We start from the raw sequence: 72,089 nt of genomic DNA on the forward strand, positions 1-72,089 counted from the left end.
GGAGTCCTGGAGCTCTATATCTAAATAATATCATATTATGCATAGATAACTATATCATATAATATATATTATTACGGCCTAAAGCTGTGTGCGCCTCCAGATGATATTATAAATCCAAAACGACTGCGTTGGGTTCCGCGACGTCTCTGGTTCTTCTACGTCGAAATCATTCTAACGTAGACTGAACCACGACATGGAGGAGAAAGGGATTGTTCCCCGCGATTGTTGACAGCGATTTTCTCCCACCGGAACCTCGCTACCGAGGGACCACCGTCTCGGCAGCAGGCAGCGGTCAGTGCTTAGGCACCACCAACTCCTGCAGCGGGCAGCGGGCAGCGCCGAGGCGGTGGTCCCTCGGCAGTGGGCAGCGGGAAGCGGGGATCAAGCGGGAGACAATCGCGGACAACAATCCCTTTCTCATCCATACCGTGTTTCATGTACTTCAGGGGGTCAAAGCCAAAGTTTATTTTCTCCCAATTCCTTATCTACCATGGCTGAGACACGAGTCTTGTTGTGGAAATACCAGAGACGAGAGACCGACCTGCGCCATAACACCAACAGCAGAACGGTTATCCAAATAACAAAGAGGTGTACAACACTTGCAGTCCTGGAGCTCTATATCTAAATAATATCATATAATGCATAGATATCTATATCATATAATGCATATTATCAAGGCCAAAAGCTGTGTGCGCCTCCAGACGATATTATGAATCACAAACGACTGAGTCTGGTTCTCCGACGTCTCTGGTTCTTCCACTTCCGCATCAATCCGAAGTAGACTGAACCGCACGCTGCCTGCTGCCGGCTGCCTCGCAGCAGCGGGCAGCATGTCGCAGTTCATGTACTTCAGGGAGTCAAAGCCAAAGTTCCTTACCCCCAATTCCTTCTCAACCATGGCTGAGATAACCCCAACTACAGTCTCTTTGTGGAAATACTAGAGACGTCAAAGAACCAACGTGCTATGCACCATAACACCAACAGCAGAACGATTATCCAAATAACAAAGAAGTGTACAACACTTGCGTTACAATGTGTGCAATCACACACACAGACACACATTTGGCGATTGCACAGTCGTAGCTCATTGTCTTATTGGCGGGCCAAATTCTCAGGGCGGGCAAGGCAGAGAAATGGGAGGAAACTTGGCCCCTAATGACGACATATGGGGCCCCATTCCAAATCAGCTCGCCTGAGCTTCCATTTTTTACAAGGCGAGCCGGATACCTAGTGCTCGTTTTACACCAAACGCAAGTTTTGGCCACTAGGGGACGATATACAGGCTAGGGGAACTCATATTAATGTTAGAAAACCTCATAAAGTGAGATTTTCATGCCATGGGACCTTTAAAATTGGTTGGGAACATGACCACATTTGTTTACTGAGATTCGATTAGATAAAGTGTAATCCTGGTAATTCACCTTATTGCATTTATTTGTGATTGAATTATGAATGAACCTGTTTTAAATAACATTGTAGCATGTCATTAAGTTATGTTAAGTAATAAGGGAACAGCACGGCAGGGATGATGGTCAGTAACCTCAATATATGCAAGAGGAGCATATGCCTCATAATGCCTATTGAAAGTGTCACTGTAGGATTTTATTCTTTTGTGGGTCCCCAAAATTTTTTTGGGGGAAAACTGGTCAAATGATCAAATAATAACTTTAGAATTTGATTTAAATAGTAATTTATAGAGTTGGAGTTACATATAAAACCAAATATAATATAAGTTTTCTCACCCAACTTTACTTAATTTTAATATTAATTTTAAGGTCAAGTGCCCTCATTATATTATTATAAATTGACCAAAGTATTTTGCATGGAAACAAACATTCACATTACCAAAGCGGGTGAACAATAAAGAAGTCGAAATTTAAAACGCTGAATAGAAAATATATATACATATCAGATATTACACTATTAAATACTAAATATATAAAAGTAAAATGTATTACTCTAAGTCGAGTCCAGCAGAGGGTGACAACAACACACATCCTCGGTGAAGGACTCTCTACCCTGGTTTCCGGTTCCGGGTCGTGTTGAACCTCATCCATGTGTTCACTACGGGTCAACATCTCCACACGTGAGGATATTAAGTCGAAAGAAGTATTCGCTGGTAATGTATTGATAACTTTGACTGTACTAGGATTAATTTCCACTTAAGTGTTTCTGTTTGTCCATGGGTCTTGTCTCTGGGTTTGGGAGTATGTTGCTCTCATTTCATGCTGGCTGGGGTCTTCTTTATGAAAAAACAACACACCCACACACACACACATCTGTATATGTATATATATATATATATATATATATATATATATATATATATATATATATACACACACACACACACACACACACACACACACACACATTAAAGATGGCTCAATGGAAGTTTAAAACAGCAATGACCACAAACTAGAAACCTAGGACCCTCCTCGTTAAAACAATATGCAACTCTTGTCACTTGGGGAGCAATATAATAAATTATTATACAAAGGTATCTTCAATGCTTTAAGACCCAGTGAACCCAAAACCACTTTTATTTGGGTTATATGTCTTAAATGAGACAACATATATTATTCATGCAGTACGTATAAAATCACTTGGTAGAATTCAACGAACCATTATGTCACCGTAGGAAAAGTCTAATTGAGCATCTCTAAATCACCGATCTCTGATTTGAAAGTCAGTGGTATGAGATATCAAGTTACGTCAAACCGGGCTCTGACTTGTGAGACGCAACCACCAGGAGTAGGGTGTTCCTGCAAAAGAGGATGCTGCAGTGTCAGTAGTACTTCGGTGGAATGAACCTTTACATCTATGAAATACTTCCTCCTATTGCAGGAATACGCTATTGACAAACACATATCCAATAAACCAGCAGCCCCCTGTGAACCTTGCGCGTTCAACATAGATATTACAAGGTTCCCGATATATATCGTTGGTTTTAGGATATTGTCCAAATTAAACAACTTCCTTATTCACTACCCATATTCGGACACAAATGGCGCTGGTAGAATGTCATTGTTGCTGTTCTTATCATTTAACTACTACACCTTTTGTCTCATCTCATCCAATGATGCAGAAGTTGCATGATGGACGGGAAAGTGAAAGAACAGAAGAAGGAGCAGAAGAAACACCAGCAAAAAAACAGCGGGCCGAAGTCCGAGAGGAAAAAGTCCAGGAAGCTTGATGATGCAGCCGTGGAGGAAAATGAACACAAGAAGAACCCTAAAGCCTTCGCCGTGCAGTCTGCTGTGCGCATGGCCAAGTCATTTCACAGGTCAGATGTTATCCGACTTGACTCAACCCCTTCCATTTTTAAGATGATTGTATTTTAACCTAACCACTTTTCTCTGTGCAGAACCCAGGACCTGAAGACTAAGAAGCACCATATACCTCATGTGGACCGCAGCCCCCTGGACCCTCCGCCAATCGTTGTGGTGGTGGTCGGGCCGCCCAAGGTGGGGAAAACCACCTTGATACGATGCCTGATCAAGAACTTCACCCGGCAGAAACTGGGAGACATCCGTGGACCGGTCACCATTGTTTCTGGTAAGTGTTTCCACCTGAGTTGGATTATACTTCTGGTGGAGGCTCAGCAGGAATATTTGGTGAATATCCAGTCAATAAGAAAGATTTGAGGCATTGAACAGATGTTCCTATGTGTCTAGCTGTGTATAAGCTCAGTCAGGAGTGAAAATGCCCTGCCCCAAACAATAAAATAAAAAAAAAGGCTAAATAAAACCATTAAACCGGATACATCTTTTACAAAATATTCCCATGGATTAAAGTCTGTTTAGGAGTGTATGCCGCTTGCTCTACAACAGTCAAAGCAGTGGATGGAACCGTGTGGCCACTGGACATTAGGACACAGATGGTAACTAATGCTGATCCCCTCATAGTTGATCAGATCAATTACGAGTTGAGCGACTCATGGCCGACTAAGGTTGATGTTAGTCGAGTTGTCTCATGTTTTCTTATGCTAAGCAAATGCTTTCATTCTAAATAAGTTCCCATTATTCCTTGTTGTGTAAACTGGGATGGGTTCAGTCACCGGTGTTTACTGGCTGTTGGTAGGTGGACCAGGTTAACCATCATGACCCCGAGCGGCCCGACATTAAACTTAAGGTCAAATGCACAGCAGTAGCGTTTGTTTTTGTTTGGAGAGATGATGTAGTACTTTGACGTCAGAGCATGGGAGATGTCTTCACCCTCCATGCTGGTGAAAATAACTCGTATGACGAGTAAATGTATGATACTTTTATTCAAGTTTGTCGTTTTCTTCTAATGAACCACATCGGACATCTTTAAGAGACCTGCTTTTTTCTCAATGCTCTATATCTGCAGACGTCAGTGGGGAACATTGGCAAACAATTATACAAAGCATTTGTCGCCAATATATGATATTGAAAGCCCTTTGAGACTAACTCTTAAAGGGACTCTCACCTTTGTTGCATTTGAGAATTACAGCACATTCAAATCATCCCGCCTTCCTCCAATGCCCCACCCCCTAAGTGTTATTTTTTAAGTACAAAAGTACAAAACAAAGCGTTATTTTTCGAGAAGCGAGTACTGTAACGACCTCGCCGGTGACATAATGATGTCGAGTCATTAGTAGTTGAAGGTTACAAACCCCGGTTACCCCGGCAACCCCCAACACGGTCTCACTCGCGTGCAGGCCCCCACCCTCCTGTTCTTCCAAGGCCCTCCCCCAGCTGACCTAATGATTCGCCCCCACGCTGATTGACAAGAAGAACACTACAATACATGCACATAGAATTGGCATAGCGGACAACGAAATATAATGTAACACATAACACACAAACTATTTAACTGTCCCAGGGTCGCTACAGTACAAAAGTTCTAGACTCCCATGGGTTATGTTTAGACTCCCATGGGTTATGTTTAGACTCCCAGGGGTCATAATATCTGCCATTGGTCTATTAAACAAGAAATTTAGCAGGTGGCTCACTGTAATTGTATGGGCTTCGTGTGATACCGTTTTGAGGCCCCATGTTGAAGGACAGTTGTCCCACTGAGTATAAGAAAGGTGTATGAGCATTACAAACAGAGTAGCGGGACAACGTAGCGTCTGAGGCCGAAATGGGTCCCCTAATCGGACTGAGTGGTGCGGTTGGGTGCCAACGGTCTGGAGGTCTTCCCGGAGCTCCAGAGTAGCGGGACAACTTCGCGTCTGAGTCCGAAACGGTTCCCCTAATCGGACTGAGTGGTGCGGTTGGTTGCCAACGGTCTGGAGGTCCTGAGAATCATCCAGGGGAGCGGGACCACTTGGCTTCTGAGGCCGAATCGGGTCCCCTTGTCGGACTGAATGGTGCAGTTGGTGGCCAACAGTCTGGAGGTCTTCCTGAGGCTCCAGAGGAGGGTAACTCTGTGAGTCTGAGTACGAGATGAGTCCCCAAATCGGACTGAATGGTGCAGTTTCAGTACGCCGTGGACCACTTTGGTCTGCCATCGTCAGTCGCTACGGTCGCTACTCGCTACTGTCTGCCGTGGAATCAAAACAAACCCTCTAGTTGAGGACGCGCCTTGATGACGCGGGCCCGAATGCGCAACAAGAAGCAGACGGAAAACCTTATATATCCATGCAGCAAACAGACAGGTCTGTCGGCCAATAAGGTCATTCGGTCCGAAGAATTTTATTGGTTGAAGTTTTCACTAAATATTATGAGAGTAAAATAATTGTTTGTTTTTACTCCTGGTGGGTCTGTCTTGCATATTAGAGTGTTATTACCTTATTAATACCAATTTAACCTTATCCAAAAAAAGTGTAAAAATGCAACAAAGGTGAGAGTCCCTTTAAGGGCTATACAATTTCGTAATTTAAGAAAATTGGGTGGGGGAAATAGATACTAAGACTTTTTCCTTCCTAGGTAAGAAGCGGCGTCTGACATTCATCGAGTGTAACAACGACATCAACACCATGATCGATCTGGCCAAGGTGGCCGACCTGGTGAGTGAGGAGTTTTACCTTTTTGATGAGACACAATGAGTGTTATTCATTAAGATTGATGGTGTAAAAAAAATAAACAAGTTTCATTTTCTGTACAGATTTAAAAGTCAATGTTGGTAACACACCTATTCAGGAAAAACAACTGTATATATACACAAACGTGTGTATGTATATGACAGTGGCGGCTGGTGGTTTTTAAAGTGTGGGAGGAAGGACTGTGTGCTTGGTTGCCATTGGCCTGCTTGCACTGTTATAGTGGAGTATGGTGGCATAAGTATGTGAGACTCGAGTTGTTTCAGGGTGTTTCGGGGAACTACAAAATAGCAGGGAGGGAGGGATAATTATGTGAATTGATACAAATCCACCAGTGACATCATTGTACTTTGAAAGTACAACTCTTGATTTGTAAAACTACTCTTGATTTGTAAATCTAAATAAAGAAATCTGGGCCTAGCTTTGGGCATATTTTTGCCCTCAATGACTGAAGCTATTGGTTGTAATTTGGCTATGTTTATTTTCAGCTACAGTTGTTTTAAGAAAAATGAAGACACAAGACCAAAAGTGATGCCATTTAAAATGCATCATGCTCTGAATCATTCAGTAACATCCATTCCACAATATCAAACGGAATGGTCAGAGTAACTAACAATTAAAAGATTAAAACAAGACCATTATTTCACAACTATTTGCATCGGCCGTCCGTGGGCTAAGGAAGCGCCAACATAACCAAACACAGCCGCACTGTACCACAACGAACAGTAGCTCACCGCTCGGTGGAAACAAGGCATACGACTGAGCGAGCAAATATGATTAAAGTCATATTTAAGGGCATTAATTCATTGGTAATCTGGGCAATCTACATTTTTTATTCTCAACAATGTTAAGGATGATCTTCCTTCCTCTCCTCATTGGAGAAGCCTCCACTGGTATATGACTATATATACGTGTATATATACACACACGTGCTTGTGCTTGTGCAATCGTGCGTGTGTGTGTATTACTAAATAAATAAAAAGTCTAGCCTCAAAGCATTTGGAGAGACCAGCCAGAGCAGGCTCGTTATGAAAGGATGCAACCATTCCTCCCTACCTCAATACCACACCAGCGTGTGTGATGTTGGTTTTCAACAACATTTTGCTCTTCCCTTGTTACATTTCTTCTATTAACATTTGACAAATAGCTAAATTGTCTCTCTTATCGACTTTTTGCAGGTACTGATGTTGATTGACGCAAGCTTTGGCTTTGAAATGGAGACTTTTGAGTTCCTCAACATTTGTCAGGTACATGGCTTCCCACGAATAATGGGGGTGCTCACGCACCTCGATTCCTTCAAGAACAACAAACAGCTGCGAACGGCAAAGAAAGTCCTCAAACATCGCTTCTGGACAGAAGTCTACCAGGTGAGCAACAAAATTAAAATAATTGTATTGTTTTAATATATTAGATATATCGAACACTGTAATTATTTTGACAAGAATTGCATAATGTTTCGTGAGTCTTTAACGGTAAGATTAGATTACCATTAACCTCTTAGTTCAGTCAAACTTTTATAATTTGTATCTTTTATTGGTTGCCTTCTAAATGAGTACGAAAGCATTAGCCTTGTTTTTCAATGTTTTGTACAGACTAAACAAATGAATTACAATAGTCTGTCTGTACTGCAGAGTAATCGACTCATGACCTACATTCAACGGGGCTATTTTCGATCCCACTCTTCTAAAAACTTGTAATTGGAACAAAATAACTGATTAATTTATTTGAGAGCAGTTAAATTAAGTTCTGTTCTTGAATAGTAGTATGAAGTTTTGGTTCCTGGTAAGTATAGTTAGTTGAGGGTTTTGTTTCATGAGCCGGTTCAGAGCCCTGATCAGTGTTGTGTTGTCGTTCCTCCGGTAGGGAGCCAAGCTGTTCTACCTGTCGGGGATGGTCTACGGCGAGTACCAAGCCCAGGAGGTCAAGAACCTCGGGCGGTTCATCTCGGTCATCAAGTTCCGCCCCCTGGCCTGGCAGACTTCCCACCCTTACGTTTTTGCTGACCGGTGAGTGTAGGGATGAGAAAACCCCACAAGGGTTTGTCAAAAACATATAAAGCACATCCGTATTAACCCACAATGTTTAAAGTCTTCTAATGCTATAATATGGCTTTTTATCTAATTGCATATGTCTCTCTTCACCAAGAATGGAGGATTTGACTGACCCTGAAACATTGAGGTTGGATCAGAAATGTGACCGAACAGTGTCCCTGTATGGCTATCTGCGTGGGACCTATTTGAAAAAACACACCCAGGTCCATATCCCAGGTAAGGCAGGGGTTGGTCTTCTTAGTAGTGTTAAGCCATCCTCTCTTCTGCATGGAGCCATTTGCATGAGATTACACATTACCTTTTTGATGGTGGGGAATTCCTTTTACGGAGAAGCAACGGAAATCGTATTAGGATTATTGAGGGTGGCTGGCTAGCACTAGTCTTGGCCAAAACTCATTAATATTCACAATTACCTCATATTTCTTTAAATCTTTTTTACTTCAGAGCACACTGATGCGATCATTGGCTGATCAGCAGGCTGATCAGTGCTGACTACAAAATATATGCAGCAGAAATGTATGCTTCTTTTGGAATTTAAGAAAGAGGGGAGACAAACGCTATCTATTTTAATTGTTAAGAAAGCTGTTGAACTCCACACATTGCTAAAATCAGGGCAACGTCTAAACATTAGTCAAATGCAGTGATGGGAATAAAATAACGGCGTTATAAATAACTGCGTTATAAATAACGGCGTCACTTTTTCAGTAACGAGTAATGTAAATGATTACTTATAATGCCGTTACTTCCAGAAAATGCGGCGTGTTACTATAATAAAGTAGTTTCTTCATCAGGCAAACTAGATCTCTAAGCGGAGCGGCAAAGTTTTTTTTTACTTTTCTTCCTTGGTTTTGGGCACGAGACAATCGCATAAATTATGACGATTGGCTGAGGTAGAGTCAAATTTCATTGTAAGCCAATCAGAGGTAGAGTTGACGGATGTTGTTTGCACAAATTCAAAAGCATTGGAAGCGTTTAATGTTGAAGCTTCTCGGTCACCTATTTTCATAGTGTTGAATTGATCTGAAACGAGGACTGATTTACCCCAAAAAATATCTCACCCATGTTTTGCCTTCTACCTCCCCAAGGTGTGGGAGACTTCAGCGTTGCGGATGTGGGCTTCCTCCCAGACCCGTGTCCTCTACCAGACACCAAGAGGAAGAGGACACTGAACGAGAAGGAGCGCCTGCTCTACGCCCCCATGTCCGGGGTCGGGGGCGTGGTCTACGACAAAGACGCTGTGTACATCGACCTTCCTAGAGGCCATGTCGACCGGGAGCAGGTGAATGCTATTCTGTTATTTAAGCCTCACAGGTGTGCTTCGTATTTGTACTCGACCGCTGTAGGACTGAGCAGTGACCAGCTGACATGTTGTGAATCCCCCACAGCCCTCATCATTGCCCAACAACGCTTGCTTCTTCACACTGCATGAGTAGGGGTTTGGCTTCACATTTGTGTTTCTAGGAGCACCTACTCCTAGCGCCTACTCCATAAACAGGATTTAACCCTTTATTTGAACCCATTACAAACTAAGAACGTAAAGCATTTTAAAGTTTAACTGGAGCACCATAAGATTAAACAAAGTAAGCATTGTAGTGAAAAGTTATGACATTTGATGCGCCATTTTGTTAGATGGGAGATGAGATAATGCTATGCGGCTTTAACTTAATTCAACTTTTGAATTCCATTAAAGGCATGCTTCACTTAACCGTAGAAATAGCTTTTTGTTCTGATCTCGGTTATAGGATGCACTAACAAGCCTGCCTCTTACCAGACCTCACTCCGTTTTTTGTTTAGTTTATATATGTAGGTTTTCTCATAAAATAGACCTATGCTTGTCTTTATTCGCATTTCCCCATGTCAGTTAAACTAAGTGAGGTATCTACAACGTGATAGGACAAGGCAGCTCCCACACAGTCCTTCACGTGAAACTTTCTGGCTGCTCCGCCGCTGTAATGAGGATGAGGAATAATGATGTCTCTAAAGGGCGTAGCCTAAGCGTTACGTAGGTTGATCACTCATGAAACAACTCTCTGTGATCAGTGGTCTTAAAACCTGTTATGACACTCGTTGATTTCACTGGCATTTCTTGTCTAGTCATCATATGCATGTTTGTGTGTTCGCACCACATCTAGTATGTGTTATATCAATTCAACATTTAGAAATGTAATAATATACCAATTGGCCTATTCATTCAGGTCATAGCCTATGTCAAGTTTGTTCTTTGCAAACGCGAAGTGACCTTTGTTCTTGATTCACACAAGCGTTTCAGTCTAATGTTCCACAGGTTGAACATTAGTTTGCACTGGTCTTTAAAGCTATATTTACTGCTGATTGAGATGCTTCACCATGGTTGCATATTCAACACAATTATAACAATCATAAACAACAAAGTCCATTTGGAAATGGGTATTTGTTGTGGGGAAGGGCAATTGATGGAAAATCGAATTTTGGTCACTTGGCCTCATTAAATATCTTTACTCTGTCCTGAGGTTGATTTCCCCACATGGTCAGATGGATTGGGAGGTTCAAAGTGTGGCTGTACATGTGTGAAGGAGCTTCAACGTCCATCTTTTCCCAATGCGATAGGAGGAATCGCGTCCCACAACAGAGCTGGTCCGCTCTCTGATTGACACGCACGCCACTCTTGATGCCAAAATGGCCTCCAGCAAAGTCTCGCTCTTCAGAGGGTCTGCCACCATAACGGACACAGACGTTGAGGGGGACCAACAACTGTGAGTCAAGTTCTGTTTTCACGTTGTGTGTTGTGTATGTATATCGTGTTTGGTCTCATTATTTCCTCCATGATCTCTCAGGGAGAACAGCGCGCCCCAGTCCCCAGACCCAACCTCCAACAGGGAAAGAAGGAAGATGATATTCACAGGCGAGGTGGAGGCCAATGAAGACGGAGACGACAGTGAAGATGAAGACGACAGTGAAGATGGAGAAGATGGAGACGACAGTGAAGATGGAGAAGATGAAGAAGGTGGAGATGATGAAGAAGGTGGAGATGATGGAGAAGATGGAGACGACGGTGAAGATGGAGAAGGGAACAGTGATATGGACGAGGCAGAGTCTGATGAAGAATTGGACACAAATGAAGGCAACAACGTATCCGTGTTCCTCAAGCAGGTGAGGGCGTCTACTGAGCAGCCAGGGAAACTGACCGAACCTCAGCGTGTGCAAACCGGGAAAAGGCTGAAGATGTCAGTTGACGAAGGGGAGCCCAAAGTGTCCGAGACGCTGGCCTTCGCAGACAGTGAAGACGACCTGGAGCTCAGCAAGGAGGATCTGTCGGAGGGCGAGAGCGCAGCAGAGGAAAGTGACGAGGAGGACTCGGAATCTGAGCAGATCGAAACAAAAGCAGCGGGCTCCGCGTTCTGCTCTGATGAAGAGTGGACCGACGACGAACCAGACGTGGAGTCCACGATGAAGTCAGAAGGGATGGAAATCCCTCCACCTAAAACCACTGAAAAAGATCTTAAGAAAGCCAAGGCGTTGGAGATAAAGGGGTCTGACCAGGCGTACGAGACCGACGGTAAACACTGCATCTGCTCTCCATGATTGTCGACGCTTTCCCTTTCAGCAATGGTCATGAGCGGTCAACATTTTTCTTTTTTACATGTTTAGGAGCTCTACGCTGGAAGGACGACTTGCAACAGAAGGCATCAGAAGTCTTCCTCAAGCATCAACAAGCAGCCCCCAACCTCCGGAAACATGTGTATGGTACAGGTAAGGTGTCTGAATGTCAAGATCTGGTCAGGGAAAACAAGCTATTTTTTTCTAACATGGTCATGATTGCCATTGGTGTATAACGTATAACATAACAATTATTATATTATAACATCAATTTAATTTTTTTCGTAAAAAACCCAATCCTCACCCTTGACCACTTCTATGTTTCATATTCTGTGCTAAAACGACAAACCAACCATCATCAATAGCCTGATGCATGATCTCAGGTTCTATGGAAAGATAACACTTGGGGATATTATCTAATATAAATAAGACTTGTCACCTTCACTAGGTATGCGTATAGGACAGTAGCCCCCCCATGTGGGTGCTTTATTAACCACTTGGAAGGACAACACTGGTCTGGGTGAACAAAACATTATCTCTGAATGTGTCAGACTTGCAACATCCTTTTAAAGAGCTTAACCCAAGCAAAGCAACCCATAGCAATTTAATTATAATTGTATTATTAAATATATATTAATGCATATACAGTTTTTGAAAAGTGTACAATAAATACTTGAATCAATGAACCTTGTGTGCTTATGCTTGAGCTACACTAACGTCAGTCACATTTGTTGGGAAGCCCGTGAAATATAATAACTAGTTAGTCTGTGTTCAGTTTCCAGCCAGGGCGCGGGTCAGGGCGAGGAGGCCGAGCTGGGAGGGCTCTTCCGGGTCAGCCGCCCAGAGAAGAGTAAGACCAACCTGGCCGATGCGGCTGACTGCTCCAGGTTCCACCCAGACAGCCTCCACAACTGGGATCTGGAAGAGGTTTGTGTCAATTCATGAGTCACATTCTTGTCCAGCTTACTTATTTTGTTTATTTATTTTTAAAGATAAATAACAATAGAGGACACACAGGTTAGTTCTAAAGTCAAGTCATTCAAATATTTATATGTGAAATGCGTAGGATTTAGCCCCTCGCAGTACGTAGGCGGGAAACCTTCAGAATTAAAATAATATTTTATTGATAAAATCATTAAAATCGTTAGGGATCATCATTCACTACAGATTGCACATTGGACTTTAACCAATGCTCTTCATTCTGAACGTTTTTCCAGATGCTGCACTCCATAGCAGACTGCTTTGTGACCGGGAAGTGGGAGGAATGGCAAGATGCTGCCACACTGCTGAAGCAGGATGGTGAGGAACAATAACTGAAACCATACTCGTGCTCTGGAAACCATTTACTGTGCCAGTAAATGTCAGGGTGAGGAAAAGCCATCTAAACAGGATTAGAGTTGTTTTTCCATTTTAAGATCACGCAGATTCAGATTAAAATGTAAGGGGTCTGATTTCCGATTCAACACATTGAGGCGTACCTTCCAATATCAACCAATCACAAGATTCCACTTACAATGGATGCCAACACGTTACACATTTTGCATCATATAACTACGTTGTTGCTAGAGGATGGATAAATTGGAGTACAAGCCATTATCTCAAAACAGCAAGCCATTATCTCAAAACAGCAAACACCGAAATGCTAGTACCTGCCACGTTGTCTAGTTAGGCCCTCTTTAGCTAGCAGTACCTGCCACGTTGTCTAGTGAGGGCTCTCGTTAGCTAGCAGTACCTGCCATGTTGTCTAGTGAGGCTCTCGTTAGCTAGCAGTACCTGCCACGTTGTCTAGTTAGGCCCTCGTTAGCTAGCAGTACCTGCCACGTTGTCTAGTGAGGCTCTCGTTAGCTAGCAGTACCTGCCATGTTGTCTAGTGAGGCTCTCGTTAGCTAGCAGTACCTGCCATGTTGTCTAGTGAGGCTCTCGTTAGCTAGCAGTACCTGCCATGTTGTCTAGTGAGGCTCTCGTTAGCTAGCAGTACCTGCCATGTTGTCTAGTGAGGCTCTCTCTAGCTAACAGTACCTGCCATGTTGTCTAGTGAGGCTCTCGTCAATCGGGGATATTTACAATACCCACTGCTTAGATATGAAAGAGACATAAATCTTTTTATTAAGAACTGGCATTTAATTAAAGGAGATGAATCAATGACACACTGACTTTGATTCATTGTGTTAAAGGTAAAAGCATGTTAAAATGAAATGCATGTTGCATACTATTTCTTTTCTTATTAGAAAATCTTTATGGTGACTTTGAAGACTTGGAAACAGGAGAGGTCCATAATGGAGACGATAAAGACCAGGAGACCCAACCAGAGGTACCCTTGCTGCAATGTATACATCAAGAATGTTTCGCATAAGCACTAAAAATACATTCAAATGCAATAAATTAAATGTTTCCACAGTTAATGGGTAATTTGTTAAGCATAGAAGTATTGGAAGCATAGCATTTTCATTTAATCAATTTATACAGGCCTGTTTTTGATCATTCAAAAGGCTATGATTTAGGCGTTGTGAGAAAGCTTTGACTATTTTCAGTTACGTAGAACTAGCGTAGCTCTGTGTGTGGGAGGGGTTATGGGAGTTTAGTAGAACTAGCGTAGCTCTGTGTGTGGGAGGGCTAAGAGGTACAGGCCGGCCAGCATTTTATTTGTATCGTATCAGTTGGGAGGATGTTATTTTATCAACATTATTTAATGACTATCAAGAAGCATCAACTTCAGATGGGTTCTGATTCTTTTTGGCTTCCAGTTATTCGAAATCGTGCACAATCCAACTTTATAATGTTTAATGCAATTGTCAACCCCCTCAAACCTACTACCTAAAAAACTTTTGTTACTGTGCTCATTGTTTGTCCTCATTAGCATATGTCAAGCAAAAACATTTGTCCAACAATGCAGCAGAACTTAGATTAACATTTTCTCGATTAACCTGAGAAGTCTATTTTCACTTGTCAGGTCGATGGTGAGGAAGAGGCTGATGATGATGCAAAGGAGGACGTCAAAGTGGACGATGAGACGCAGAAGAAGAACAAGCGTTTGGAAAAGAAGCGCAGGCTGAAGGAGAGGTTCGACGCGGAGTACGACGACGGAGATGCCACCTACTTTGACGACCTGAAGGAGGAGATGCAGATACAAGCTGAGGTACGGTTGCTTCCTGTCAGAGCGGCGGACACGCCCCCTTTGGTCAGAAGACTGCGCCTCCGTGACGGTTCTGGTTGAAATTGGCCTTTACTCTTACATCGTGGACACGCCGTTTCTCACTCTTGTGGGGCTTTTTTGGAGATTGTGACACAGTCTGCCCAATATTTTCAAAACACTTGGACAATCACACAAAAATAACACAGGAGGGAAACTAAAATCCTTCCCCTGTTGTGTGCTTTTGATCCTCTCCAAACTTGGGAGAGGATCAAATCATCAACCCAATATACTAACTGAATGGTGAGCTGAGAGATTTGTTACAGCCCTATAGTTCTGTGTATAGTTATATGTATATAACTTTATATATGAATAGTTCAGTCATCTGTGGTACGGTTTGGTTGTCCGGTGGGCATTGGGTACTGATTTACTGTCCATTCATCCTAAATGTTTCTCTCCTAACATGTTTTGTTGTTCAGTTGAACCGGACAGAGTTTGAGAGCATGGACGATGCCACCCGGGTGCAGTACGAGGGCTTCCGCCCGGGGATGTACGTCCGCCTCGAGATCGCAGCTCTGCCCTGCGAGTTTGTGACCAACTTCGACCCCCACTACCCCGTGATTCTCGGTGGCCTGGGGTCAAGCGAGGGAAATGTAGGATATTTGCAAGTAGGTACAACCGAAAAGGAACCCATTATTCCAAACATACTTTTAGGTTGATTTGACCAATCTCTTGGAAACCCTGAAACCATGGATGTTCAGGTTAAATAGAAGTCTGAACCAGGGATGCTTTCTGCAAAAGATAGAAACCGCAGAAGCAGACCATAAAGTCAATAAAGCAGTTGTTGTATGCTGTTGTGCAACGTACCCACAGTGCCTTGGTAGATGTGTGTTTGTCCTGGACTAAGGCCACATGGAATGGATTTTTATTTTGGTTTGTTAAATCTCAGTCTGGCAGTCTGTCGTGTACATTTTATTAAAAAATGTACAGATGTAAGGAAAGGTGGAGCTGACTGTGGTTGTGTGTTTAGCTGCGGCTGAAGAAACACCGGTGGTACCACCGCATCCTGAAGAACCGGGACCCCCTCATCGTGTCCCTGGGCTGGCGCCGCTTCCAGGCCATGCCCCTGTACCACATCGAGGACCACAACGGACGCCACCGCATGCTCAAGTACACGCCCCAGCACATGCACTGCGGCGCCTCCATCTGGGGTGAGTTCTGCTGAGTCGGGTTCAGTGGTCGGGTTCAACTAAGGCTCACGCTAGGCTATAGACCCTCACATTACCCATCACCGCTCCATACAGTCGGAATAGAAAACGCTTTAATACTAGCTTATATTCTGGTTGTGATGTGTTGAATGTATACAAATACACACATGCATAGATACATACATCTATACAAATGTTATGGAAAATATGTAATGTGCAGAATTTGTCATTGAACTGGGAAAAATGTAGGTGGCCAAGCCAAACAGCCTTTCTTTCTCAGCTTCCTCCTATGAATCGGATTTGTCCTTAACAAAAGAAAAGTTATATTTATAGTTTGCTCCAAATATGACCCATATTTGTAGTTGTATGGTATCAGGTCCTTGTATGTCCATGATTCTACGGGGGCCTGAAATGGACAAAAGGGCCTTTTGAATGATGATTTTAATTACTATTCCATTTTCACTCTGTTAATGTAACAGAAGAAATATTTATTAGTTCACGAAAAGCACCTTTTTATTCACATCGTTATTTGGTGTGATTCAGATTAACTTTCGACAGCTCTGTTGATTGCTACTTTCTTTTGCAAATGTTTTTAAAATTCTTCAGATTGATTCGCTCCTTGCTTTTATTATGAACTGAAACTCTCTTCTGCTATTTGTAACTAAATGTATTTTAAACGAGCTGGAGGCCAGACTGCATAGAGAACCAGAATGTCAGCTCCCAGGTGGGGTTGGTCTCCTGATACTCGTTAAGGCAATGTGTGAAGGCCTTTTGGGCGAGTAGGCGGTCTTCCGGTTCTGTACCATTGAATTTTAAACTTGTCAGGACTTGATGCGCACACTACCCTTTTTTGTACACGTATGTGTTATTACAGAGACATACACAGTCAATATGTAACGTACAAAAAGCATCAAGCATCCGCTCACCTGCGTATACAATCTTTCCTTTCCTGCTCAAGGTCCCATCACACCCCAGGGCACCGGCTTCCTCGCTGTACAGTCTGTCTCAGAGACTAAAGTAAGGCCATCTGACCGTTTGGTTTTAAGTGAAGCTCCTAAAACACGATAGACTATGATAAATGGTCTTTTCTTTCTTACTTTTTTCAGGCCAATTTCCGTATCGCTGCCACTGGGGTTGTCCTAGAACTGGACAAGTCTGTTACTTTAGTGAAGAAACTGAAGCTCATTGGCTACCCATACAAGATCTACAAGAACACCAGCTTCATCAAAGTAGGAACCCATTTGTTTGCTGTAAAATATCCTTTTACAATCTGTGAAATGGTTACCTCTTGGGTTCCTTGTACCCTGTACAACATGAAGGAACCCCTTCCTCGGCCCTGGATGTGCTGAGCTGAGGCTGTGTTCTCCACAGGGCATGTTCAACACCGTCCTCGAAGTGGCCAAATTTGAAGGGGCCTCCGTTCGGACAGTGTCGGGGGTCAGAGGTCAAATCAAGAAGGCCCTGTCCACTCCAGCAGGCGCTTACCGTGCCACATTCGAAGACCGGCTGCTCATGAGCGGTAAGGGAACCTGCATCTACCTAAATCCACTGTACAGAATTATCATTTATTTTGCACACCGAGTTTATATTTGTGCACACAGAATTACCATTTATCTTGTTGTTTAAACCCATAGATATCGTGTTCCTGCGCACCTGGTATCCGGTGGCAGTTCCCCAGCTCTACAACCCGGTCACCTCCCTGCTCCTACCGGTGGGCCAGAAGGAGAACTGGTCCGGCATGAGAACCGTCGGACAGCTCAAACATGACCTGGGACTCCACTACAAACCCAAGCCCGATTCTGTGTACAAGGTGACCCTGAGCCCCATCTGGGATGTACACTCCATCCCTGCTGTACCATGTTAATGAGTTCATGGTGATCTAGTACTGCACATAGACTGTAAAGTAATGTGGCCCTAGCAACCAGGACATCAGCCACCAGTCCAGACCAAACCCTTTTAAATGTGTTATTTGGATTGGCATCGTTTAGAGCTTTCAACCATCAGCTGAAACTATCCATACTGGAAACCATGGCAACATGTCAATATTCGACATGTAGGCCGGGCTTTGCAGCCGTCTTGCTACATCTTTGGGCCTCATGGCTAGTGCTCGGTATTGCGTCACACTGACACTGACATGCTGACACTGCGTAATTGTTATCCCAACTGACCTAAGTTTTAGGCCAGTCGGAAGATGTTTGGGTTTAATTGACCTAGCTAATCTCTCTGGTCAGGTCTCGAATAGAAATAAGATTGTTGTTCTTGGCAATCCTAAACATTAAATAAATATTTAATTTAATACTGCAAAATAAAAAAATACTTGACCCTTTCATTTGCCTTTTCATAAAATCATAAATTTGCATCAAATAAAACAATATATAAACTCACAGCATTCACCTTAGCCCCACCAATGCTTTCTATCTATTGACCCACTATTGAATAGAACATGTATTGATCTTTGAAATGTCCTTTCCTTCATGTTGTTGCAGCCTGTGGTCCGGGCCCCGAGACACTTCAACCGTCTGAACATCCCCAGGCAGCTGCAGAAGGCCCTGCCCTTCAAGAGCAAGCCCAAGCAGGACCAGGGCAAGGGCAAGACCCCCCGCGACCTCATCAGGCCCACCGTGGTCCGGGAGCCCCACGAGAGAAAGGTTGGCCTTTCATCATTTGGTGTGCAAACAAAGACTTTGTAAAATACCAGCTGTTTACAAGTGGAGTTTTTAAAGGAAAACCAAACACGCTGTCATAACTAGTCCCTGCCCAGAGACCCAGTCTTCGGGTAGACTCGCTACAACCAGATTGCTAGTGTTTGATTGACGTAACCCAAAACTGCTGGGAAACAGTAACGGATGCATAAGCATGTTAACAGGGGAATGGCCTGTTAACCTGCTTTCTTGTTGGATTCTGTAATTATTCAATATGAAGTTATTATGTATTTAAGTATTATTATATAGCGGAGAATGGTGATTCAATACACAGATCCTGTTTTTAATCTAGCGTTTAGTAGCACATGTCCTTCATCAGCATTGTCCTTTCAGGTGGCTGCTCTGCTGGACGCGCTGAGCACCGTCCACAGCTACCAGAGCAAGAAGGCCCGCGGGGCGCAGCGCCTCAAGCACAAGGACTTCCTGCAGCAGAGGGAGAAGCAGGAGGGGGAGAAGGTCAAGAGACAGAAAGAGGCCAAGAAGAAACTCTACCGGATGATGGGCCAGCAGGAGAACAAAAGTCAGCGATCCAGTCTGAAGGGTGCATCACAAGATGGATAATAACACGTGATGGCCTTTTCTCTCTCCTTTGGTATGGACTTGATTACATGGCCACCCAACAAATGTTATGGTATGGCTGGTTGTCATTGCTTCTTTTTTGTTTTGTATATAAAACATCTGTTGACTTATTTATAAAACTGTACTCTAGCATGCTAATGAAAATACCAGATTCCATATGTCCTGAGGGCAGATTGCAGTTTTATAAATGTTGAAATCTTAAATGAACCCCTTTTAAAACAAACGTGCGTGTTTTTTTTGGTGTCATGAATGGATCCTTTTAAATTTGCCACAATAGATTTTTGGAAATGATTGCCTTTGTTTTTAGTTTGAATTCTTGAAGGGTGGCTAAGCCCCATTCCACAAGGACGAAAACAATCTCTTTTACATATACACTGTAAGAATATGGGCATCAGGTTGAAATAGTCTACTAAAATTTGCTCTATTGGCAGGAATATCACAACAATTTTTGCCAAAGCATCAATAACCAATTAAACTAACTAAATAATTTGTACAAACAAAGTGTAGTACGATATTGGTAGAGCTTGCTCTATGCATTTGTGCATGGGATTCTGTCTGGGCAAGCTTTTATACGCAATAGATAATAATTGTTCAAAAGATCATAAAATAACAATATATATTTCATGCAGATATATAGTGCTCACGTCGTGGCCATATTGGGTACATTCAAAATGTGCCCACCTACTGCACAATTCACACTTTACTTACCAAAATAAATAAAGAGCATCAATCAAAATTTACAATAACATACATTGTATGGTAATATGCACTCTCATTTGAGTCAATTGATAATACAAAGCACATATTATGTTATACTTTACCATTTCAATCATGCTCTCCTCTGCATCTTTTTCGACTGCTCGAAAAAGCACGACTGCTCTAAATATTAAGATAAAAAATCTGCCAATCAGCCAGGTGTCCGTGGTCAAATATTTAAGATTAATGCTGGAGGCTCATCTTAAATTTGACAAGTATTCATAGAAAATTAAAACGGTCCAACTGAACTTATTTACTCTCAGACTAAACAGTGAATGCTTACCCAGGCGAAAAAAAAGTATACTTTAACATACTAAATTTAAGCACACTTAGTGTACTTCATAAGCACAAAATTATTGTACTCAAAGTGTGTTATTTTCGAGTACTTAAAAACGTACTTAGTATACTAATGATATATCATTATTGCTACCTAAGATATACTAAAATACATGTTAGTGTACTTGACTGTACTTTTTTTGAGACACCATTAAGTTGAACTTAAATGTACTTAAGTACACTTTTCTCTACTAATACTGTACTTATTTATAATGTTCTTTAGTTCGATTTAAAGTATACTTAAATCCACTTTTAAGATGACTATTAATACATTTAGAATATACTGTAAGTATATTTCTAATTTAATCATAATGTATTGCCATTGTATTTTAAATATATTTACAAAAAACAAATAAAAATTAAAAAGTTGTACTAAAGCATACTATAGTTCATCTTAATGTTGTCTCAGATAAGTACACTAAGTTGTACTTTAGTATGTCTAAAGTAGCACTCATGATATATCATTAGTATACTAAGTATATTGTTAGCACTTTTAAAGTACACAGAAAGTATATTTTTTCTATAATTAATTTGAATTTCAAATTACTTTTAAGTAAACATAAAAAATATTTAGAACATACTTGAGGTAGAAAAGTTTATTTTTAACATGCACGGCATGACAGGGAAAATGTGCATAATAAAGTACATTTAAATACATCTTTAACAACATCTTAAACAACATTTTCAAACAGTTTCTCTTCATCGTAACATTTATATTCAAATTTGGATCATCTGACCCCAGAGAATTATTTTTAGTCACACTCTTTAACAAGTTAACTAAATAACAATAATAAAAGGGAAAAATAAAGATAAACAAAAGCTGTGCTAGCACTACCCTGCTAGCTGTGCACCGCAGAGAAGCTAATACACATTCTGACTATATTTAGTACTTTTTAAGTGTGCCATTATTGTTAGGGTAGCGTTAGCTGCTGGACCCAAGAGCAGGAGACAGGACAGGAGTTGGAGTGACGGTGAACAGGTTTATTTAGTTCAGCTAGGAGTGAAGCAGGAGGTTGGTTGGACTGGGGCGTATCGGGCTGGAGGGAGTGAAGACTGCAGGCTGGAGGTGACAATCCAAAAACTATAGGTGAGAGAAAACAAAGGTGAGGCACGAGAATTCCACAAGAGAGAACACTAGAGAGATACACTGGAGCCAGGAACGAGTAACTACCACGGTAACACGAAGTACGATCTGGCGATGACTGCAGGGAAACCACGTGTATGTGAGCAGTTGAGTGGCAGGCAAGGCAGAGACAGACAGGGGGCGTGGCCAACACAGGGGCAGAATACACAGCACCACAACAGTGGCCATGACAATTATGTTAATACAAGTATTTAATATTGATTTATAGTACATTTTTATCACAATTTAAGCATCAAAGGCATGTACTTAAAGTATAGTTATTATAATATAATGTAAAGTGGAAGCGTATATTAAGGGTATTTTAAGTACAATACTGTTATACTGCTAAGTACTTTATAAATACTACAGAAATATACTTACAATACATCACTATTATACTTCACATGCACTTCTTTCTGGTACCATTTTGTACACTCCATGGGTGCTATTTTGTTCCATGACAAAAAACACTTAAATTGTACAAACCAAAACTTTAATTTAAATATTAATACAAACATACATTCAACAACACCTAACTTTAAAACGTCTGACATATATAACATATATAATAAAGCTACTGAGGAGCAACCTTGGTGTAGCCCTCATTATTGCATTTTCTTTAATAGTTAGTCGTTGGAGCTAGTAAAAGTAGCCATTTCAGTATTATTTATCTGTAATTTCTTGATTAATTCAACACTTTGGTTGTGATGATGTATGAAATAACCCATTCCATCAACTTACAAGTGGAATTTATGGAAATATACTTATATAAACTTCTAATGAAGTGAAATTAAAGTATACTAAAAATAAAGCATTTTAATAGTGTATTACTAAGTGTACTTTTCAGAATCACACTGAATGACAACTATAAGTTTTTGCAATTTAGTATACTTTTTCTAAGTACACTGAAATACAGCTTAAAATTAACTTGCATTAAAGTGAACTGTAAGGAAGTATACTTAAATACACTACTAATAAAGGGAAATTTAAGTATACTTTAATAAAGCATTTTAATAGTGTATTACAAAGGACTTGAAACAAAGTGTACTTTTCAGAAGTACACTAAAATACGTATGTGCAACTTAGTATACTTTTTCTAAGTATACTGAAATACAGCTTAAAATTAAATTAAACTTAAATTAAAGTGAACTTTACGGAAGTATACTTCAATACACTTCTAATGAAGTGAAATTAAATTACGCTTTAAAAAAGTAATTTAATAGTGAATTCCAAAATACTTGAAAATGAGTGTACTTTTCAGAAGTACACTTAGGTACAAATTACAATACACTTACAATAAAGTACACTTTTTATAAGTACACTAAATTACCACTATAAGTATTTGCAATTTAGTATACTTTTTCTAAGTACACTCAGGTACAATTTAAATAAACTTAAAATAAAGTATACTTTTTAAAAGTACAAAGCAATACCACTTTAAGTATTGCAGAATTAGTATACTTATTTTTAAGTACGTTAAAGTTGAATTTAATGACATCTATTGTGAAGTACACTTTTTAAAAGTATATGTTAAGTATACTTTAAATTAAGCACAAAAAGTAAAAGTATACTTGTACTAACTTTTGTATAATTTAATTATACTTGTAATACACTAAAGTATACTACTTTTTCACCTGGGTAACGTTTGAAGCAACTTAAATATATGTACGATCAATAATCCTCTCGCACCTCAGCTACTGTGTAACTGTATGGTCGCAGGCAAGTCCTTCTGTAGTCAAACCTCTGGTGAGACTCTACAACCGAGCGTTAAAGTCTTTAGGTAAGAGGCGATAAGATCTCTTCACTGCAACGTCCTGAGGAACCCGAACATGCTCAGCCTTGATAATTACGTAGCACTCTTACCTCAACCTATTTCATGGTCAGGCCCTGCAAGCTGTCTGTGACATGGTCCAACTGATGCAGGCCGCAGGGCGGTCCACTAGAGGCGCTGCTGCAGGGAACTTTAGGTACCCCACCGCAAAACCACCTTTGGCCAGTCTTTCCATTTTGAGCTAATACATGGAATATACGTGGCTACCAGTTATGTAGCCACGTATAGGGAAATGCAGGAAGATTTTAATTGTGAATGTGTGTGCGGGGATGGAAAGAATGTGGACGTGTGTATGTGTGTGAATGTCAGGGCGGGTGGGAGGGGGGGGATGTATGTTGTACAATGTATAGGACTAGATTAGGGAATGGTAGGCTAGTATGTAAACATGTTATTACGTACAGCATATGGATGGTTGGATGTATAGATTAATTAATGGTAGAACAGAGGGATGGATGAATGGATAGGCTGTTTTGTATTTTTATGTATGGTATTTCATAGGCCCCTCTAGGGACGGGCATTGGAAATTAGCTAATGCTACAAATGGTACGATGTTTTCTGCTTGATTGTGCACAATCTACATGAGTTGTACCTGTCCCTATCCAGTCCCTCCAGAAAATGTGGCGTTTTCTTGTGATTGTTGCGGCCAAAAATCCTTGATGCGAGGAAATTGCGGGAACTTGCAAAAAAATGCGGGAACTTTCGGAAAATGCAGCTTTTCGATGACGTTAACGACTCGTAATTACATCAATTCATAACGTTACCATGGCAACAGGGGGAAATGGCTGCTCTTGTGTGAAGTAAACTAAAAAAATTTCAACTTTCTGCTAAGATATATGTGACTTTTTTTTGCAACGAAAATGCAGGTATTATGAAATCATGTAAGCCCTGCATATTTTGCGTGGAAATCGGCAATTTATGCGGTGAAAGTGCGGCATATTTGAAAAAATGCGGCCCCTGCATGAATATGCAGACTTTGGCCAAATTTTGCGTTGAATTATGCCATAGAACCGCCCACAAAGCTATATGCAACTTCTTCATTATCAGGGGAAGACTCCATCTATCTCCTCCATATGCTGTAAATCTTCCAGGACATTGCAACAGTGCTTTAAAAAGATGGAAAAAGACTGTAGAGCATTGGTGTCATCTGCCTTCATTGTTGGCCACTTCATAGCCTGCTCCGTATAAGCTACAGCAACTTTCATTTCCAGTGTTCTTTCAATCGTTATAGCAACTCTGAATCAGTATTCTTGGCTGTCCTCTGGTGTATTGCTCGAGGTAACAAAGACATTGTTTATCTGTAGATTTCTTCGAAGGCTCTAATAAAGGCAGCATATTTAGGTGGATTATCATCAAGCTCAGGGATAGCTCGTGGAGGAAGAGAGGCTAAGGCCTGGTTCTGGACTAGCTGAGCAGTGATGTTGTTTTGCTGATATTCAAGGTTCAAGGTAGTTCTATTTATACCTCCTGATAAATTGGATTTGCAGGTCAAGAAGAAGGCGTTCACTTAGCATATATAGTACGAAAAAAACAGCATACTTAATAAAACACGCAACATAAAACTGACGACGAGAATCTCAAGTGCTAGGACATCAGAGCAAGAATATTATGCAACCCTAGTGGCGCTGCAACATTTTATTTATACGGATAATGGCTGCAGGAAAAATACTTTTCCTGTAGCGGTTTGTACAGATTTTGGGAACTTTGAGCCTCTATCCAGAAGGGATCAGCTGAAATGCACTGTTTAAAGGATGGGTGTCAATTACAATTAGGGCATTTAGCAGCCGCTTTTATCCAAAGCGACTTACATCGGTTAATCCACACATTGACACACCGATGGCAGAGTCAACCATGCAAGGCGACAGACAGCCAGCTCGTCAGGAGCAGTTAGGGTTAAAGGTCCCATGACATGCTATTTTATGTATTCTTTAATATAGGTATTAGTGGGCAACTAACACAGTATTCAAAGACGTTCCTGAAATTCAGCCGTGGTGCAGAGTTACAGCCACTCCGAGCCAGTCGCACATTGAGCTTCCCCCAAATGCGCTGTTTCGGTGGGCGTGTCAAGGAGGAGGGTGGGGGTGTGGCCCTGAGCAGCTTGCAGCCAGGGACGGTACCATGCGCTCTGTTTACAGTGGATGTATCGCAATGGCGAGGCGCACACAGCCTTTAGCCGTGTTCTGTAAATATTCTAGAACACACGGGAGTCCTGGAGCTCTATATCTAAATATTATCATATAGCCTACACAGATATCTATATCATATAATACATATTATCACGGCCAAAAGCTGTGTGAGCCGATATTCCGACGTTCCTGGTTCTTCAACGTCCACATCAATGTGAATACACACACTGTAACGCAAGTGTTTCTTGTCGGTTCTTTGACGTGTCTTGTATTTCCACAACGAGACTGTCGTGGGGGTTATCTGAGCCATGGTTGAGAAGGAATTGGGGGAAAGGAACTTTGGTTTGACTCGCTGAAGTAGGCTACATGAACTGCGACATGCCGCGAGGCACCATCGCCCGGCAGCGGGCAGCCGGCAGCAGGCAGCGCGCAGTTCAGTCGACTTCAGGTTGATGTGAAAGTGGAAGAACCAGAGACGTCGCAGAACCCATCAAAGTCGTTTGTGATTCATAATATCGTCTGGAGGCGCACACAATATGTTATATGATATAGATATCTATTTATTATATGATATTATTTAGATATAGAGCTCCAGGACTGTAACGCAAGTGTTGTACTTCCTTGTTATTTGGATAACCGTTCTGCTGTTGGTGTGATGGCGCATAACGCGTCGGACTCTCGTCTCTGGTATTTCTACAACGAGACTCGTATTGGGGGTTATCTCAGCCAAAGTTGAGAATGAATTGGGGGGAAGGAACTTTGGCTTTGACTCCCTCAAGAACATGAACCACGACATGGAGGAGAAAGGGATTGTTGGCGGCGAATGTCTCCCGCTTGAGCCCCGCTGAGGGACCACCGCCGGAGGCGGAGGTGCCTAAGCGCTGCCCGGCAAAGATCCCTTTCTCCTCCTTGTCGTGGTTCATGTTCTTGACTTGAGGGAGTCGAAGCCAAAGTTCTTTCCCCCCAATTCATTCTCAACCTTGGCTGAGATAACCCCCAATACGAGTCTCGTTGTAGAAATACCAGAGACGAGAGTCCGACGCGTTATGCGCCAAATAACAAGGAAGTGTACAACACTTGCGTTACAGTCCTGGAGCTCTATATCTAAATAATATCATATAATACATAGATATCTATATCATATAATATATTGTGTGCGCCTCCAGACGATATTATGAATCACAAACGACTTTGTCGGGTTCTGCGACGTCTCTGGTTCTTCCACTTTCACATCAACCTGAAGTCGACTGAACCGCGCGCTGCCTGCTGCCAGCTGCCCGCTGCCGGGCGATGGTGCCTCACGGCAACCGGCGGCATGTCGCAGTTCATGTACTTCAGCGAGTCAAACCAAAGTTCCTTTCCCCCAATTCCTTCTCAAACATGGCTCAGATAACCCCCACGACAGTCTCGTTGTGGAAATACAAGACACGTCAAAGAACCGACAAGAAACACTTGCTTTACAGTGTGTGTATTCATCACACACACACACATGTGGCGCTCGCACGGTCGAGTCTCATTGGCGGGCCAACGTCTCTGGGCGGGCCAGGCAGAGTAAGGGGAGGAGCCGAGATTCCTCATGACGTCATGAGCACAGACATTCCAAATCAGCGCGCTTGAGCCTCCGTTTTTTCAAAGGCGAGCAGAACAGCTAGTGCTCGTTTTACACCAAACGCAAGTTTTAGCCACTGGGGGACCATAGGCAGGCTAGGGGAACTCATATTTACGTTAGAAAACCTCACAAAGTGAGATTTTCATGTCATGGGACCTTTAAGTGTCTTTGTACTGAAGGAAGTACCGGAGCCTATAAAGGACTGTATAATTTCTAAAGGGATGTAATCTGACTCATGTAATCTATAACCAAATAATATCTAAACCTGTGTACATATTTAGCTAAGAGTGAGAGGAGACCAAAGCTACGTTTAACAATTTAATACAGACAATAAACTACCCTAGATATACACATTAAACACATTGACATATAAACACTTCAATACACACTCACACTCTACCTCCCCAATGCTGTACCCTCGCTTTAACCCAATCACACAGCACACACACACGCAGACAGTCCGACCTGAGGTCCCTCGGTGGGCCTAACGAATGTCCTCGTGCTCGTAGTGCGGCGCCGCTGGGTCGTTGGTGCACTTGGAGTGGGGGAGGGGAGAGGGGGTGAGTTGAAACTGCCGGATACAAAGGGGGGCGTTGGAGAGGGGGGACACCTCCCTTGTAGTTGGGGTGAAGATCGGCGGTGCTGCCTGGTAGGGGGCTTGAACCCGCCTCACGAACCTCGTCTGGATCGAGGGAGACCAGCCTCTTCCTGGGTCCCTCTGGCGACTAGGCCGCGAGCACGTGCTCCTGGATAGCTTAGCTCTCCCCTAGCTCTTCTCCACGAGAAACGCTAGCGGGCGAACGGACGGCAAACGCACCTCTGTCTGCCGATACACCGTGCTGCCGACAGCACGAAACACCACGAATATTCTAATTCGCTATATTTTAGCTTAACGTCCGCACCGTGCGGTTTCCAACTGCTGGTTACGATACAACGAACCCTTCCCTCGTGGCCGACTACGCGAGACTGATAATTGACTGCGCGAGTGACCGTATCACCCGTGGACTAAACCACTCCGCGCGCAGATAGGTCTCATGAACAACACACAACATGCCCGAACTGACATAATAAAAGGGCAAACAAAGAAATGAGTAATACAATACCCCAATTAACATAAAATCAATTAGTACACAACAGATAAAATGCACATTTAATCCCTGGAAGTATGAACTATAATTGCCCTTATATGCAATTAAAGGGACAACAATATCAACATATGCAAACCTTCAGAACAGTCTTACTCAAGGACACATCAACACTCAGCTAGGAGGAGCTGGGGATCGAACTTGCAGCCTTCGGTTACAAGACAACTGTTCCACCTCCTGAGCTAAGCCGACTCAAACGGTGTCGTCACTTTGAATGGATTTAGTTAACCTCTGTAACTGTTTGGTGTACAGGGCTTCCATGTGGTTCACCAATCAACTTGCTAGACCATTTGACTCTCTTTTTAGGGAATTCTTATTTTTTAAAGAAATGTTTCTAAACCATGATACTAAGGAAAATGACAAGATTGATTCGATAAAAGCACAGTAAAACAATGAATCATGGTTTTTGTCTATGTTAAAAGAGGAAAGTTTCCTCAAACAGTTCAGGCGCTGGTGACCCTTCTTACACACAGCTTCAGAGTTTAGTTTAATATTAAGGGTGGAATCGATTACTGTCCCAAGATATTTATATGAGGTTACCTGTTAAATGGCCTGACCTTTTATTGTTAGGTCCTCCTGACTGAGTGCCTTCCTTTCCGAAATCAATGAACATGTCCTTGTTTTGGAAACATTTAACTAAAGGTAAGAGTCATCACACCATCTGAGAATGTCATCTATGACCGGTCCATGGCTGCTCTCCCCATCCATAAGCAGGCTGACTACTACTGAGTCACCCGCATACTTTAAAATCAATCCGTTTTTATACTGGCTCCAACACATGTTGGTATGAAGAATAAAACGCAAAGGTGAAAGCACACAGCCCTGTGGGGAGCCAGTGGATGAGCAGACAGGGTCTGACAAAGTTATGTTTATTCTCACTCTCTGTGTCCAGCAGGTTAAAAAGTTAAGAATACACCCGCCTAGATTCTAGTGATGGATTCAATGATTATTTTCCTAGATTCAGTTCGCCAAGAAGAGTCGTTCAGAATGGTTTGTTCGTTCGTTCAGTCGGGTTTCCGGTAGCGGGGAATCGAATCATGGAGGAGTCGAGTCAGACGAACGAGAGAGAAGAATCAGTACGTTCTTGTTAAAGATTCATTCGAACTGATTCGGTCGCAAATGACCCATCACTACTAGATTCTTAGTCACATCAAATTGTTCTAAAAGCTGGTTAGTTAAAATATGGGGCTGGATGGTATTAAAACTGAGCTGAAGTCAACATATATAAGCCTGGCATGAGATCCAGGTCCCTCCGGATGACTGAGAATTTAATTAAGGCCCTGTGTGGCCTATAAGCAAATTGCAATGGGTCAAGCACAAATTCGGTTGTCCTTAAGAGCTCTGTTCTCACCGTCTTTTCAAATGTTTTCATTAAAATAGAGGTGAGAGCAACTGGTCTAAAATCACAGAGTTTTTGGACAGTTGTATTTGCGGTCAGGGACTATGACAGCATCTTTCCATATCTCTGGCACATGCTGTTTTTTAAGAGACATGTTAAAAATGTAATTATAGTTATGAATGAGTTGAACTGCACATGACTTAAGCAGACGCCCACAGATTTTTTCTGGCCCAAGAATTTTATTCACTTTGATTTTTAGAAATGCTTTTTCCACTTCTTCTTGTTCAATTTTAAATCGCTGTGTGTCAACTAGCATATCCTCCAGTTCCAAAGTTTCGTTGCTAAAATCCACAGTGACAAAGCGATCATAAAATTAAAAGCATTTGACAACTCAATGTCAGAGTTAAAACCATTCATAGTAATACTGCTGCTGCTTTTTGGATTCTGAAGGCCTAGTATGGTCTTTATGCTAGACCATACAGAAACCAGATTGTTTGACGCCATATCGTCGTCCACTTTGGATTTATAAGTATTTTCTTTTCTTTTTAAATCTCAGTTTTCAGCTCCCTGCTGGCTACATTCTGATCTGCTAAACGTCCTTCTAGGAAGGCCAGCCTCTTTTTTTCCGGACCACATTTAACTGCCCTAGTTACCCATGGCTTATTGTTTGGATAAATCTTTACAGTTTTGCTAGGAATAATCATGTCTTTACAGAACACAGCATAAGAGCAACACACATCTGTCAGGTCAACAAGATCGTCACAAGTGTTCTTTAAAGTGTCCCAGTCTGGGCAGTCAAAGCATTCCTGAAAGCAAAGTGTCTTCGGTCCACACTTTAACATCCCTAGTTTGCAATTTTCCCTTATTTAACACCGTTTTTTGCAGTAAATGCAGTTATGATCCGCTGAGCCCAGCGGGGGGAGTGAGACTGATTTATATGCATTTTTAATTGACCCGTAGCAAAGATCCAGTATCTTGTCCAATCTGGTTGGGCAGGAATCTTTTTGAGCGACGCTTGATTAAAATCTTGCATAATAATGATTGGCGCATCGGGAGAGATGGACTGCAGTTTCTGCACTGAATCAAAAATAGTGCTGCAAGCAGACGCAGCGTTTGCCTTGGGATGAATATACTGTATACTGTGGTTATAAAAAAGTTGTGGAAACTCGCGGGGAAGTAAAAGGGATGCAGCCACACGGTTAAAAGTTAGATATCGGGTGTGCAGATGCGTTCCCTGATTGTCGTGGAACTACAGTATGTTTTATTGATGTAAACAAATACCCCGCCGCCCTGATTTTTCCCCTTAGTTTCAGGGTCTCGGTCCAGGCGCAGGGGAGCTCCAAAGCCGTCAATAGCTAGTTCTGTGTCCGGTTCGCATTCAGTGAACTATGTCTCTGTGAAGGCCAAAACACAGCAATCTTTGTAATCCTTTTGAAAATGAACCATCCCCTGGAGTTCGTCCAGTTAGTTTCTTTGCGACTGTATGTTTCCCATAATGACAGGAGTCTGATGCCTCCCCGTTTCCCACGCTTCCACCATTTTCCTTTAGTTTCCCCACTGGATACTGGAGAGGATCTACGAAGAAAGTCTGGTATTCCATGCCTAACATCTGCGGCACGAGTTGGTCTTGCAAGGTTTATTTGTAACAACTCCTGTCGCGAGTATTGCCGGTCTGTTTGACAGCCCAACTCTCTCAGGCAAGCAGCCTGCAAAACAAAGTTCCCAAAGTGACGATTTGAATAAAATCCATTCTTATGGGTTGGCACCAAGAACATTGGAATTGGTATGAAATATATAATAAGAACACTTAAAAACACTTAAAACGAGTAAAAAAATTGTACAAAACTCAAGCATACGTGGAATGATGCGACTGTGATTGCATACGTGTAGGCCCTACTCCCTTGTGAGGTCACTGGCTGAAATTCAGCTGTTGAAGAGTTGGTGAGTCTATATCCAGGGCCATTTCCATGTGCTTCATTGTCACTCATATGTGCAGGCTCACTCAGCTGGGAGGTCAAATACTGAATTCCTGCTGATGTAGGAATGCTGAATCTGGATCCAGGCTGTGAGACGGCACATATGAAACTGAAGACAAAGGATTACTTGACCTTACTGAGGACTGGGCTTGTGTAATGTGCTGCCTTCTTTTAGGCCGTACAGAGAATGGTCCGCAGAGAATGGTCCTGTTGGAAAGAGATATTTTTAGGAAGTTGCAAGAGAGAAGCTGTGTTCAAATAGCTTGATGTTTGTTATTCCAAATGAGCATGAAGATAGACATTCATGGCATACTCATCAACATCTTCACCACCTTCATTTTTTCAAACACAGACAATGTAGCTGTAGCAGCAGCCAACTTGGCCTCAACCACTAGCTCGTCCTTTTTCGTCTTTGCTTTTTCAATTTGAAGGGCATCTACTTCTGTGTCAATGTCATGCATTTTTCTCAGAGCAGCTGCAGACTGTAAAAGTGCCGCCTTTTCCATTAAACGGACAGAAAAAACACTGGAAGCCTTTGAATGGACAGAAGAGCGACCTTTATATTTTAACCCATTACTTAAAACATTGGATATACTATCTTCAGGCTTTATGTTGGATTTTGTTATAGACAGCAAATCGAGATTATCATCGTCCTTTTTTACATCAGCATCAGCCAACCATTTCTTCACATCATTCTCAAATGTATTAATTTCCTTAGTTTTTTGTGTTGCTTGTCATGTTCAGGATCTGGCATAGGCCTTTCAAGCAAAGTATTTTTAGTTTTTAAAGACCCTTTGCACAACATGGAATACTCGCTATGGTATTTCTTCACATCAGACACGTTTTGAGATTAAATCTTTCCAGGAAGAAGCTCATTAATCCTTTGCTTAATTTTATTAGCTCGCTTAAATTGGGTTTTCCGACATTTCAGATTTTCAAACAGCATTGTAAATCCCTTATCTGTTCATTTTCTTGTGCTTTTCCCGAATCATGAACGACAGAACTAGGCTTATCGGCAGTATCATCATCATTTTCGTCAGTAGCCGCAGAAGCGGTCTTAGCCTTGACTGGCATTTCTTCTTCATCTACACTCATCTTTGTGCATTAAAAGCGTCCAGTTCAAAGCTCTCAATGAAACAGCACAATTACCTTTAATTATGCGGAGGTAGTTAGCAGCCCCACAACACAGCACTTAAGATATTCAGAGCATCAGGCATTTCTTTCAATTAACAGCACAACAAGTAGCCCTTATTTAGGAAGCAGCAGGATCAGGAGATCAGGATTACAGATCCAACCTAACTGAGAAGGAGAAGAGGATGGAATCTGGATCATTCATCTTGCATCATCTCAGAGCGTTTGTGTGTTTTATGACCCGTTTGGCAGCGTTAGTGAAGGTCATGTGACCCTCTGTTTTGATGTGATGCAAAACACAAACCTCAATAGGACAGGGCCCCGTTTCCCGAAAGCATCTTTAGCCTAAGTGGATCGCAGAGTGGGTCGTAAGAGCATCGTACAGTTTTCACACCGTTTCCCTAAAGCATCTTTGGTAACGAACGTCTTAAAAACGCTCACGAGTCACGAGTAGCTAACGAGTGCTCCAGGGTACTCGTAGGACGCTAAGAGCCTCGTTAGCCTACTATAGCCTCAGTGGCGTAGCCAGCGGACATTCCTATCCTAGTATTGGATGCGTTTTATTGTAACACATTGGTAATGGTGTATCACGTGCGTCTGAGCCTAATGTGGGCCATTATGTTCTTAGTTTGAGAGACAGTCCAGGAAATGTTTGAGCAGGCAGGGCACTTAAAATGTGTCAGAGAAAGTGGGGGGGATTTGTGCAGACTGACAGGCTACTCATAAAACGTAGCATAAAATAATGTAAAAAAAAATAAAATAAAAAAAAATTATAAAGAAAATTATTATATTTTTTTTATAAAAAACAAGCAAAGGAGCAGGCAAAAGGCTGGGATATGGTGGGGATTGGTCACGTTGACGGGAATGTTTAGTGACATGTGGGAGGGTGGAGGGGGTTAAAAAAAAAAGTCGACGTGCATGAAAACCAGCCGCGTAGTTATGAGGGAGGCCGTCCTCACACCGATCTTCCTCGTCGTCATCGTCCTCAATGTCCTCCGGTTCAACCAAAGCTACCCCAGCCTTAGCTGCAATGTTGTGCAACATAGAGCTGTCACACACATTTTTTGCCATAATAAACTTTAAGCTTAACATTTAAATTAAACCTGTTTAAAGTAAATACATCATATATTATATTCATCCATATTCATTAAATACAACATAAACCAGTTCAATAGGAAATTAAATCTGATTTATTCACATTAAGTCTATTTAATCGTTTCACTGGAATTCATTGGATCCACCTGAAGCCACTCTTTCATTCCTGAACCAGCAGACCTCGTGCTCATGAATGGACCGAGTTTGGTAAGCTTTGTATCCGTTTAAGTTAACTAGAAACCGATTATTTATTAGATGTCCACATGTTTAATGAGTAACATTAGAATAGATGTTCTGTTACTGAATATAAGCGTTTCTTTATTCATTTAGGCGAGTTATCTAGCTCTGTAACTAGCACTAGCTAACTATTTAGCTAACTAGCTGGGTAACCTGGCTAGGAAAATAGTCATGAAACACCATAAATATGCTATTGCTTTCACAATGGTATCGCAAATCCCTTGGCTTATGTTGTGCAACGGCTTGTGCCCTTAGCATTTAGGCATGGTTTACGTCAGGTGGCTAGCACTACGACATTGGGTCTGCCAAAGCATTTAGCTAGCTATCGTATTTCGCATGTCCCCGCGATTGACTGGCTCCTGGCCGTTAAGGTGCAATCGAGGGAGTGGTTGCCGACCGTACACGTCCAGCCGTTGAGTAGGGAGTGAGAGCCTGTTGTCGGGAGTGTACTGGTAATCTATGAAAACGTGGTTGTTTTGATAAAACACAGTTCGAATATATGCTATACTTTGCCATCTCCAAATGTATTTAAACGTCCAAAGATGCCATATTAGGCCTACCACAGTTTTGGACGAGAGTTGGTAATGGCGGCTGTTGGGGGGGGGGGGGGGGGGGATTCATGCCCATGGACTTACATTTATCGTCTCGTGTGAATTGTCACTTATAGCCTACTTTTCCTCAATTTTCATATTCAGGTTTTCTCTCTTTGGATTTACTTTGTGAAAACCAGGGCAACCTCTTAATAGTAAGTTTTAGTGGCATTTTTTGTTGGGTTTTCTCTACTAAAATATTGATCAGCTAATCTGTCCCTTCCACCCTTTCTTTTTTGTCTGCAGGTTTGTGTGAATGTGGGAGTGTGGGCGTTATTCTTGTAATTTAGTGCTCTTCAGATCAACAGTTGCCTCTGGATCAATCTCAATCTCCACACACACACACAGGAGATTGTACTAATTTGTACAACTGTCAATAAATGTATTTGTTTTTTATTTATTTTCCAAATTCCTTTCCAGGCTCCTTGTTGTCGTAATAAATATGGATAATTGCTCTAATGTATGTCCTACCTTCTTATTTATTCACAAAATGATATTTAACTTGTGTTTTTGTAAACAGTGATTGTTGTAGCTGAATTTCAGCAGAATACGAAAACTGAGGTACAGTGAAGACTATTTAAGCCCAAAAGTTAAAATGTATGCATTTCAATTACATGACAATTTTCCATCTATTTTGATCACATAACTCCAATGTAAAAAATGACATTTCAATCCATGTTTATTAATCATGTTCATGTAATCTAACCAAATACATTGGGTTTATGCATAATACCTGAGTAAGTCCAATTTAATTGATTAATGTTGAGTTTATCTAATTTGTTCATGTTGAATGAACATGATTAATAAACATGGATTGAAATGTCATTTTTTACATTGGAGTTATGTGATCAAAATAGATGGAAAATTGTAATTGAAATGCATACATTTTAACTTTTAGGCTTAAATATTTTTTTGAGTGTACGTTCGTCTTGAGTGCAGCGAATGCGCGTTCAAGTTAAGAGGAGTTTCGGGAAACGCTCCAAAGAAATTATCGATGGTTCGAAAGATCCACCTTTCGAACCATCTTACGAGCGAAGATCCATCGATATCGGGAAACGGGGCCCAGGCCTATTACTCGGCAGATGTATCTGTGCCTGTTTGGTGTTGTAGTGTGCCATGGAGAGAACAGTCACCAGACAAAAGATGATGTAGGCCTACATGTGGCAGGAAAATGAGGGTATTAAAGGAGCATTTCACCGGTGGAGGCATGAATATGTATTGAAATTGGGTCCTATATGTAGTCGAATAATAAAATAAAATTCTAATTTGGTGCAGTCTTGACCAAGAAAAGGCAGAAAGTGACTTTTTGGCGCTTGTGGATTGAATACAACAACTCCCACCATGCACAGCTTCGCTGGCGGCCACTCCATGGGCCACTCCCGCTGATCATCTCCGCCTATCGGACACCTCCTTGTTCCATCTACTAATGGAACAAATCAGCGTGGAGCTTGACCCGACGTCACTGGCAGAGAGTAGTGACGCTTGCACAGAAGCATACGGCCGACATCTTTCTTTATTCTGGGTGGAAATAGTAACATAGTTACGCAATTAAATGCGTTTATGTAAACATTTTTAACGAGAAATGTGCATTTTAATTTCATAATGTTCGCTCCTTGAATGTGAAGGATGTTTGGTTTGATAGTTATGACGAAGAGGGAACGCTCCATTCACTTGCATGGACAGCGTCTCTGGTTGCTAAGCAACCTCAACGTCTTGGCGGACTATCTGCTGATCAACACTACGAATGCTGGAAACACACCAGACACACCATGTGAAGTTATTTAACCCGATTATTGTTATTTATTTAATCTATTTAATCTAACCCGATCTAAACTCTATCATGCACCCAAATACGGCGGCGTTTGGGTTTCCTACCTCGGACTCCTAAATCCAGCGCAGCCACAGGCGCGTTGGCGCGTTGAACCATTTTTGTGACACACAATGATCAAGTTTCAAGTTAGGCACGTTACACGCATTTGGTGTGGCCGTAGCCCGTGTCCACCAAAAGCGTTTATTTATTCGGTTTCAACCAAAAAATCGGCTTCGTGTGGACGGGGCCAAGAAGGCGAACACACGTCACCAAGACGGGGAGACAGCGCCAGGCGACTTACGCCACTATCTGCCAATGGATCGTGGATGCCTGGGCTGATAACAGTCTCAACTGTGGTCTAAGCTTTCACGAAGGCAGGAATAATCACTGAACTGCCAGGCAACAGCAGCGACACTGACTCGGATAATGACCAGAGGGATCCGGGCATGTTGGATGCCGTACTCGCCCAACTGCTCAATTCGGACACACAAGAATTCGAGGGATTCGTAGACGGGGAATGAACTGAAAAAGTGAGCTTATTGTTAAGAGATATTGATATTGATCAGATATTGATGAGATATTGTTAATATGCACATTAACGTTTGAACATCGTTACCATGGGAGTGACTGGAGTTGTCAGAACGCTTAATAAAGTTTGACTTTATCTGACTGTTTTGTGGACATTCCCTTTAGCACAGCATAACGCAACCCCAGTCAAACGTTTGACTGCAGTATCTTCTATTCTATGCGCCTTTATAATCCGGTGCGCCCTATACATGAAAACAGTTCTAAAATAGGCCATTCATTAAAGGTGCGCCTTATAATCCGGTGTGCCTTATAGTGCGGAAAATACGGTAGTCCTCATTTGTATTTCTTTCGAAATGGTGAACTTCTATGTCAGATCCAGTACCCTCCGCCAATGTACTTCAGTTTTATCGACAGCCTCTGTTATCTTAGCTTCAGATGCTGTGGATGTTAGTTTCTGCTGGTAAAGTCCCACCCACTGGCACTGCTCTAATAGGTCTGTAGCGTCAGTGGGTCCCACCCCCTAGAGGGGGGTGGGACTAGTGGTTGTAGTCTTACGAGAATCATCCCCTCTTACACTTCCTGTTTTCTTGTACGCAAAAATCGTCATATTGCGTCATTAAAAACAGGAAGTGTTGGAGATCTATACACTCATAAAAATGATTCAAGCACTTCTTAGATATGACAAATTAATATTCTATTTGTCTAATGAAATATATATTAATTCAAATAAAAACCAAAAAAGTTTAACTCGTACAACTTAAAATGTATTCATCGTCTCCGCTGACGCTGCTGACCTATCCGTTCAACCCAAAAAGATTGAGGTCAATGACGGAAGCATGCGCACGTGAGGTGACCACGCCCCTCTTTCCATGCCCTGAAGCAGCGCGGCATTTTGTTCATCTTCTGCCTGCAGCGAGCGACTTCAATTTACTCTCGGTAAGTTTGCATTTTTTTCAGTAGCCTCAAAGTGGGAGCTATTGCATGCTGTTTTATAAATTGGCATCTGTAAAGTTGCCGTGGTAATGTAAAGAACAGAAGAATTTCACATGGTTTTTTAAAGGTTGAGTTGGCAGGCAGTGGCTGTGTGAGGCCTCATTTCAGTTTTGAGCTAGCTTAATATAGTAGTAAAGAAGCGCTCAATCACGCGGGAACCGACATAAGCACACTGTCTTGTAATGATGATTTTTTTTTTTGTGATAGATTTACCTAGATATAAGGGGCTCTCATTGATTCAAAGCTTTAAGGCCAATTTATATATCCTGAATAATGGGCGCGAACGTCGCGGAGTCCGCAGACATGCCGGGACATGCTCAGTGTCAGTCAGCACATGGCTCAGAGGGAAAATAAAACGAGTTACCTCTGCAGGAATATAACGGTTTAACGTATAGTCTACTTTCCGTTAGGCTAGGTGAGAATCTGCTCGTTTTTTCACTGTAGATCAATTTTATTACAATTCCGGTATTTTGAACATTGAGCCCCATTTCTGGTTGGTCTCAGTTGACACCGAAGTTTTCAGAAATGTGCATCTCACTGAGTGGTTAGTGGTGTTCGTCAGTGGTGTAGTCTATTTTATTGTAGTGGGTATACTGTGATGATTCCCTCCCAGCCTCGTACAAACCCGTCCCACCGGTACGTGTGTGGCGCTTATGGGGTGTCGCACCACACTCACCAACGGAGGGGTCTACAACCCGCTGATTTAAGAGTAGCCTGTAACGATTATCAACAATCATGGAAAGCTGAGTAGGTTTATCAGTTTTAATAACAGTATGAACAAACGGAACACAAAAATGACAAGTGGTCCTTTGTATATCTATAGTAGCAATAGCACATGCTAAACAAGGACAAAATCTACTCAAAATAATTTAATGAACTGTTTACAACCATGGCTAACCGGTGCATGAGAAGGAGATGACAGGAGACTAATGTTTCACTCTTTCAATTGCTCTAATTTGAGCTCTTACTGTTGTTATCTAACATACCATACAGTAATTGAATTGTGTAAAAGTGTGAAATTACTGCACCTTAAAAATGACCATGAATTAGCTATACTCTCATTTGCATAGTGATTAACATTATGAATTTCAATTGTGTATACCAACTGTATGTTGGCTGACATTTACCGAACTTTTTTTCCCTCCACTCTAACCAAGGATGCCTGTTTTTAAATTCCCTAGCCTGACACCCAGTCCGAAAGGCTGGCCAGGGGTTCTCATCTAAAAGTAACAAGGAGATACAAAGTGGGATTAAAACATTGTCTTCTGTTGACTACTTGTTATGTGGTTTACACATTAATATGGGAGGACTGGAGTGGACACGCACACACACACGCGCGCGCACACACGCGCGCGCGCACACACGCGAGAAGGAGGGGCTCGGCCCGCCAACTAACGTGCAGAGATGCAGGGGCAGCTTCGCGCTTCGTAACAGAGACATGGCAGAGCCCTAGCGCGCAGGGGGAATTTTATGAATGGTGAATGTAGGAGATAACTTCCCCTGCTAAAAGTATTTTATTGCAGTTATACCCAACCGGTATTTGCGAAAAATAAACACAGAAGTGAAAGATCTGTCACAAGACGATTGATACGTATCCGTGCACATTTTTAAGTGGGTATACGCAAATCCTGGTGCGTTCCTAGTGGGTATACGGCGTATACCTGCGTATCACGTAGACTACACCACTGGTGTTCGTTCGTTGTTCCAAATCAAGTATCGTAGCGAAATACAGTTTCTACCGGGCAATGATTCTTCCAAGTTCCAACAGGAATCAATGGGATTTATAAAATGCGATACATGTGCAATAAAACATGACAGAAACTGTATTTCGCTACGATACTTGATTTGGAACATCAACGTACACAACAACTCGGTGAGTTGCACATTTCTACGAACGAACGAACGTTTAGGGTTGTTTTAAGGACAGGTTTGTGCATGCACGTAGCCAGCCATTGTGTTAGCCAATACCCGAGAAAGGACCAATCGTCAACATTGTGTGTGTTGTGTGTGTGTGTGTGTGTGTGTGTGTGTGTGTGTGTGTGTGTGTGTGTGTGTGTGTGTGTGTGTGTGTGTGTGTGTGTGTGTGTGTGTGTGTGTGTGTGTGTGTGTGTGTGTGTGTGTGTGTGTGTGCGTGCGTGCGTGCGTGCAAGCCGGTATCACGCGATTTCGTGCTCATGCGCACAAACGTTATTAATCTATTGAATGATCTGGGACATGATGCGCACAGATTAACGTTTGTGCGCATGAGCACGAAATCGCGTTATACCGTGCGTGTGTGTGTGTGTGTGTGTGTGTGTGTGTGTGTGTGTGTGTGTGTGTGTGTGTGTGTGTGTGTGTGTGTGGAGAGAATGGGAAATATTGTCACACGTGCTTCGCATTCCATTATGTGTGCACAGCAGTATTAATAATAATATATGTAATATAACATACCTATTCACATATTATGAACAAATATGGATGGAAACAAATGCTGTTTTAACCCTAATTACAATGAAAGTGTAATTAAAATTCACAAAACTGTAGAATTATTCAATTTTCATGATATTGTCACTCATGTATAACTATGAAGTCATTTTCAAGATTTTATACATGAGACAATATTTTTGAAAAATATCAAACACAAATATCTAAGTGTTGATTGTTGTTAAATATATATCCTGTTCCTAATGCACATGATATAATATTTACTTAAAAAAACAGAATAAATGTGTTTGACATGCTGTCATGATTTATCCCTCTTATTTGCAGTTTTTCCAGTCTTACCAAGCTACCTTTGGCAACCTCTTAGTGATTGTAAGTTATGAACTGATTGTTAATTGATGACACAAGCTTATTTTATTGTCATTTGTTCATTATCTAATGTTTTTATTTTTCTCTACAGGATTATGAATGTGGACGTGTAAGGAGTGCAGTTTGGAGTTAGCTACCAGGTACTTATTGCTGCAGCATTTTAGGCAGGCACATGGGCATCTTCGAGGTAGTTATAGATATCCCTGTCAACACACAGATTGCCCATGTACATTTAATACGTGGAGTAAACTATTAAATCACACTTATAAAAATCATCCTTATCAGCAACCTTTAAATGCAGCAGAAGGACATGGATTTAAATGTCATGTGTGCTCATGTAAAGGACTCTCAACAGTGAGAGATTTTTTTCAACACATAAATGTACATCTCAGGCATTATGAAACCATTCCATGTGTGTTTCGAGAATGCACATTTCAAACAAACATTTATAGTATATTCAACACACACAGAAACAGGAAACACAACCAGTATTCACTAAAAGACTTTAAAGCTAACGTCCTCGATACAAGCACTCAGTTAGATCAGTCAGACAATTCAGAAGATGTGCCAACCGGTTCTGAGGACATAAATCCCGAACATGAGACTTTAACTTCTGACGAGGCTGCAGAGTTACACCTGCCACATATTATTGAGGAAAAAACTGCTTGTATTTTGTTGAAGTTGGAAAATATTATTCATATTCCAAAGGCGGTTGTTGATGAGGTCCTTTCTGAGCTTCACTTCATCTTAAGTAAACTAGCTGTACCTGTCACAAAAGCTACTGTTCTTGATGTAGTTCAGAGATATAAACTGCCAGTTGAAGAGTCAGTAGCTGACGAGCTTGCTGCGGTTTTATGCAAAACTAATCCGTTGGCCTTAGCGATTGCAAAGGATGGCCCTCTAGCAACTGCATATAAACGTACACAGTTTTATATCTCTCATTTTGGTGTTATACAACCAGTTGAGTATATCCTAGATGCTCAGAGAAATAGGTCATTTCAGTACATCCCTCTTTTACAGTCTTTGCAGCAGTTGCTCTCCCATGAAGACGTGTCTGAACATCTCAAAATTCAGAATACGCAAGACCAGATATTAGCTAGTTTCCAAGAATACAGAACTGCAAGAGATGGTCAGTACTTTAAACAAAATCATTTTCTGTCCAGTGAAGGTTTGAGAATAGCATTAAATCTTTACGTTGATGATTTTGAAATTTGCAATCCACTTGGCACGTCTCGGAAGAAGCACAAACTTTGCGCTGTCTATTGGGTTTTGGGTAATTTGCCACCAGGTTCCACCTCAAGACTCACTTCGATCTATTTAGCTCTTCTGTGCAAATCGGATGATTTAAAAGTCTATGGGTATGACAAAGTGTTTGAGCCTCTCTTGCAAGAGTTGAAGACATTAGAGCAGCACGGTGTTTTTCTTTCTCAGCTGGGCCAGTTTGTTAAAGGTTCTGTACAGTGTGTAATAGCCGACAATCTTGGAGCCCATGGGATAGCTGGATTCGTTGAGAGTTTTTCTTGGGGGTCAGTCTGCAGGTTTTGTACAGGGGACAAATCGGAATTTCAGACTAAAGATGTCAAGTCGGGTGCTTTTCAACTTCGAACCAGAGATGTCCATGATGTTCATGTCCAGTCAGCTCAGGAGAGTGAAACCATCTGCCATGGTGTCAAAAGACAGTGTGTTTTAACCAAGCACCTTTCACATTTTCATATTAGCACTGGTTATCCACCTGACGTTTTACATGATCTCTTTGAAGGTGTTGTGCCAGTGGAACTTGCTCGCTGTATTTCTGTGTTGATCTCCAAAAAATATTTTACTTTCAATCACCTCAACACATTGATCCAGACATTTCCGTACAAATGGGGGGACAAAACGAATCGCCCCCATGCTATACCACAGTCTTTCACTTCACGCAACAGTATAGGTGGCAATGCACACGAAAATTGGAATGTACTGAGACTGCTTCCATTCATTATTGGACAAATTGTGCCAGAAAATGAGCCAGCATGGCAGGTAATTCTTCATCTGAAGGACATAGTTGAGTTGGTTGTGGCACCTGTTCACACGGAAGAGACAGTTGCATATTTAGAGGTCAAAATCTTCGATCACAGACAGCGCTTTCTTGAACTCTTTCCACACGTTAAACTCCTTCCAAAACATTACTACCTAGAGCACTATCCTCATATGATACGTTGCTTCGGACCTCTAATTTCACTGTGGACGATGAGATTTGAGGCTAAACATAGCTTCTTTAAACAAGTTGCCCGCCATACAAACTGCTTTAAGAACATACCTCGTTCACTAGCTATTAAACACCAGTTCATGCTCTCCTATCACACTCATTCCTCCATTCTTAAGAGGTCCCCCTTGGAGGTCACAGATGTTTCACATATACCCGTTGATATCCTTAATGAGGGAGTTGTGTCTGTACTGAAGCAGAGATACCCAGATACGACTGAGATTAATGTGGCAAAGAATGTGTCCTGCAGAGGTATACATTATAGTGAGGGGATGCATATTGTACATGGATCTGCAGATGGACTGCCTGCATTTCACAAGATCAGTCAACTGTGCATTCTTAAAGAGCAGTTGTGTTTTCTTGTAAAGGAAGAATGTGCCTGGTATAGGGAACATTTTGGTGCATTTGAACTTTCTGCTTCAACCACTACAGAGGTTGGCCTCATTGAGCTTGGTAACGTGGAAGACCCATATCCCCTTGTGGAGTATATGGTCGGAGGTTTGCGCATGGTAACTCTGAAAAGATTTGTCATTGTCAAAGGTTAGTGCCACTGTCTAAACCTGTCTGAACACTGAGTCTTGGAAACCTCTGAAATATAGCACACTTGTAGGGCTGCTTGATTAAGGAAAAAATCATAACCACGATTAATTTGGTCAATATTGAAATCATGATTATTTTTTGAGTTTGAAAACATGATGTATTTATTCAGCATGTCTCTCCCCAAAAACACCTTGTAACTGAGGGACCTTTGAAATTTCGCCTTAAAAAATACACAAAATAGTAAAATAGAATATGTTCAAATCTGAAGTAATGTACAGATATGTATTGAGCTGTTCTAAATTTGATTAATCGCCCAGCCCTACACACATGTATTGATTTCCTCTCCCTTTTTTCTCCTAGATTAAAAGGTGTTCTGTAATGGAAGCTCCTGCTGTCCTGCGGATCATTTTTGCGGATGAGTTTGACTCAAGAAAATTGCCCCTGGTGACTGGAATTCCATCGACAGTCGTAGAGCTCCATGCATCCATAAAGACTTTCTTTCAGTTGAAGGAAGAATTTCGTTTGCAGTATATGGATACTGACTTTAATGCGTTCATGAACCTTAGTTCAGTTTCAGAAATTCAAAACAAAAGCACAGTGAAAGTAATATGCACTGCAATCCTGGAACCTGAGGAGACCTATGTTACATTATACCCTTTACACTTACCTGGTGAAACCTCAAGTTCCACTGTCCCAGATCTTCAAAAAACCCTTTCGTCCTTAGAGTCATCCTGCAGTGACGATACCATGTACACGTCAACACCATGCTCATCCCCAGATGAGCATGGTGTTGTTGTCCAAATGTTTGCGTGCATGAGCACAGTTGTATTTTGAGCATGTTTTATTCAGAGCTATATTGACCTTTTGAGGACCTTATTGAGGAATTACTATAACAACTACTTATTTTGAGGTCTTGTTCGAAAAAAGTAATCTTTTGGCTGTGTCACGTTAAAATTGTACCGGGGGTGAAAATTGTACCGGCCTACGTCATCAGTTGTTTACATCTTGACAGCCTGGCAACAAACGACGCGATCGTCTGTTGCCGGGCAGGTTGAAAAAAACATTCGGCTCATGTTTCCAAAAGACAAAATAACATAATACAGATAACGGATCGCTAGATAACACTTGTTTTTACTTTATATTTGTATTGTATTTAATCGAATAGCAACAGGGAAACGGGCGATCGCGTCAAATGACGTAGGACGCGAATATTCAAGAACCTTCCTACGTCATTTGACGCGATCGCCCGTTTCCTGCCCGTTTCCCGGCAACAGACGATCGCGTCGTCTGTTGCCATTCGATTAAACAATCAAATATAATACAAATATAAAGTAAAAACAAGTGTTATCTAGCGATCCGTTATCTGTATTATGTTATTTCGTCTTTTGGAAACATGAGCCGAATGTTTTTTGCAACCTGCCCGGCAACAGACGATCGCGTCGTTTGTTGCCAGGCAGGTTGTCAAGATGTAAACAACTGATGACGTAGGCCAGTACAATTTTCGCCCCCGGTACAATTTTAACGTGACAGCCGACTAATGATCCTGTTGGGTTTTAATAAAATAACCTCAAACAGATAATGTCTCATGTATGTTATATTGGGGTAGGGGGTATAATGGGAGGGGGGGATTTTTGAATAATTCATTTCCAATGAACCATATATTTTTAGGTTGAACAAACACAATTTATTTTTACTACTTTAATATAATAACTTTTGTTTACCTCTCTTTGTTACAAATATGTAGTGGTAACTCAATCTAATTTCATTAGATAGATGAATTTAGTTTCAGCTGGACCAACTTAAAAAAAAATTGGTAGATTAACTCAAATACATTGTATTGAATCGATGGACTTGTTTTAGGTTGGGGTAACATATATTTATTGGATGGAAATCCTGCCCACAATTTAATTGAGTTCATCCAATGAGTTGATTTTTTGAGTGTACGGATCTCTCCAGTCTCTCCAGAAAATAAGGGAATGATGCTAGACCATTCAAAAATATGCGGGGGGTTCTAAAAATACAAAGCTTATGTGAAATGGGTGAAGTTGCCCTTTAAGGACAGCAATATGATTGCATCTGCACTGAGTGACTGACCCAAGGTTCGACTTCAGGACAAAGTCGGCAGATCAAGGGGACTTCGGCTATTCAGCAACTCTTGTTATGGGACAAAAACATGAACATGGTGTCCATGCTCATGGAAATTCGCCAGTTTTTCCCCCAACCTTGGCATAGAGTACACCTTTCCAGTTAGGAGCCACAGTGATTTCCCGGCAGACCGAGTCTTTTGCAGAATTTAGCAGAAGATCAGGAAAATTGACACAATTCTGCTACCACATGAATACCACCCCATCCACAGCAGCCCCAAAAGTGTGTGTTAAGGCACAGAGGAGCTTGGGCTGGCACTATTAGGAGCAATAGGTGTGTCTGATGTGGTGAGGGCTTTTTATAATGATGCACTGTATCAGGTGACTGACAATGCTGGCCAGAGCGATGAAGATGCAGAGTGATCCATGCTAAAGTGATGAATCACTCTCTCTCTCTCACTCACACTCGCTCTCTCTCTGTCCTCTCACAGACTCAAAGCACATCTCACACACACACAATGTGATTTGTTTTATGTATAGTGGACGATGGTCCTACTATTTACCGGTTCCACACTTTACTGAATGTCAATGTAATGATTGACTTGATTTACATTTTAATGGTTCGAGACTTTACTGAATGTCAATGATTACTGATTGACTTGCCTATTGAATATCGTTAGCATTATTTAAACAGGCATATGTGTTGGCCAAATTGGTCAATACATATACTAAATACCTTGCCTAATTATTGTTATCATTACTATCATTACTTTTTACTGGTTCAGCATTGAATGACTATTGGCCTAATGTGTTACTAAATGATTTAAATTTATTGTTAACATTGATGTATTTTTATTTAATTGGTGGTATTTGTATGTGTGTAATTTTTTTAGCATTTGTTTTATGTGGTGGACAATATTGAAACGTGAAATTGTATTTATTTTACTATTTAGTTTGTTACTATTTATATATTTGGCTGTTATTTATTTATTCTATATCAATTTATAGTATGAGATGAGATGAGATGATGATATTGCATTTTGCAAGTTCTCATTTTTTAAATGAAATACATAAACCATCAAGGGATTTAAAAAAAAATATATATATATAATCAACAATATTGATGTTTGATTTGAAAAGCATTTTACAACATGTTTACACTGAGCCAACACACCATTTAACAGGATAAATTGAATATTAACAAAATATGTGGGTCTAGGTAATTTACCTGAAGACTATTCAAATGGATTTATAGCATTTCGGAAAAGAGCTCCTCATATAAAATAGCATCAAAAACGCACAAAGATGTTTAGGGCCACTTTTATTTTCAATATTTACAAATGATTTACCTTTAACTCTAAACAATGCATCTATTATATGTACGCTATTATATGCAGCGCTGACACCAGGATATCTTGAAAAGGTTCTAAATGAAGAGCTAGTGCTGATAAGGAAATGGGTTAACATAAATAAAATGGTACTTAACATAAAAAAAACAAAATGCATATTATGCTCTAAACGGGGAGGGAGAGTAGAGCCGAAACTGCATCTAAAACTAGATGATAAAGAAATCGAACAGGTCACAGAAGTTAAGTTACTTGGTGTGCTGATTGACAGCCAAATTACCTGGTCAAGTCAGATACATGAAATGTTGAAGAAAATGGGTAGAGGGATGGCTGCAATTAGATATTGTAGGACATATTTACCAGGATGCCTAATTAAACAATTGATGTAAGCTTTAGTCCTATCTCAGCTTGATTACTGCACAGTCATATGTATGTATAATCGTAATAAGCTACAGGTAGCTCAAAACAAAGCTGCTTGGATAGTTCTCAACTGCTCATACAGAAGTTGAATTGGTTACCAGTTAAACGTAGCGTAGCAGGATGGGCCTTTAATTAGTGCTGCAGTACCGGCCTATCACTGTTGGGTGCGCTGCCTATAAAGGTGGGTGGTTGTGCACTGGGAGCACTCTTGCCTGGGAGCTCCTGGCTACCCCGCCTCCTGTTGTCACCGAAACCTGATCGCCTCACCTGATCGCCTTTTAGTTGGATCGTGCAGCTCGCCGTTGTTTGGTATGTAGTGGTTGTGTGCATCTGTGTACCTTCTAAACTTTGCACAAGTCCTCAACATTGGCTTCCACCCCTCAGGCATTTCATTGGCCGGGTCTTCCCTCTCCCGTATCGACCCCAGTTGTAGGGCGTGCGAGTGTTTCCTCCTCTACCTGTTGCAGCGGGGAGCGATCAGCTGTAAATCGAGTTGCACTTGTAATGGTGTTGCTCGCTACAAGTGATCCCCTTCCTCCCCTTTGATGTTCATTCAACTCCTGACGGTATGTGGATAAGATGCACTAACCCAAGTTATTACAGTTGTTGTTCAGCCTCTAGAACAAATATATTTTTCTATGGCAGGGTTGACGTGTGTGTGGGCGGTTTCTGCCAGCACGTCCCCCCCCCCCCCCTCTTCACGCTGCTGTTGGCCGGCTGCCGTTTTGTCCACTGGTTATATAGCCAACACATCGATCCTACTCTGCATCTCCTACTGTGCTGTACCTGCCACCGAGTATGGTGATTGCTGCCTCACCCTAAGTCTCATTATCTTGATCCATTCATTTAACCGACTTCCAACTGATCTTATTGATGATATTATTTGTGTTTTGTGGGTTGCTTTGCATGGTTGTTTTGGTTTAATTCGTTTTCTTAGTTATTTTGGTTTGGCTTAATTGCTTTATTTATCCATGATATTATTTGTGTTTTGTGGGTTGCTTTGCATGTTTGTTTTGGTTTAATTCGTTTTCTTAGTTATTTTGGTTTGGCTTAATTGCTTTACTTATTCATTTGGATTTATCAGTTTGGATAAATCTCCTTTACTTATGATTTAAACCCCATTTAGTTATTTGTTCTTCGCTTTTTGTGTATTTTGTGTGTGTGTGTGTGTTCACTTTAGTGTGTTTGTGTGAACATATTTTATTGAAGTCATGTTTAAAGATTACATATATTAATTAAAGGAATTGAATTTGTATGCTGGACCCAGTCTCAAGCTTTCATTAGTGAACGAACTTGTGTGCTTAACTTAGGTTAATCTAACTCTCCAGGTGAAATTCCTGGGGTGGCGTTGTTGGCAACATGTCACTAGTTCTTTAACTGAACTACACCATATTGTTTCCCCGACCGCGGAATGCCACATTTGGCGTTGTCGGCAGGATAATTACTTTTGGAAAGCAGAGACGTGTGGTCCAGTTTCTTTACATAATTTGTTTTGTACCCCAGGGTACATATTTGATGTAGATGTTTTGAATTGTGTTCAGAGGCAAAACGGCAGCTTGGCCTTTCGTGGTCCGCAGAGTCCCGGTGAGAATCCAGTTGTGGGGTTGTTGTGTCCTAGTCTGACTGTAGTGTTAAGAGTCCCGGTGAGAATCCAGTTGTGGGGTTGTTGTTGTGTCCTAGTCTGACTGTAGTGTTAGTTATGGATGTAGAGCTGCAGGAGTTGAGGGAGCTGGTGGCGCAGTTAAAGGTGGACAATGACAGGTTGCGGCAGGAGCAGGCTACTGCTACTTTGCTTGATGTCCGGGGTGAGGCGATCCGGTGGGAACGGGAGGGGTTACCTGGGGGCGGGAGGGGTCGGAGTCATTCCGTTCCTTCAGCTTTTGGTCTCCAGTACGGGGTACAGAGTGGCTCCCGGGGAGCAACCACTCCACCTCAGGGACAGGAAATGGTGGAGATGAGGGAGATGTTAAGGTTGCAGCAAGAACAGCTGAACCAACTTACCCAGAGCATCGCCACATTGCAGCCCTCTCATCTGCGCCACCCTCCACCTCGTCGTGGCCCTGTTATATGCCGGCGCTGCCAACAGTCGGGTCACTACGCAAGCGAGTGTGATGGCGTTCGGGTTTCTGCTCGCACACAGTCTCCTTTGCCTGATCGTCAACAGTCTAACAGGCATTTTCATCAGGCCCAGGAGCCGGAAAACTAGCACCCGCCGAACTGCAGAGCCACCGTTCGGGGGGGGTAGCCACTGGCTCGGAGGAAGTTCTTGAGCTGATGTCGTCTTGCCCGCATGTTGCCGTGAACATGGGTGGAGCTCAGGTTCTTTGCTTGGTAGATACCGGTTCCATGGTGTCCACACTTACAGAAAGCTTTTTCCTGCAACACTTCCGGCCTTGGGGGCATGAGAGGCTTCAAGCTTGTAATTGGCTGAAGCTTAGAGCAGCCAATGGGTTGGACATCCCCTATGTTGGCTACCTGGAGTTAGATGTCGAGCTCTGTGGCACTTCAGTGCCGCGGTGTGGGGTTTTGGTGGTGAAAGATCCTCCGGGAGCGGTGTCTGCTCAGGTTCCTGGTATTCTGGGGATGAACATTATTCGTCGATGTTATCAGGTGCTCTTTGGACAGCATGGTCTGGCTTTGTTCAATTTGCTCTCTGTATCAGATGCACCAGAGACAGTTACGCAGGCACTACAGAAGTGTCATCAGGCCAGCAGGCAAGCCCCTCAGCACGCAGCAGGTCAGGTCAAGGTTCGGGGTGGGAAGGCATGCCGTATCCCTGGTGGTACGATGACAATAGTTACAGCAACATGCTCCGAGCAGTACTCAGGTACTAGGGTGTTGTTTGAGCCTTTGGAGTCTGGCCTACCTGCTGGGCTGCTTGCTTCACATGCATTGGTTCGGGTAGTACGAGGCACTGCGTACATCCCGATTGTAAATGTTGGCTCCACTAGTGTTTTGCTGTACCCTCGCACTGTGGTGGGCACCTTGGATGAAGTCCGGGTTGTCAGCCTGCCTGCAGGGGTCACCGAGACGCCAACAGACGTCGCCACCGTGGCTTCCCAGGCCACGTCTGAAGTCGTGCCAGATCGGATTGGGGCTTTGGACTTGTCAGCCTTGCCGACTGAAGATCGGGGTAAGGTTCAGTCCCTTCTTAGGCAGTACGACTCTGTCTTTTCCTCCCATGAGGGAGATCTGGGATGCACCAACCTGATCAGCCATGACATCCCGCTCTTAGACAACGTGCCTGTCAGGCAACGCTATAGGCGCATCCCGCCGTCCGAGTACGAGGTGGTTAAGGAGCATATTAACCAACTGCTTGAAAATCAAATCATCAGAGAGTAGCAGTCCTTATGGTGCCCCAATTGTGCTTGTGAAAAAGAAAGACGGCAGTTTACGCATGTGCGTGGACTACCGCCAGCTCAACAACAAAACGCGGAAGGACGCTTTTCCCCTTCCACGCATCGAGGAATCTTTGGACGCCCTGACAGGTGCCCGCTGGTTCTCTACTCTTGACTTGGCCAGCGGGTATAACCAGGTCCCGGTCACAGAAGCAGACAGGCCCAAAACCGCCTTTTGTACCCCGTTCGGCTTATTCGAATGGAACCGCATGCCCTTTGGGCTTTGCAACGCCCCCAGCACTTTCCAGAGGCTGATGCAGCGAATGTTCGGTGACCAACAATGTCAATCGTTGCTCCTGTATCTGGATGACATCGTGGTCTTCTCCTCCACGGTGGAACAACACCTGGAGCGGCTGGAGATTGTACTGGGGCGGTTGCAGGAACAAGGCCTGAAGGCTAAGCTAAGCAAATGCGCGTTCTTCCAGCCGAAGGTGCGGTACTTGGGCCATGTGGTCTCTGACCAGGGAGTATCCACCGATCCCAGCAAGCAAGAGGTAGTTGCCAACTGGCAGCCTCCCACCACCATCGCTGACCTACGCTCATTCCTTGGCTTCGCCAGCTATTACCGCCGCTTTGTGGAGGGGTTTGCCAAGTTGGCGGCCCCTCTACACAAGCTGGTAGCAGAACTAGCTGGTAGGAAGTCTAGGGGTGTGGTGCGAATAGTGGCGGAGCATTGGTCGGATGAGTGCCATCGCAATTTTGAAGCATTGAAGACCAAACTTACCACTGCACCTGTGCTCGCCTACGCCGACTTCTCCTTACCTTTCATCCTGGAGGTTGATGCGAGCTATGGTGGCCTTGGAGCTGTGCTCTCACAGGAACAGAATGGGAAGGTCAGACCTATAGCTTATGCTAGTAGGGGGTTGAGGCCCACAGAGCGAAATATGTCGAACTACAGCTCCATGAAATTGGAGTTTTTAGCTCTCAAGTGGGCTATGTCAGAAAAATTCAGGGAGTACTTGCTTGGTTATAAATGCATTGTTTACACCGACAATAATCCCCTCAGTCACTTGTCTTCTGCCAAACTCGGTGCCACCGAACAGCGTTGGGCAGCACAATTGGCAGCTTTTGATTTTGAAATAAAGTACCGCTCTGGGAGGAGTAATAAAAATGCTGACGCTTTATCTCGGAAGCATCCACCTGGGCCAACGAACCTAGAGGTGATGTTTCCTGGTACCTCAGTCCCTGAGCCCTTGCGGCAGGTCCTGCAGCGTGAAACCACTCCCGCCAATCAAGCTGCTATTGCTGCTTTGCCCCATCATGCACCTTCTGACCTCCAGGCACTTCAACAAGCTGATCCTGTCCTTCAGGAGGTTTTAGCATTTTGGGGGCGGCAGCAGAGTCCCAACTATCAGGAGCGGAAGCACTTGTCTCCTCCTGCACTGACCATTATAGGTCAGTGGAAACGGCTGGTTGAGCAGGAGGGTGTTCTCTTCCGGCGCATCTTCCGTCCTGATGGCGCCGAAGCGGTGCTTCAGCTTCTGCTGCCTGCCACGTTAAAGCAAAAGGTGCTGGCTCAGGTTCATCAAGGGCATGGGCATCAGGGTGTGGAGAGGACATTGGAGCTAGTGCGGCAAAGGTGCTACTGGCCAGGCATGTCCTCAGAGGTGGCACAGTGGTGCAGAGAGTGTGAGAGGTGTCAAGTTGCTAAGGACACACCCAGACCGCCTCCCAGTTTCATGGGGCATTTGTTGGCTTCGCGTCCCAACGAAATCTTGGCCATTGATTTTACCTTGCTGGAACCCAGCCACAACGGGTTGGAGAATGTCTTAGTCATGACAGACGTTTTCAGTAAATACACCTTGGCTGTTCCTACCCGAGATCAACGAGCCCCAGTTGTTGCTCAGACTTTGGTCACTGAGTGGTTCTATAAGTTTGGCGTTCCTGCCCGTATCCATTCTGATCAGGGCCGCAACTTTGAAAGTTCCCTCATTAAACAGCTCTGTGTACTTTACGGTATTGAAAAATCTCGCACCACTCCATACCATCCCGCCGGTAACGGCCAATGCGAACGCTTTAATCGCACTCTCCACAACTTATTGCGTGCCTTACCTGCATCTCGGAAAAGAGACTGGCACTCTTGCCTCCCACAGGTGCTCTACTCGTATAACACCACTCCCCATCAGTCCACCGGCGAGTCTCCATTCTACCTGATGTTCGGGCAAGAACCCAGGCTGCCGGTTGATTTTCTCTTGGGTAGAGTCTTAGACCCTGTGGGTGGCGAGGTCCACGAGTGGATCCAAGAACATCAAAACCGGCTCCAGCTTGCCTTTGACGGGGCCCGGGAAAGGTTGAAGGTGGCGGCAGAGCGCAGAAGGAGGAATCATGATAATCATGTTCGGGATGACCCACTAAAGGTGGGGCAGTTGGTGTGGCTGCGCGATCATAGTGCAAGGGGGCGCCACAAGATACAGGATCTGTGGGGCCCTGTGGTGTACCGAGTCGTAAAGGCACCCCGAGAAGGTGGTCCAGTGTACATCATCGCACCGATGGACGACCAAACCAAAGTTCGGCAGGTCCATCGAACACTGTTGAAAGCCGTTGCCGGAGCTGCCCCTCAGGGTAGTGCATTGCCCCCTTGTCCACCCCCTCTTGACCGGCCTCGGTCAGAGGATGAGTTGCCGTTTGACGGAGACTTGTTTATGTTGGGGCCGGAGACCCCTGTTTCTGCCCCTGCTCGCACAGCCGTGGTGACTCAAACCACCCCTCGGTTGCTGCTCCCACCACCTGACTCTGCTGGGTCAGAGTCGTCAAGCGCTCCCTCGACTGCAGTGGCAGATCCACCCTCCATTTCCCTGGCCGTTCCATCCGCCAGTTATGCGGCTGAAAGTGAAGTACGCCGGTCAGCCAGGTCGACGGCTGGCCAGCACCCAAACCTCTATCATCTTCCGCGACCTGTAGGAAACTTGGCATCTGGGGCTGCAAATCCCCCTGGTCCAGTGTCAAATGCCGTTACTGCGCTCTTTAGGCCGTGGGGTTAGTTGGGTGATCCTCTGGATCAGTTGTGCCATCGTCGGGACGACGATGAAGTCAATGGGGGTAGAATGTAGCAGGATGGGCCTTTAATTAGTGCTGCAGTACCGGCCTATCACTGTTGGGTGCGCTGCCTATAAAGGTGGGTGGTTGTGCACTGGGAGCACTCTTGCCTGGGAGCTCCTGGCTACCCCGCCTCCTGTTGTCACCGAAACCTGATCGCCTCACCTGATCGCCTTTTAGTTGGATCGTGCAGCTCGCCGTTGTTTGGTATGTAGTGGTTGTGTGCATCTGTGTACCTTCTAAACTTTGCACAAGTCCTCAACATTGGCTTCCACCCCTCAGGCAGTTCATTGGCCGGGTCTTCCCTCTCCCGTATCGACCCCAGTTGTAGGGCGTGCGAGTGTTTCCTCCTCTACCTGTTGCAGCGGGGAGCGATCAGCTGTAAATCGAGTTGCACTTGTAATGGTGTTGCTCGCTACAAGTGATCCCCTTCCTCCCCTTTGATGTTCATTCAACTCCTGACGGTATGTGGATAAGATGACGCTAACCCAAGTTATTACAGTTGTTGTTCAGCCTCTAGAACAAATATATTTTTCTATGGCAGGGTTGACGTGTGTGTGGGCGGTTTCTGCCAGCACGTCCCCCCCCCCCCTCTTCACGCTGCTGTTGGCCGGCTGCCGTTTTGTCCACTGGTTATATAGCCAACACATCGATCCTACTCTGCATCTCCTACTGTGCTGTACCTGCCACCGAGTATGGTGATTGCTGCCTCACCCTAAGTCTCATTATCTTGATCCATTCATTTAACCGACTTCCAACTGATCTTATTGATGATATTATTTGTGTTTTGTGGGTTGCTTTGCATGGTTGTTTTGGTTTAATTCGTTTTCTTAGTTATTTTGGTTTGGCTTAATTGCTTTATTTATCCATGATATTATTTGTGTTTTGTGGGTTGCTTTGCATGTTTGTTTTGGTTTAATTCGTTTTCTTAGTTATTTTGGTTTGGCTTAATTGCTTTACTTATTCATTTGGATTTATCAGTTTGGATAAATCTCCTTTACTTATGATTTAAACCCCATTTAGTTATTTGTTCTTCGCTTTTTGTGTATTTTGTGTGTGTGTGTGTGTGTGTGTGTGTTCACTTTAGTGTGTTTGTGTGAACATATTTTATTGAAGTCATGTTTAAAGATTACATATATTAATTAAACAGGGTGTCCGCGGAGGTCTTAAAAGTCTTAAAAAGTCTTAAATTCATTTTTCTAAATTTAAGGCCTTAAAAAGTCTTAAATTCGTCAAAAATGTCATACGCTGGTCTTAAATAAATAACTCGGAGGTCTTAAATTTGTCGGGGCAGGACTATTTTATTTTTAAATTTTCTCGCGGGACTTTTCGGGAAGGAGATGTAGAGAGGCTACTTTCTTGCTAGCTGCATATATATACGGATGTCTGCGCGCTTGCTAGCTAGTCTGCAACAATGGGGAAATGCAAGTTCAACGTCAGTTGGCTGCAAGACGTCCGTTTCAGAGGTTGGCTAGCGTCTGTTGCCAACCCAGAAGAGGCCAGATGCATTCTGTGCAAAAGTACATTTAAGCTCGGCACCATGGGGATTAAGGCTGTCCTCAGCCATATGCAGAGCCAAAAACACAAAACCTCTGCCAGGAGCCACACACAGACCCCAGCAATTTCTACATTTTGCATCTCTGCCCCGGCGCCACCGCCGCAGACGGTCCGCGCTGCTAGCACTGACCTGAGGGTAGCATTTGGTGCGACACCAACGCTGAAAGCGGAGGTGTTGTGGATTTTGAACACAGTGGTCAAGCACCAGTCCTACAACTCAAATGAGGGGATAGGAGAGCTCTTCGGTATGATGTTCCCCGACTCTCAAATCGCGAGCACCTTTACGGCCGGAAAGGACAAAACGGCGTATATAACTCGCTTCGGACTAGCGCCGTTCATCCGCAACGAGCTAATCTGCAGCGTCAACAAGGCTGATTTTGTGTTGATGTTTGATGAGACGTTGAACCACGCCACTAAGAGCAAACAACTTGACGTGCACGTCCGATATTGGGTCGGAGATCAAGTGCATTCCCGGTACTTGGGCTCACAATTCATGGGACACGCAACAGCCCGAGATTTACTGCACCACTTCAAAGTAAGTAATATAATTTTTTTTCAATGATTAATTGTGAACTTTATATGCATTTGGGCAATTTCATTATGCAGGCCTATTCAGTATAATGGTCGGCCTAAAATAGGGAATGATGACATGTGTGTGCGTGTGTGTGTGCGTGTGCTTGGGGGCCGTATATATAATTATGTGTGCGTGTGTCTGTGTTTGTGTGTGTGTGTCGGCATGTGTGTGCTTGCATATGTGTAATGCAATTACATATTAAAAGGTATAATGTGGCTGTATGATGAATATAAAAAGCTTGCAGCTTTGAGTGTTATGTTTGTGTGTTTATACATGTGTGTGTGAGTAAAGGAGTTAAGTTCATACATGTGTGTGTATTCATGCTGTGTAGGCTAGTAATTTCTACCCCATTATTTTTTTAGACTAACAGAGATGGGGACATAAGAGAAGGGAGAGGGAGTGGATGGATGGAAGAGGGAGAGAGTTAATGTTAACTGAGGATGAAATAAATTAAACTGAACCATTGGCAATCATGTCATTATAATCATAATCAACTTCTTTCTCAGGAGTGTGTGAAGGAGCTGAATCTGAGGAACATGGTGTCCATCTCCATGGATGGACCCAATGTAAATTGGAAATTCTTTGAGCTTCTACAGCAAGAGCACGCTGAGCAGTATGGTGGTGTCCAGCTGGTGAATGTGGGTAGCTGTGGCCTCCACACCCTACATAACGCATTCAAATGTGGATTCTCTATGTGGCAACTGGAGAAGGTAAGATAATTATAACTAAGAGAAATCTTTCATTAGTTTCACTAGGGAAATTAGTTTCACACATGGACAATAGAAAGAATATAAATAGAGCTTGAATTTGATTTAATGTTATTACAGATGTTTATTACCATTTACACATAATGTACATTAACCGTCAGTCTCGGGATTTGCTCAGGATGTTGCTTTGGTTACCCGGGCAACAGCCCATTTGCCTCCTTGACTCAAGTTGCCCCTGTGAGAAAAAGATATCACTGTCACTGTGTGGTCTAATGGGCGGTGCTGGTTTTACAGTCTGATATGACAGGGGGAATGGGCCTGCAATATATTGCTCCTTTAAACAATTTTAGTGAAGAAGTCCCACCAGTGCTATCAGTGTGTGCATGGGTGGGTAAAAGTCATTCTCCATCAGAGATGACGGTTAACTCATCATTCCGCTCTCTTCCACCAAGGTGTTGAGGGGGATGCACTACCTTTTTCATAACACACCAGCAAGGAGGGATGACTTCATTGCCCTCACCAAATCCTCAGTCTTCCCGCTACCATTCTGTGGGCATCGGTGGATTGAAAACCTGCCAGTTGTAGAAAGGGCCATAGAGGTAATAGTAATTAAACGTTATTTATATTATAGCACTCTAACAAAATTACAAGGTGCTGCACAATACGATAAAATAGACGTGCATGATGAAATAATAAACACATACATGATGAAATATTAAAGGTATGGCCTTCACTGGTGACATACGTGGATGCAGTGCGGACAAAGAAGGTTCCAAACCCTGGAACAGCCTCATTTGACACCATAGAAGCAGCCAAGCAAGATCCACTCATCTTGCCTAAGCTACAATTCTTCATGGCCATCTCAAGGACGTTCACTCCCTTTCTGACGAAGTATCAGACTGACGCACCAGTCATGCCATTCCTTTGCAAGGACTTGGTGGAGTTGTTCCAGGTAATCAAATTAATAATGAAGAATCAAGAAGAAAAGAAAAACAAGTTGAGCGTGTGTGGGGCATACTGTATGTGTGCGGGCATGCGTGTAGTAGGCAAAAATGGGAGACGCTGTTTGGTAGCTTGATTCATGAAACTCGTACCCAATCAAAACATAAAATGACTGAAAGATTATGTTTTTGCTCAGTAAAGGTCACTCATCATTATTTATACTTTCTTATGGTGATGTTAAGAGATTATTTTAAATAACTAATATAGAAATGTTTATCATGGTTAATGTGGTTATCAAGGTACCTACCCCTCTATGTAACAATTCCTATTACCCTTTCAGAGTATGCTTAGGCGTTTTGTCAAGAGGGAGCATCTCCAAAACATCACTCCAGTGCAGCTGGTGAGGCTGGATGTGGCTGACCAAAAGATCTGGGTCAACTTGAAGGAAGCTGACATAGGCTTGGGTGCAGAGGCAGCCCTGAAGGTAATTTAGATGTATTACTTATTACTTACTTTCTATCAAATGATGCTCCATATCCACCAGGCAGGAGAGAATGCTGTGTTAGGCCATTCAGCTGTATTTACAACACATTACCCATCTGTCAGGACCTCCAGAGAAAGAACAGCATAGGAGAGCTCACTGCCCTAGAGTTTAGGAAGGACTGCGTGAAGGGTATGTCAAATATCCTAAAGAAAGTCCAGGACAAGAGCCCCCTGAAGTACCCTATTGTGAGACAGGTGGCATGCCTGGACCCCACAGCCATGTACTCCGACCCGGACTGGTGCCAGGGAAGAATGAGGAGTGTAGTGCAGAAATTCCTGCAAGACAAGCAGTTGTCCAGAGGTGTCGCTGCTGGTATGAATAGTTCATAGAATAGTTTTAATGTTGTTCCTGATTATAAGGAACAATTGGACATAAGACCATCTGCTTATCATAATTAATCATCTAAATAAGATTTCACATATTTCCTTTCATCTGTTTTATTACAGGTGATGTGATTATCCAACAGTTTGGGAACTTCATGTCTGTCGAGGCTAAAAGTGAGAAGTTTTTGTCCTTCCGGCCCATCGAAACCAGGCTTGATGTGTTTCTGCATGGCTTTCTCAGCCAACCCTACCCTGAGCTTTGGGGTTTCTGTCAGAAGATCCTACTGTTATCCCATGGGCAGGCAACGGTCGAGAGAGGCTTCTCGATAAATAAGGAGGTGGAAACTGTAAACCTTAAGGAGGACGGTGTCATTGCCCAGAGACTGGTATGTGACTACGTTGCCGTTTGTGGGGGGGTTGCCAATGTCCCTCTCACCAAGGAGCTGCTGACCTCGGTGGGATCAGCAAGGTCAAAATATAGAGAACACCTTGACCTGGAAAAGAGGAAGAGCCAAGGTGCTGCACAAGGGCAGAAGAGGAAAGCTGCAGAAGAACACGTCGCTGAGCTTAAGAAGAAAAAGAAAACTCTCCTGGAGGTATGTGGCTCTCTGGAGAAAGATGCTGACCTGTTTGCCGAGCAAGCTGAGGGTAAGTCCGGCACCTTGATGGCTCAGCTCATAACGAAATCAAACATCCTCAGGAAGAGATGCAAGGAAAAATTAAGTGAGCTGAAAAGGATTGAGGCAGAACTGGAGATTAAGGCCACAGAACTGAGGCTCACCTGAGGCTCATTGTGTGTGTGTGTGTGTGTGTGTGTGTGTGTGTGTGTGTGTGTGTGTGTGTGTGTGTGTTAGGTTCATTCGTTGTTTTTTTTTGTTAGAGGTTTGCAGCTGCACTTGTTATTTCATGAACCACAGAGCCAATGCTGTTTGACTCAATTTACTAAATTTGTTTGTGTATTTTTGTATATTATTTTGTAAACTTCTTGTTCGGAAACATGCACTTGTTCTTACAGTTTTTGAACCAGAGAGCACTGAGTATCACTTTATGTTCAATAAACAGACAAAAAGTAAACTTGAATGAGTCTCATTGAGTGACACACATGCTACGCTTGGGTTGTAATACAGCGGGATCCCCCCGACCATCGCGGGTTTAAGGTCTTAAATTTCATTCAAGGTGGTCTTAAAAAGGTCTTAAAAAGTCTTAAATTTGACTTGCTGAAACCTGCAGATACCCTGTTAAAGGAATTGAATTTGTATGCTGGACCCAGTCTCAAGCTTTCATTAGTGAACGAACTTGTGTGCTTAACTTAGGTTAATCTAACTCTCCAGGTGAAATTCCTGGGGTGGCGTTGTTGGCAACATGTCACTAGTTCTTTAACTGAACTACACCATATTGTTTCCCCGACCGCGGAATGCCACAGTAGGTTACACTACTCTCTAGTCAGCTTTTAAGAAATATAATACCAGCAAAGAGTCCTGTAAGCCTGTTTAATAGCTTGATGTTTTGTCATGATATGCCAACCCGGTCTCACGAAAATACGTGACACTGTCACGTTATTTAATCTATTGAAACTAGAGCTGTCAAGCGATTAAAATATTGAATCGTGATTAATCACATTAATGTCATAGTTAACTCACGATTAATCGCAAATTATTTTTCTATGCTAAATATCCCTTGATTTTTTTTGTCCCATAATTCGTCTCATTTTAATTCTCTTATCAACATGGTGAAGTGCATCAGCTTGCCTTGTGCAAATGATTTTTTTATTGATAACAACATTGGCATATACTGATCAAAACAGGACGATACAAAAAAAGAGCCTATAGTGCAATTAAACGACTGCTTTGAACAAATGTAATTTGAACATAGCAGTCAGGCTACTGCTTCTTTGTTTTGAGCCAAAGAATTTTTTTTTTTTTTAAATAAAATAATTGCGTTAATCGCGCGATAATTCTTTTAACGCCGTTAAAATTGGTTTGCGTTAACGTCGTTAATAACGCGTTTAACTGACGGCTCTAATTTAAATGTGATCAGGGACACGTATTTTCAATTTTTTTGTGGCTGGGGGTAGCTGTGGCTGTGGCAGTCCCGGACTGCAGCTGCCTTGGCCGGGTTAGTGGCTACACCATGCTCGTTCACCACGTGCCCCAAGAACAGCGTTTCCCTGGCCAGCAGGGAACCCTTGGCAGGGTTCAGCCGCAACCCAGCCCGGCGGATGGCCCCAAGAACCTCCCGCAGGTTCGCCAGCGCCCCCCCGAAATCGCGGGCGTGCACCAACAAATCGTCCAGGTACACGACACAACGACTCCGGGGGATGCTCGCCAGCAACCTCTCCATCATCCGCTCGAACGTCGCCGGTGCGTTGCATAGTCCGAACGGCATGACACGGAACTGCCACAGCCCCTGTCCAATGGTGAAGGCAGTCTTAGGTCGGGCCTCGGGCGCCAACTCCACCTGCCAGTAGCCGCTACGCAGGTCCAGGGAGCTGAACCAGCTAGACCCCCCGATGAAGCTACCGTCCTTCTTCTTCACCAGGACGGCCGGGGCTGCCCATGGACTGGACGAGGGCTCGATCACTCCCCCGGCAGCCATCTCGCGGACCTTGTCCTCCGCCGCCTGGCGCTTGGCTAATGCTAATCGGTGGGGCCGCAGGCGGATGGGCCGCGCATCCAAAGCGCATTGACGGCCTCGGCGGTCTCAGGGGAAGGAAAGGCCACCCTCCCGAGAGTGCGCCGGTGGTGCCCGGAAAAACGCCCGGACGCACCAGGGAGATGGTCGACCCAGTGTCCACCAGGGCCATGCAGGGTCGGCCGTCGATCCCGCAACGGAGGTAAAGGCCCCTGGCGTAGCCCGGGCCGCCAACCAGAGCGCACCGACCGTGGAGAGGGGCAGGAATCCGGAGCGGCGGTCCCCTCACTGGGCCGCTCCGCCGCCGTTTTCCGCCGGACGAGATGGTCTAGCCCGTGGTGCCGGTAGCGGGCAGTCACGGGCCAGATGGCCTGGCTCATCGCATCAGCTCCGGACCTACGTCTGTCGTCGGGTGGTGGTCGCTGTGGTGGACACTGGGGCGAGGTCCAGGCCTGGAAACACTCTTCCTCGTCGTCGTCCTCGTCCTCGTCCTCGTCCCGCTCGTAGTCCGCCTGCCGGACGTGAGGTCGGGGGGCACCGGACGGCTGTAGGTCGGACAGCCCGATCCCGCTCCGCTCGTTCCGCCAGCTCAAGAGCCACATCGAGGTTCGGGGGCCCGGCGAGGCGGACGTTCCGTCCCAGCCGCGGCGGGGCAAGTCCTCGGAGGAACGATTGAAGGGCTAGTTCCTCCCTAGCCGCAGCAGGGAAGTCTGGGTAGCCCCGTTGGGCGTACAGCAGTACGTCCGCTGCGTAGGCCCCCAAACGTTCCCCCTCCCGGCGTCGGCGGCGGCGGCTGGTCAGCAACTCCCGGCTGTGGCTCACGACCCTCCGCTGCCCGAAACGCCTCTCCAAGGCCAGGGTCAGGGCCTGGAGGTCCCACTGGTCTGCTGGGGCCAGGTCCAGCAGAACCTGCAACGCCGTTCCCTCCAAAGCTAGGGCAAGCTGGGTGGCGGACCCGTCCATACCCCAGCCGTAGTACCGCGCGGCGATCCTCAACTGCGCCAGGTAAGGTTCCAGTGGCGTTGCTCCAGAAAACTTGGGCAGCCTGGCCTCCAGGTGGCGACCGACCGCCACCGATCCTGCGACACCGCCAACGGCCACTGGGTGGCGGTATTGCGCCACCTTCGCGCCAAGCCATTCCTCCGAGTCTTCCTCCTTTCCCACTTCTGACACCAATGTAGCGCCGACCAGGAAGAACAGGGAGTCAGGCTTTTGGTAGTGATGTTACGTTTTGCGTCGAGGCATCGAGGCGTGTGTCGAGTATCTCGGCTCCTCCCCCAGCGAAGCTCCGCTTCGAGTAGGATTCACGTTGGCGAAATGACGTAGGGTGTGACGTTCGAGGCTTCGCCTCGGGCTTCTGCTTCGAAATATGGGTTCAGTATTGGCGGGAGATTTCGACTATAAAGATGTCCCGTATACGATCACAACCTTGTGGTATATTCAATATACCACTAGTCTTTGACCTCTACATATTGTCATTGAAATTTTTGTGTACCCCTGCATCCTCTGTCTCCTGCGAGCGGGTTTTTTCTAAGGCAGGAGAGGTTGTCACAAAAAAGAGAAACAGGCTAAGCCCAAAGGTTCTGGAGCAAATCCTCTTTCTGAATAAAAATCTTTAGCCAAATCCTGTTTCTGAATAAAATCATTACCCCCCCTGCACCTCCCTCCAAAGTTACACAAAACACTGTCCCCCACATCTCAACCACATTTCCCCTTTTACGAAATCAGTTCTATCATTCTGCCAAAAAAATTCAATAACCAGAACACTTCAATGGCTATTCTCAGTTATCATGCAGTGTGGGTCGGCTTACGCCTCGTTTCCACATACGTATGTTTTTCGTGTCCGTGCTTCCGTAAATTTACGGAAGGAGTCGCATTCGGTCGGAGACGGTTGGATAGCATACGAGAATGTACGTATGTGGAAACGAGGCGTTAGCTCAGGAGGTAGAGCAGTTGACTTGTAACCAGTAGGTTGCTAGTTCAATCCCCAGCTCCTTTAGCTCAGTGTTGTTGTGACCCTATCACTTTGCTCCTGACAGCTGTCTGTCGCCTTGCATGGTTGACTCTGCCGTCGGTGTGTCAAATATGTGTGTATTTACCGATGTAAGTCGCTTTGGATAAAAGCGTCTGTTAAGACACACTTTTGCCAAATGATTTATTTTCTAGCATGAGCTCTGTGCCATTTTATGAATGTCACACTCACACACATGTATCACTGAAACGACTTCAATTCTCAAATGATTTAATGTTGTATCGGCACACGAAGCAAAAATCACATTTTGGGTTGGGTTGTCATAATTTCATTCACCACTAGATGTCCCTAGCGTACTCATTTGAAGCTTCGAGCACGAACCACTTTGGTGGTTCATCTGGCTTCGAGGCTTTGACGTTTCATGAGGCATCATCTCGGCACCACTAGCTTTTGGTCAACTAGGGGTTTTGTGCCTCATACACCGCTCGACTACAGAAACACCCTCTTTTATTGACTCCCAACACGTACATAGAACAGCACACCTAATTAACACACAAGTCATTCTCAGTGATGGTGGCAACAACGACACACAACAGAACAACACACAACAATGAACAATCCCAACCCATTAACCCCACTGATCATTAATAACACCACTAACTAGCAACGGACCCAGAACAACAACAATAACAGCAACAATAACCACAACAACATGCGCTCCGAGAATCCCCCAGAATCCCCGGCACGAACCCGGAAGAGAACGAACACGTTGCGAACACTGGTCGCTACAATATATAAACTGATAAAATAGGCTATAACCATTTAATATCAAAATGATTAGAGTATTAAAGTATAGAGGAGACGAAAATAAAAATACTTACAATTTGTCTTTTTATTCACTCAAACTGACAATCAAAAGCAAGCGAGCTAGCAAAACTTTCATACGGTATCTCCGTAAAACGACGGTGAAAGTTACATTTTTTGAACGTATATTACGGACATACCGGACAGAAATTTTTCTGAGGGGAGGAGTCTCTGAGGAAAAACTGACATTACGGAGAATCACATAGGCATGAATGGACTTTCGGTCGGAGACGGTTGGATCGCATACGAGAATGTACGTATGTGGAAACGAGGCGTAAGGTTCTGTCCGGGAGCGTTCTCCCTAATGTCCCTTAAGGAGCTCCGTACAGAACATTTATTGTTAAAAATTGTCTGTGACAACTAACAATATGACGGCTTTTGGCCACCCGTTTCTACTTAAACTTGTCTGTGAACAATATGACAGCTTTAGGCCACCCGTTTCTACTTTCACCTTTGATTCTGAGAAATTGTGACAATTCACGGATATATTAAATGCAGGCGCGCTGCTCTGTAGGCCAACCGCGAAGGAAAAAAGAGTAGCTGCTTCATCTGTTCTTTTTAGAATTGTATGTCTTGATGTTTTGATCTAGCCATAGATCTATTGTCTTGTTTTTGGCTATGTGAATGGAAGTCCGCGTCGATGCTTCGCAAGTCCAGTGTCGCGAGCGGACGTTGCCATGACATCTAGGAATCATACCGTATTTATTGGGTATCATTAATATTGTGTAGGTATGTGTAGGTATTGATTATAACTCGTGAATAATATTGTTTATACCACAGTCTGGGGGAATACTCGTATTCTGATTGGCTGCAGGGTGTGTATTAAGTCCTGATATAGGCCTACAGACACCTGCTAAGTAGTTCCAGTCAGTGTTTAGATTCTCTGCCCGAGCCCGACCCGACCCGCCGATATTTCCCACCACTATCCTCGGGCCGGGCCTTTGATCGAGCGTGACCTTTGACCTTTGATTTTTATTTTATCATTGGTTTATTGGCCTAATCTGAGGAGAATTAAAAAAAATGTTGGGTTGAAATCGGGCTCAGGCTCATAATTACAGTAAATCTGTCGGGGCGGGCCGGGCTCGGACAGAACGTGCACGGGCTCGGGCTTGATTTTCTTTATTAATCGAATGGGAAATGCAATGGGCCTATTTTAGGACCGAATCACTGTTAAACTTGTTTCTAATAATATTTCTAGCGAGAAATATACTTTTTACTTGCATAATCTTTAGTCAGTGATTACGTCTGATCTTTAGTTTTATAGTTATTAGGAAGATTTTATCGGCTCGCTCGCATGTTTCAACGACGTCAGGTTGCTAGGGACGCTGCTTTCGCTAAACTAGCAGCTCACGTGCTTCCTGCGTTTGTGTTATTAAACCGTTACTGTTTCTAACAATGATATCATCTTGTTAGAATCACGTATATCTGAGAGCCAACCCAGTCGCCAGAAGCATACGTTGACAGTGTACGTTTTCGTGAACACTGGATTACGTCGCATTTCAACATTTATAGCGTGTTATACACACACACACACACACACACACACACACACACAATGCATTTCGCTGCTAAAACAACAGCAACAGATATTCCCTCAATTATTATTACTTTCAAAACGTTGGCCAAAGTGGAATTACTTTTTTATTTGGGCTGCTTCTTGGACATTTTGGGTGGATTTTGAACGGTATGTGGGAAGGGCGTTTTTTGCATGACCTGGCAACCCTGCGCTGGTGCTGAAATGCTCCGGAACCAACACTGTTGGGTTGACACACATTAATATGGGAGGACTGGACACACACACACACACACACACACACACACACACACACACACACACTTTTCTGTTGTGTCTTTGCTAGTCTCCGTAGCTCTGGTAGTGTCATCTGCTGCTGCAGGGTCAACTTGCAGCAGCAAGTTGACCCTGTGGGTGTAGTCGGCTTTTCATATTGTAATGTTGAATGTTATTGTAGCATGTAGCCTGGGAATCTTTAAGTGTTTGTGTTATGCCAATTGTTCCCGCGTTTAACTTTCAATCTGTGTTGGTCGCTAATCACAGCGCGAGAAGGAGGGGCTCGGCCCGCCAACTAACATGCAGAGATGCAGTGGCAGCTTCTTGTTCGTAACAGAGACAGGGCAGAGTGCGAGCGCGCAGGGGGAAATTTATGAATGGTGAATGTCGGCGATAACTTCCCCTGCTAAAAGTATTTTATTGCAGTTATACCCGACCGGTATTTGCGAAAAATAAACACAGAAGTGAAAGATCTGTCACAATACGATTGATACGTATCCGTGCACATTTTTAAGTGGGTATACGCAAATCCTGGTGCCTTCCTAGTGGGTATACGGCGTATACCTGCGTATCACGTAGACTACACCACTGACTACACCAGCCTTCCCAGTGTTCACCTCAATATTCAAAATCCCCGTGGCGAGGAGGGCGTATGGCCCGGCCCCTAAGACTGTAGGCAAAGTCAGGAGGTGCGGGAAGAGGCGTGACATCTTCCATCACATCCTCTTGTTGGGCGGGTTGGGGGGCAGCGACGACCGGAGGAGATGGCGTGTGTGAGCGGCTTGTGGTCCACGTAGGCCGTAAACTCACGGCCTTCCAGTAAAAAACGGAAGTGTCTGACCGCGAGCCACAGCCTTGAGGAGCTCCCTATCGAAGGTGCTGTACTTTCACTCTCAGCTGGCGGCTGAAGAATGCGAGTGGCTGCCAGACATCCCCAACCCACTGCTCGTACACCACCCCCACGGCTAAGTCTGATGCATCCGTGGTGAGAGCAGTGCGCGCAGAGGGTGAGGGGTGGGCCAACATGGCCACGCAGGCCAGGGCCGCCTTGGTGTCCTGGAAGGCCTTGACACATTCCGCCGTCCAGTCGACCGGTTGCTTCAGAGCCTTGCCCTTCTGGGCCTCGTACAGCGGTTGCAGGATGTGAGCTATGTGGTGGAGGAAGCGATAGTAGAAGGTCACCATCCCGATGAACCCCTTGAGCTTGCTGACTGTGCAGGGGCGTGGGAGGCTGCAACAGCTTCCACCTTCGAGTGGAGGGGGCTCACACCCTCCGCGGAGACCTGCTGCCCGAGAAAGTCAAGGGTGTCCCGTCCGAACTCACACTTTGCCGGATTAACAATCAGCCCATGTTGGCTGAGCCGCGTGAAGAGGGTCCGGAGGTGGGACAGGTGCATCTCTTCGGTGGTGCTCGGGACGAGGATGTCATCTAAGTAGACAAAGAGGAAGGGCAGGTCCTGGAGCACCGAGTGCATGAGGCGTTGGAAGGTCAGCGCCGCGTTCCTCAGGCCGAAGGGCATCCGCGGGAACTCGAAGAGACCGAAGGGGGTGAAGACGGCTGTCATAGGGACGTCCTCTGGGTGCACCGGCACCTGATGGTACCCCCGTACCAGATCCACCTTGGAGAAGAAGCGTTTGCCCGCCAGGTGCGCTGAAAAGTCCTGGATAAGCGGGACCGGGTAGCGGTCAGGCTTGGACGCGTCGTTGAGGCGGCGTAGTCCCCACATGGGTGCCACCCACCGTCTGGCTTAGGGATGATGTGCAGGGGAGACGCCCAGGGGCTGTTCGAGCGTCGAACGATTCCCACCTGCTCCATGTGTGCGAACTCCACCCTGGCGACGGACAGCTTCTCCGGGTTGAGGCGCCTGGCCCTGGCGTGGAAGGGAGGCCCATTGGTCTCGATGTGGTGCTCCACTCCGTGCTTCACCGTGGGCGCGGAGAAGGTGGGCTTAGTAAGGTCAGGGAATTCGGCGAGCAGCCGAAGGTACTGGTCGCTTTCGGCGAGCGTGTTGGACAACCCGCTGTAGACCGCCTCTCCCTGCCTACAGGCGAAGGAAGTGAAAGTCTGTGAGTTGATCCAGGCGCCTGTTCCCGTAGTCCACTAACATGTTATGGGCGCACAGATAATCTGCGCCAAGGAGGAGAAATGTGACAGCTGCGACGACAAAATCCCAGGTAAAGCGTTGTCCTCCGAAGCACACGTCCACCGCTCTAGTGCCATAGGGACGGATAGGCGTGCCGTCCGCACCCACCAACTGCGGACCGTGCCCTCCCTTCGCCACCTCCGATCTCCCTGACGGAATGATGCTCCACTGGGCACCTGTGTCACAAAGGAATCTGCGACCGGAGACGGTGTCTTGTATGAAGAGCAGCCTGTTGGTGACACCAGCGCTCAGGGCTACTACTGAGCGCCGGCCCTGCCGTTTCCCGTCGACCCAAACGTGCAGGGCGACCGGCACCGTTTGGCCTTGGCGCCAAAAGTGGCGTGGTAGAAACAATGGCCCGCAGCGTTACCCTGCTGGTCAGAGGGTCTGGCGTCGACCTTCGCTCTCTTGCAACGGTCCGGTGGCAGGGCAGCCGCGGGAGCAAGCAGGTCGGGGGACCGTTGAGGCATGGCCAAGACGAACTGGTCCGCCTCCCTGGCCAGGGCACGGGGTCCCACGATGTTGGTGTCAGGATGGCCAGCGCCATCCTGACCTGAGCTGGCAGTGTGCGCATGAACCGCTCCGTGAAGACTAGAGCTGGGTTTCGATTCAAATTTCAAGAATCGATTCGATTCTGATTTTTAAGTTTCAGAATCGATTCCATCCGATTCCATCCGATTTTGATCTGATTTCCGATTCGATCCGATTTCGATTCGATCCGGGGGTTAATGTTATTAAAAATGAAAAATGTATTTGAACCGTTTCCTTCACTTCATGACTGTGTAGAGAAGCAACATATTAAAACTAGTATTATATCAATATTAAACAGCAAATCTTACAAGTATTGGTAGTTACTGATGGCTGGAAGACTGATGAAAAGGTTAAGGGTCAATCTACCTTCAAGAAAGATAATTCAGGACAATAAATGGAGGACATCATTGAGGTGACTATATCTGCAACAGTGGATTCCTACTGGGACACTAACCAGTGCATTATTATTATGCTTGAAAATAATTAAGAATTCACCCAAAAGCGGTTGCTACCAAAAGCATTTTTATTTTAAAACTGCTCACACTTAATAAACTGAGAAGTACTGAAACTGGAAGTATAAAATGTAAACGTTGTGCATTTTTCTTTAAAGTGCGAACATAAGAACAGAACATTTTAAACTGTAAAAGCACTGAATGGCGTCTATATGAGCATGTTCAAATCTGTTCTAAAACCACACTCAAGATTTGTTTTCAAGAATATGCAGCACCCTAAGTGTACAGGGGAATTCCATGAATATTTTCCAGGAATATATCAAATATAAATTTGTAACTTATAAAATTCAATATTTTTTTTTTTTTTATTAAAAAAATCGATCTTTGGACGTACGAATCGATAATCGGTCATTAATATGCGAATCGATAAAAAATCGGAAAATCGATTTTTTCAACACAGCTCTAGTGAAGACGATCATGGGGTCTTCTGTACCGAGCAGGTCTAGCCTCTCCATACGTGCAGAGGGCCTCTCGTCTCCCAAGTCCGAAATGTCAAATAAGCGGCGCACCCTCTCCGCGGTGGACAGCTCAAATGTCTCCAGTAGCAGGGCCTTGAGGCGCTCATATTTGTTTGTCGTCGGGTGGGCGGACAGAAACCCCACCACACGTGCTGCGGTGGAACTGCCCAACATAGCCACAGCATGGTTGTACCGGTCGTCGTCGTCGTCGGTAACGTTGCTTTTGCTGAAATGTGCCTCTAATAGCGAACCATGCAGCAGGCGTTGAGTCCCAGAACTCTGGCAGCTTAAGAGTGGGGGTGTGCATGCGCTGCGTCACCCTGACAGGAGACGGTGATGTCTGCCGCTGTGAGCGTCTTCCTCAGGTGGACATGTTGCAGAATTGCAGTGTTCGCTCGCGGGTTTTTTGTAAACAAATGAATAACAAAAACGAACGTCGGGGTCACCAGTGTAGTGCGGGAGGAAAAGGAGGACGTAGGCAACATAATAATAACTGTTTTAATCCAAAACCACAGCAGAACAATCACTCTCACTGCATGGCTAGAACAACTCGTGCAACAGCATAAACAGTCCCCCTAGACCTGTGACTCATAGCCAGTTCCCTCCCACTCGATCACTCACAGTAACAGGGAAACATGAACCCATAATGTAGTCACTACAAGATCAAATATTACTTGTTTTCCAGTATTGTCCTGTAGTATTGTACAGGTTGTGCATTACCGGAATCAATTGTTAATAACATTTATGCTATGCTCTGTATGATCACATTACAATGCTATGCACCTTAACTCCCATTCCAGTATGACCAATGTTCAGCAACTGAAGCTGCTCAGCATTTTATGTCTTTGCTCACCAGAGCAGTTCCTGAAGATCATAGACAGGGTCAGAGTACGAGTATGGAGAGACCTACTGTTGCATTTGAGATGGCCAGGTAGAAAAGCAAATGACTAAATTAATTCATTACATTTAATGACCTAATCATCCCTGTTAGCACTAGTGCTATCATATATAATATGTCACAAAGTGGTATTGTAGTGCTATTGCTTCAGCAATTCAGCGCAATTTTTGTTCAGATTCTGTTCTTAATCTGATTTCTGTTCTGATTTATTTTTAAATAGTTGACACATCTATTAGGCCTAGAGACTGTGACCTAGTGAAATTAAGATTGTTCTTAAAATCATATAGATCCTTCCCTGGATTTTTTCAAACGCAATGGAAAAAACCGAAGTCACCCCGTCAGAAGACCAGCAAAAGTTGTGAAGACTTGGGCCCCGTTCACACGAAGCCGAAACGGGCGAAACTGTTACGGTTTCGATCTATCCGGTTTCGAAGTATCTCCGTAAAGACGAAGCCAAGCGAAACCGGGTAGATCTGTAGAAACGCTGTAGTACACATTCCAGGCCCATAAGGGGCGCTGCTTCTGGTACAGAAATCCAGAAGAAATGAAATAAGAAGAAGAGGCGAGCATGCGCATAAAGGCTGCCCTTATGCGCATGCTCGCATGTGATTTCTGAGACTCCGCGGGCTTAAGAGCCATTGGCTAGGAGGTCGAGGGGTGGGGCGATGATGTCATGGTTTGCGGTTTCAGTCGGTTTCAGGCGTACACACGAATCCAAAACGAAACCGGGTAGATTTGAAACCACCTCCGAGGGTGGTTTCAGAAGTTTGCGGTTTCGGTCAGCGGATTCGCCAGCTTCGTGTGTACGGAAGGCCGAACCGTACAAGACCTTTGCGGTTTCGCCATGAAATCGGCTTCGTGTGAACGGGGCCTTGGAAGCCACTTGATGTATCATTTTTCTTACTTGGTTCAAAACTGACACAACCCCATCCATATCTGCCGAGCTGGAGCTCATGCAAGCAAGGCTTGGATAGAGGGCGTTGTCTATCACATCTGACTTAACACATGCAGAGGTGGGATGTCTGATGAACTTAAGCACACAATTTTTTTTCCCAAAGTGTATCAACAGTATTGATTGTGCGGCAATAGAGCTATACTGTCTAAATTCAACTTGACTTTTTTCTTCCCTATTTTTATTATTTATCCAGTTCACTAAGGACAACATATCCGAAGATGAATGATCTTCAAGACAGATGGCTTCTTTTCAAAGCAGCAGGTGCACTTTAAGTCACCACTAGTGACATTTCCCAACAGCAAGTTATTCATCCAATAGAGAAAAATAAATGCTCCATCATAACCAACATACACACAGAATTAGTTTTATGAATAATGGGTATGATACATTTACACTTATTACACCAGGTAGGCCTTCAGTACAATACAGGCTACAATATAGGAGTTGCTTAAAGTGCCCAACTAAAACTGTACAAAGAACAGATTATTTGTATGTAAAAAAAAAAAATGAACGCACAGAGGATCGTACCATTCATTCAAAACATAAAAAGGTCAATGCTTAACTAAAATGGTCCTAACTCTCCTTCTCCGAGAATTGAAAGGCGTGACATTACCCTAATTACTCACATAGGCCTATTAATTTGTCTTCAATTGATTAAGTAATCACGTTTGCATACACACACCAAGAGAAAACAATGACAAGTAATTGATTGACGTAGGTGAGGGCAGATCCCAGACTCAGATTTCCACAAAAAGTAGCCTAAACTATTTCATAATCTATGTCAACATTATTAGCGTTTTTATTATATTAAAGTTCATTTTAAATTCCCATTAAGTTTTTGTTGGTAATTATAGCACAAAATGCATACACCATGAAGTTAAGACTGCATCTGCCCTGGGGTATACTAGAAATCAGAGTACTTCCGGTTTCCAAGCAGTTTAAATCGAGTCAGCT

The 72,089-nt window shown here is 43.8% G+C and overlaps 2 protein-coding genes and 1 long non-coding RNA gene across 4 annotated transcripts; 2 read left to right on the forward strand and 1 right to left on the reverse strand.

Annotated features, from left to right (window-relative positions):
* The first annotated feature begins 2,013 nt into the window (after positions 1–2,013).
* Positions 2,014–19,479, forward strand: bms1 (BMS1 ribosome biogenesis factor). Its single transcript, XM_030340356.1, has 23 exons — positions 2,014–2,119; positions 3,089–3,286; positions 3,368–3,558; positions 5,898–5,977; positions 7,189–7,377; positions 7,874–8,016; positions 8,156–8,277; positions 9,147–9,340; positions 10,648–10,793; positions 10,875–11,596; positions 11,689–11,790; positions 12,413–12,564; positions 12,855–12,936; positions 13,866–13,948; positions 14,588–14,773; positions 15,247–15,435; positions 15,798–15,978; positions 16,934–16,992; positions 17,082–17,204; positions 17,347–17,494; positions 17,610–17,785; positions 18,462–18,623; positions 19,011–19,479. Exons 2-23 carry the CDS (start codon positions 3,096–3,098, stop codon positions 19,236–19,238), a joined length of 3,849 nt encoding a protein of 1,282 aa, XP_030196216.1. The 5' UTR covers positions 2,014–2,119; positions 3,089–3,095; the 3' UTR covers positions 19,239–19,479.
* A 1,450-nt stretch (positions 19,480–20,929) lies between these two features.
* Positions 20,930–22,870, reverse strand: LOC115530770 (uncharacterized). The gene is made up of 2 exons (XR_003973787.1): positions 21,520–22,870; positions 20,930–21,429 (listed from the first exon to the last, which is right to left on the reverse strand). It is a non-coding gene; the product is annotated as an uncharacterized LOC115530770 (long non-coding RNA).
* A 32,964-nt stretch (positions 22,871–55,834) lies between these two features.
* On the forward strand, positions 55,835–59,491 carry LOC115531111 (uncharacterized). Of its 2 annotated transcripts, none has more exons than XM_030340165.1 (5): positions 55,835–56,575; positions 57,025–57,171; positions 57,294–57,524; positions 57,855–57,998; positions 58,121–58,474. In XM_030340165.1, the coding sequence occupies exons 1-5, from the start codon at positions 56,402–56,404 to the stop codon at positions 58,385–58,387; spliced, it is 963 nt and encodes a 320-aa protein (XP_030196025.1). In that variant the 5' UTR covers positions 55,835–56,401; the 3' UTR covers positions 58,388–58,474. The 2 variants fall into 2 exon arrangements, with proteins under 2 accessions (XP_030196025.1, XP_030196026.1); XM_030340166.1 differs by lacking the exon at positions 58,121–58,474 and adding an exon at positions 58,505–59,491 and having other exon boundaries at positions 55,843–56,575.
* The last annotated feature ends 12,598 nt before the right edge of the window (positions 59,492–72,089 follow it).

This window comes from Gadus morhua, chromosome 18, assembly GCF_902167405.1.
Source record: "Gadus morhua chromosome 18, gadMor3.0, whole genome shotgun sequence".
Lineage (NCBI taxonomy): Eukaryota > Metazoa > Chordata > Actinopteri > Gadiformes > Gadidae > Gadus > Gadus morhua.

Coding starts and splice junctions, on each gene's coding strand:
- bms1 (XM_030340356.1), top strand. CDS start 3,096: ATGATGGACGGGAAAGTGAAAGAACAGAAGAAGGAGCAGAAGAAACAC. Junction 12,937..13,865: donor CACACTGCTGAAGCAGGATG/GTGAGGAACAAT, acceptor TTTTCTTATTAG/AAAATCTTTATGGTGACTTT. Junction 17,786..18,461: donor AGCCCGATTCTGTGTACAAG/GTGACCCTGAGC, acceptor ATGTTGTTGCAG/CCTGTGGTCCGGGCCCCGAG.
- LOC115531111 (XM_030340165.1), top strand. CDS start 56,402: ATGGTGTCCATCTCCATGGATGGACCCAATGTAAATTGGAAATTCTTT. Junction 57,525..57,854: donor ACTTGGTGGAGTTGTTCCAG/GTAATCAAATTA, acceptor TTACCCTTTCAG/AGTATGCTTAGGCGTTTTGT. Junction 57,999..58,120: donor GTGCAGAGGCAGCCCTGAAG/GTAATTTAGATG, acceptor CCCATCTGTCAG/GACCTCCAGAGAAAGAACAG.